This window comes from Hibiscus syriacus, unplaced genomic scaffold (genome assembly GCF_006381635.1).
Source record: "Hibiscus syriacus cultivar Baekdansim isolate YM2019G1 unplaced genomic scaffold, ASM638163v2 tig00111278_pilon, whole genome shotgun sequence".
NCBI classification, from domain to species: Eukaryota; Viridiplantae; Streptophyta; class Magnoliopsida; order Malvales; family Malvaceae; genus Hibiscus; species Hibiscus syriacus.
Genome location: NW_024063045.1, coordinates 212,678 through 284,766, shown reverse-complemented (window position 1 = coordinate 284,766; position 72,089 = coordinate 212,678). Strand labels below are relative to the sequence as shown.

Below are 72,089 nucleotides of genomic sequence, written 5' to 3'. Positions count from 1 at the left end.
AATGTATTTTGGTTAATTTTGTTTATTACCATTTAATATCAGTTATTGTTATTTTGTTATCATTTACCATTTAATACTTTTTGCAAGTTTGTTGTATTTAAAATTATGTTCAAATACCAAATTGTTATTAGTTTGACAAAATTTAATAATTGTGTTCTCAAACTTTCTTCAGTTTGTCACTTATTATCTCTTTTATTATAATCACATATAACGCCAACGTTCAATCTCGTTTTCTTGTATCGTTTTTTTACTGTTCATCAGCGGTTATCGAATGACATTAACTTTAAGTAAATGCAAATTAAAGTACAAGAATTATTATTTGATAAACAACTACATCATGTCATCATCAATTATTACTTGATGACAACAGAAGTGGACATGTTTTTCTAGTGTGTCATGGGTTTCTACAATGCTCACATCTTCTGTCTTGTATAGATCTTTCTCGAATATCCATATCGTAATGAATTCGATTGGATTTTGGACGACCACGCTCCCTCAATAAACTTGGATTTGGTACAATCGGAAGCCAATCCTGAACCTCATCATGGTCTTTGTCATTACCTATAGGGGGAACTCGAATTCGTATACCTTATAAACTTCAGATAGTAGGTATACGGGATCCACAAAACGGTTATAGTCTTGACGCGTATGCGAGCAAACTGCTATCACATGAGAGCATGGATACTTCAGAGCTTGAAAAAACCCGCAGTCGCACGTTCTATCCCGTAGATTTACTCTTAACGACACAACTTCAATCCCTTGAAGAGGTCACGACAACTCTGTGACACGAAACATTTCATGCCTTCTAGAGAAGTCAGATACAGACATTCCATTTGATGTAGCAATTTTTTTCTGTAGATCTGCAACTAATTTAGGGTGATAGACATGACCGCCTTGCATCCAGGTTTGAGCTTGTCCTTGAGCTTCGCAAAAAGCACCTCCAAACGAAAATGTATAGTTTTTACCAAAGCCGTTACAGGTAAGTAACGTGCACCCTTTAAGGTTGAATTGATTGCCTCAACCAAGTTGGTCATCATGTGTCCATATCGATATCCACCATCATACGCGTTCGTCCACATTTCTTTATCGATGAGGATGATGTAATCGTATCCTTCCTCGTTCTTCGCCCGTAAATCTTGAAGCATTAATTCAAACGTTCGAGAAAGTAGTTCGTAACCTGATAAAAAATGTATAACTTACTAACTTGCTTTCTTTGCAAAATTAAAATGATCGAAAGAAAACAAACTACATCAGTTTCACTTACCCATGCGCACAATTAATTGATGTTCATCATTCTTCTTGTACCTTCCATGGTAGTTCGTAGCAATGTGTCGGAGACAATACCTATGTTGGACAAAGGGTTGTTGCCACATTGGACCCAAAGACTCTATTGCTTCTTTGATCCCAGCTCCGCAATCTGAAATGACACAGATTTTTTCCCTCGTGATAACATGTGCATATAAGTTTCGGAGAAAAAAAAGCCCAAGAATTTGTATTTTCTCCTTCGACAAGAGCAAAAGCAACTGGAAGAATGTTACGATTGCTATCTTGGACAACTGCCAATAATAAAACTTGCTTGTATTTTCCATACAAGAAAGTCCCGTCGATCTGGACCACAGGCTTGTAGTATTTGACAACATTAACGCACTGTGGGTAAGTCCAAAAAACCCGGTAGAATTGGCATTGATCGCGTAGAACTCGATCATTATGGTATGCATAGGAGGTTTCGAAGTCTACAATTATCCCAGGATTCAACGTCCGCACCAGCCTAAACCAACCTGGAAGTTCGTTGTAAGATGCATCCCATTCGCCATGAAGTTTGACAATGGCATTTTGTTTTGCCAACCAAGCTTTTTTATTGGAGATAGTGTACTCATACTGCGATTGTATAGTTGAAATCAACACTGCAACTGCTATATGAGAGCTTGCTTTTACCATGGGCATGATAGCTTGGCATATCACTTCAGAGTCCAAGTTGGGATGATCTTGGTTGACCCCTCCAGCACAACATGTGTGAGGACCGTTGTATACTGTTAGTTCCCATCTGTTGTTTTTCCTCTTCCTCTCCGATACGCGAACCATCCATTTGCATCCGTTTTCGCGTTGGGTACAATAGCATACATATTTTTCGATCGTGGAGCGGTCGACTCTAGACTGAACAGAATTACGGATATTGTAATTTTTGATAGCCATCATTGCTTCTTCTTTGCTTGAAAACTCCATGCCTAAAGATAACTCACCATTATTTATTGACGAGTAATATCCATAGTCACCGAGATGAGGCATATCCTCAAATTCTGGCTCGTACATTGCACCTAATCAGCTTCATACATGTGTGTAGGAGGGTCAGTTTGTGCCACATTTCCTGGAACTTCATCTACATCATCATCATCGGAGTTGAATTGCGGTGATTCTGGGTGAATGAATAGTTCAATCTCAGCACCATCCGCACCAGGCTCACGAAGCGGTTCTTCTGGTGGAGATGATGGTTCCTCCATGCTCTCCACATTTAGGTCGAAGAAACTACTACTTGCACGCCTTCCCCTTGAACTAAAAGGCATATCGACATTAAGATCGAAAAAGCTCGCAGTCGAATGCCTCCCACTGGAGCTTGAAGCCATCGTGTCAAATGGATAGTGCACAGATTCTTGCGTCGATGTCATCTCCATATTAAGGTCAAAGGGATTTGCAGATGAATGTCTTCCCCTTGAACTGCACGCGATATTGCCATACAGATTGTTCGTTGACACACCTCGGTACATATCATAAGAAGTTGCGGATGAATGTCTCCCTATTATGGCATTAAAATCATTACACATTACTGTCGTCGGGCTATCAACTTGAACAACTTGTTCAGCCAGCCCATAGTGAGAGCTTAATGATTGACCCTGGCAGCACGCACTTGAACAAAATTTGCATACATCTCAATATCGGCATCCGAATAATTACTTTGAGATTCAACTGTCACTTCAACATCATCATGGTTCGAAAGTTCGAACGATGTATAAGTTAATGGCAATAATGATGTTGGAAATCTATACTGCAATGACGATATTCTTCTACTACTTCCAACATGAACCTTCCTCGAAATCTTCGTTATCAGCTCATCAAGAGTTATGTTTCTCTTGAATGATATTTTAACACGCTTATTTGATACGAAAACAACGTCAGTTTCATCTTCTCGAATTTCACTATCATAATAAACAATAGCTGAAAGTCGCGTCATTCTTTGAGTTTAAAAGTGCGACAATATTATATCTGCAAAAAAACAACTGAAACAAACCTGATTAAATAAATAATATATGAACGAAAATATAACATAATAAAATTTTACACATAAACGTATAATATTGTTTCAAATAATCATAATAAACAATAAGTATAATAAAAAAAAATTTATAACAAAAATTACCTTATAACGAAAAATCGTACGAACTTCTGAATCAAATATGAGAAGATTGTCGGAATTATTGACTCGTTGACGGAATTGTTGTATTAATTTATACGTTGAGAGGGGAGATGTGAGGAGTTTACCGGGGCAGAAAGGTATTTATAGCCGAGAAAAGTTGCTATAAATATACAAGGCGCGGTACCTGCACCGCGCCTTATATAATTGTATCAGTTAAAGCTAAGGTGCGGCCCCTGCCCTGCGCTATATATAATTGAATTAAAGGTAAGGCGCGGCCCCTACCCTGCGCTATTCCCCTACGTAGCGTAAGGCAAGCCCCAAGGGCCGCGCTTTACACACGTGTAACCCACATCAGCATAAGGCGCGCCAGGGGGCGCCTTATCCCACGTGGCGCCAGATTAGCGTAAAGCGCGCTGCAGAGGGGCGCCTTACTGCAAAGGGTGTTAGATCGGGAAAAATAGTCTAAAGGGTGCCTGACAGGGAAAAATAAATGGAAAAGGTGATATATCGGAAAAAACGCCGTCTTTTATTGTATTTAAAAAAAAGTGTCCTTTATCATAAATCATAAAAAGTTTGGTTCTTTATTGTAATTTATAAATAATTTTGTTCTTTATTGTAGTTTATAAAAAAAATTGTCTTCTGCTATAATTTCTAAAAAGTTTTCTTTTATATAAATGTAAAAAAATTAGTCCTTTATTGTAATTTTATTATTTTTATTTTTTTAATAAAAAAGTTGTGATGATATTTTTTATCATTAATACACTAAAATTATTATATTGTAAGTGATTATATGAATAATAAGTGACAAAATTTTATATTATTTTATGGCAATGTTAGTTCACTTAATATAAATGATAAGGCAACGTTATATATTAACGTCAATATATATTTAACAATATGAGATGAATACATCAACACAATTGACATTTAGTGACACCTAATGTGACTTCAATTTTACATCAGCAGATAATGACACAAATGTACATTTCAGAGATAATATATTAGATATCACGTATAAAAATATGTAATGAGATTATAGTTTAAGGATTGATATATAACTTTTTAAAATTTATGGACTAGTTTAAAATAAATCATAGTTTGATTTGGTATCTCATATATATTTTTCTTTATATTTCTAATGCTTGTATATGTTTACGATTCGTTCTTGCAAATGTATAGATAATTAAAGATGGAATCACTTTAATGTCTCCTTTGCTTGCAATGTTAGGTTAGGCATAGAATCAGTGGTGAATTGGGCAGTAAGAAAAAGTAAGAGAAGAATTATTAAGAAATTAGAGAGGTTGTGGGTTGTTATATATTGCAAGAAGAGGTTGGTTTCATAAGAAAAGAAAGAAGGAATGGAGATTCAACATGCAATCCATGAGCACCACTTGTATTTTCAAGAGAGAAGCTGGGGAAATTGCTCTGCATGTTGGAAGCTCTTATTTGGCCCCACCTATGGTTGCACCAAATGTGAAAAGCTTTTTCATAAATCTTGTCTTGATGAGCTCAAACTTGGTAGCTTTATACATTTCACTCATTTTCATCCTACAAAGCCTGTTGATTTCAAGCAGCAGGAAGATAATCAAGTTGTCTGCGCCATTTGTAAACACCTCTGCTCTTCTTCTTCTTCTTCCACCTATGGGTGCATGGAATGCAAGTTTTTCATTCATAAATCTTGCCTCACCACCATTCCACCACAGCTCATCAATCATCTCATCCATCCATGCATTCTCAGCCGATCAGTCATCACCATTACACCCCTTCAATTCTGAATCCCTACTTGTAGTGCATGTTGCCGGGGCATTGATTCATCCCTTTTTGCATACAGTTGTTCAGCTGATCAGTGTGAGTTTACCCTTCACTTGGATTGTGCTAAGCTGTTGCCCAGTTTTGATTGCAATGGCCATCCACACCCTCTCACTCTCTTCCACAAAACACCAGGTATTCCTTGCCATATCTGTGGTGTAAACTGCTATAACTTGGTCCTTCGATGTGTGCCATGTAATTTCAACATCCATCTGCAGTGTTTTCCATCAAAACCCAAAACAACAACCAATAAATCCCATCTCTATCCTTTAAGGAAGAATGAATTAGAAACAAAGTTTGGAACGTGCAGTAAAAGATTTACAGGACGCAGACAATATATTTAAGGAACTTGTGGCACGTGGTCACATATAATATAGTATATGTCAACACGTGTCATTTTAAAAAGGCTTAAAATTTCTCATAGGTCATGTTACATTATAATAAGTTTTATTTTATGTAAATAGTGTATTACTATGTGACTTTATTCTAATTTAAGTTTGATCTTTTGTTAATTTTAAACCTTTAATCATAAACTCGATAATAATCTATATATATATATATATAATCGTTAATTTCATTATGTATTTTAATGGTTTTCTGGTACTTAGATTATATTATATTAGAGATAATTATTGTTAATAAATAGTTGTCGTTATATGTATTATAATTAGTTTTATTTACCTTGTGTATTAACACTTAATTGTGTAATTGTGTCTTTACATGTTAATATATATTTGTTCTTATAAGACACAATTACCTTTAATATTTGTATAGATGATTACTTTATTTTTATTTTATTTTTCTTTTTGAAGTATTTTACTTCCAATGTTTTAATTTTTCATCAAAATAATTTGAATAAACTACAGAGTTGATCACTTTTAGTTCATTTCTTTGAACGTATAGTCACTCGATTCAAAAAGATTAATTCTTAGTCACTTTCGTTTTGTTTTAATTAAGATGTGATCTATAAAACTTTAACTTCCGTTAGTTTGATGACGTGTTACATTAGTAAAACGATTTAATTTCTACTTTAACCCTTGAACTTTAGATAAAATACTAATAATGAACATTATTATAAACTCAAAATAATTTAAGGACAAAAAATTAATTTATCCCTTTTTCAATATGTTTTCTTCCCTAATCCATCTTCTTGCAGATAGTACAGCCACAACTTTATCACCGGCTTTATAATTCTCGACTCCTGATCTAACCTTTACGACTTCTCCTGCTACATGAATACCTGCTCCAACAAGAGTTGTTTAGCCCATGATCGAAAGTAAGCGTGCAGAAAACTGCAAGAAGAAAGTAAGGTACCAGGGATGTTGGGGAATTTGCGAGGTAAGAATGGCCACACAACCCCTTTCTGTATTCTCAAGTCAAGTGGACTGATACTAGTGGCCTCCACTTTTACCAAAACTTCATCCTGTTTTGGACAGGGAATCGGAAATTCAACATACTGCGCCAGAAAAAAACATAGCAAATATATACTACAGGCTACAGCTTTACCATCAACCTTGAGTTTTTTTTTATAAAAAAAAAACCTTGTGCTGGTTTTCTGTTTTGATATAAGCAGTAGATGAACAAACTGTATTGGGATTTCCATTTTAATAATGAAAAACTATAATATATGTCCTTTGTTTAAACTTTTGAAGCAGCAATAAGGCAAACAAGGAAGAAGAGTACCTTGAGAGCAGTGGCTCCTGCGCCATAACTATTATATTGAACGGCTTGCTTCATCTTATTCGCCTTTTTTGTTTATGGAACATATCCAGTAGGGGTGTGAAAAAAAATCTGATCCGATCCATTGATCTTCAATTCGATCCGAAAATTCAGATATCCGAGAAAAATTTGGATAATCGAATTATATACGGAATGGTGAAATTTCAGTTTCGGATTATCCGAAAATAAATTGGACTTTAGATAATTTTATTTGGGCCCAACAGTTTCAGCCCCTACACCAGCCCCCACCCCACAGCAGCGTCTCCCAGCTTCTTCTTCTTCTTTTTTATTTTTTTAATTTCTAAATTATTTAAACTTTTAAATTATTTATTTTTCAAGCTTTTAAATAAGATATTACGTGTTTATTTTAAAATTATTCAAGTATATTTTGATAAATATATAGTAAAGGTATAAAATATATTATACAAAGTTTAAAATTATTAATTTTTTTATTTTTTTTATCAAATTAAACTTTTTTCAGATCATATACAAATCTCAATTTTAGTGATATGAAATTTTCGGATATCCAAAATTTCGGATCAGATAATATCCATATTCGAAAATGCACACCCCTCCAGCGGCGAAAGAAGATGGATTGGGGAAGAAAACATATTAAAAAAAGGGGAAAATTAAATTTTAGTAACTAAATTATTTTGGGTTTATAAAAATGTCCATTATTAGTATTTTATCTAAAGTTCAAGGATTATAGTAGAAATTAAACAATTTTACTAACGTGACACGCCATCAAACTAACGGAAATTAACGTTTCAATGATCACGTCTTAATTAAAACAAAACAAAAGTGACTACGAATTAACTTTTTTGAATCGAGTGACCATACTTTTAAAAAAAATGAAACAAATGTGATCAACTCTATTGTTTACCCAAACAATTTATGTCAAATAAAAAATTTTAGTTAACTAACCGTCAACACATGTCGTTGACGTGATATTTTCACATGTGTTGAATTATTGATATAACACATGACGTGTCATCATTTTGGATAATGTGACATTTCTAGATGAATTTAATTGTTGACGTGACACATCATCAATTTAAGTGACATGATACATACCACATCATTATTTTGGGTGAAATTACACATGTCATGTCAGCAATTGATTATATTTAAAATGACATCTCAGCAATTGATTACATGTAAAAATAACATGTCAACAACATTTGTTAACTGTTAGTCAACTAAGGATTTTCATTCAACAGGAGATGTTTTGACAAAAATAAATAAATTAAAATGTTGGAATCAGTGATGAACCTAGAGGGGGACAGGGTAGGGACGATCGCCTCCTAAAAGTTTCAAATTCTTATATATTTTTAATATTTTTTTTGTATTTTCTATTAAAAAATATGTTTTTTACCATTAAAATTTTATAAATTCGCTCCTTCTAACATGAAATCATCTGTCCGTCCTTAATATTATTATAAGAAAGTCGACAGTTCTCCAGTGCGACACCTTAATATAAGGCTAAAATAAGGCGCTACCGGTTTTGTTATTATTTAAATAATAAAATCAGTAAAAAATTACCTATAATATTATTATTTTTACCTAAAACATTATTTTTTTTAACATTTCCGGTTATTTTTAGCACCTAGTAATGTTTTCGGTCATTTTTTAGCACATAATAATGTTTCCGGTCATTTTTTGAAAATCCGATTAAAACACCTAATAATAACAAAACCGGTCATTTTTAACGCCTAATAATATTTCCGATCATTTTTTACCGATTTTGTTATTTAAATAATAACAAAATCAATAGCAATTTTTTAACCGTATATTAAAACTGTCGCACGTGATCATTCCCCAAGAAAGTCGTGACCCTTAAACATATACAACAAACAAGCATAAATGTATTTTCTTATAAACTAAATTTAGTATGTCATTCAGTATTTATTTTATCTTTTCATATTATTATAATAACATTTTTATCTTTCCATATATTTTTTAGAGAAAATAACCTCAGTGACCAAAAATGTCTTATAATATACAATTTTAACCAACTTTTTTTGGATTTGCCAAAATGACCAACTAAATCGCAATGCGATCGATAATTCGCAACGCGATCTCCGGTATCGCAAATCAGTTTCCAGATTCGCAACTCGATTCTGACTATCGCATTGCGATTTCCCAAATTCGCGTTGCGATTTTCCTAATTCGCATTGCGATTTTTCTAATTCGCATTGCGATTTACGTAACCGCATTGCGATTTACGTAATCGCATTGCGATTTTACTAATTCGCATTGCGATTTACGTAATCGCATTGCGATTTTCCTAATTCGCACTTCGATTTACGTAATCGCATTGCGATTTAGTAAATCGCAACGAGATTCTGACTATCGCAATACTGAATTTCAAATTCGCAACTCGATTTCTGAATTCGCAACAGGTTTTAATTTCGCAACACAAATGTTTTGGGTATATAAATACGCAGCAGCAACAACTCATAACCTAAATCCCTAAATCGCAACTCATTCCATCTCCATCTATCACTCTCTCCGGCGATATCCGTTCCTATATCCAACGACATTCTTCCCCATCCGGCAACAGGTTTTAGTTTCGCAGCTCGTTTGTTTAGTAAATTAATTTACAATAATGAAATCATCTAATGTTGATCGTGTTTGGATAGATTTTTGTTTTGGAGGGTTATGGGAGAATGTTCATGGTGTTTTACAATATATGCCTTTACCCATGAATCTTCAACTAAAACTGTCATTAAAAAAGTTAACTTATGAAACTCTAATGTTACGTGTTGCAAATAAATTGAATTTAAAGCCCCTAAGTGGATTTAGGCTATCTTATCGGAAAAATGGTAAAGTTTATTTGTTAACCGACAATGAAGATGTTGAACGATTCATTTCTTACATTAGTGTTTCAAGTGATGATGGTACATTGTATGTTGTTGAACCTAGAAGTAGTGAAGTTGGGTCAGTAGCGGGTAGTAATCAACTAAGTTTTTCAACCCCAGTTTATGATGCTCAAAATTTAATGGTTCCACCACAATTTCATCACCAAGCAAATATTGTTTCACCACATTTCCAATACCAAACACAATCTCAAAACCCACAACCTTTCCCTAATCCAAATCTCAATCAACTTTCAGCACCAAATTTCGGTTTTCGTATTGACCAGTTAGACGATGATGAGCCAACAAAAAAATTGTGAGTACTAGTCAGTATTCGAAATTTGATCTTGGTCAATACCCGGACTTTGATATTGGTCAATATTCGGATTTTGATGATTTTTCAGAAGAAGAAACAGACCCTGTGTGTAATGATTTTGATATTGGTCAATACCCGAATTTTGATGATGAAACAACCATTGCCGAGGAAGATGTTGTTGATGATAATGAGGAGGAAGTTACGACTGTAAATGAACATCTTGAACATCCATTCTGTAATTCATATAACACTGAAGAAGAAAAACAAGAAGAAGAAATCCCCAAAGAAAAGTCCCCGAAGAAAATGCCACGGGAGTATAACTGGAATATGCCAGAATTTCTTCAGATACCGGAAGAAGAGTTGGTAAAGATAGCAGTTGATTGTCACACAAAAATTATTTGTATCAAGAAAGATGATTGTTTTGATACAAAGGAAGACTTGAAGATAGCTTTGTATACGAAATGTGTGGAAGATGGCTATCAACTAAAAATTAACAAATCAAGCAAAGATCGTTTCGAAACAAGGTGTATGATTGACAAAAACTGTATGTGGCGTATGATTGCAAAGAGGATAAAAGATTGTGAAATGTTTCAAGTTAGGACTTTTATTGATAAACATACATGTTCAAGAACCCAAGTTTTTCCTCACCATAGACAGGCAAACAAAAAGGTGTTGGGTGGTTTTCTGGCTGAGTTAATGTTTTTGAATGGTAGGGTATATCGGGGACATGAAATTATGACTGACATGAATGCTCGGTTCAAGATTAGTATCTCATATTCTCAAGCTTGGAGAGCCAAATATTATGCCTTGGAATTGTTGAGGGGGTCGCCAGAAGCATCGTTTGCCCAACTGCCGGCTTATTGTCACAATTTAAAGCTGAAAAATCCTGGGTCGGTAACTCATATCAAAACAGATAGAGATGGACGCTTTGAGTTTCTGTTTATCGCCATTGGTGCTACGGTTAGTAAATCAATATAATTTTGTTGACTCATTTTTGTTAGTTACATGCATTTCACATTTAAATGATTATATTTCTTGTGTATATGATTTTGTAGATTCGTTCGTTTATTAATTGCATGCGCCTAGTTATTATAGTTGACGGAGCACATTTAAAAGGTCGATACCTTGGAGTAAACTTATTAGCAGTAGCCATGGATGCTAACAATGGGATACTGCCAATAGCTTACGGGGTTGGAAAATCTGAAACCTCTGATTCATGGACATGGTTTATGGGGCATCTTAGGGATTGCATAGGTCCTATTAGCAATCTGACAATCATATCCGATAGGGCAAACTCAATTGACAACGCTGTTAGAAGGTGTTTCCCAGATGTTTTTCATGGACTTTGTGGTGTTCATTTGTATAGAAATCTAAAATCAAGGTCTTCTGGTATAAAAAATAACAAATGGACATACTGGAAGGCTGTAAAAGCTTATCGGGAAGTGGATTTTAATAAGCATATAAAATGTTTAAGACGTGTTTTGCCTCAGTGTGCTCAAATACTAGAAGATGTCAGGTTTGAAAGATGGTCAATAGTACATCAACTTGGAGCAAGATATGGTTTCATGACGTCTAATAGTGTAGAATCAATCAACGCTCTAAGTCGTCATTCCCAGAAATTACCCATTACTATGTTAATGGAGTTTTTTCGAGCCTCTATTCAACAGTGGTACTACAAGAAAAGAAACCATGCAAGTATTATTTCTTTAAATTCGTAACTTATCATATATTTTACTAAGTATTATTTATTTAAATTTACAGGAACATTGGAACATCGTGTTACACCATGGACAGAAAAAAAGATAGCGAAACATGTTGTGAAGTCAACGTCATGGAGAGTTGAAGCATGTTCAAACACTTTGTTTGAAGTGTTGGATAATAACTTAAATGGGCTTGTCGATCTAAATGCAAAGACGTGTAGTTGTATGAAATGCCAAACATCTGGTTATCCGTGTGGCCGTGTTATAAAAGTTTCTCTTCATCTAAATCAAGATGATTCAAGCGCATACGCTATGGATTGCTACACTACAGAAGTATATCGACAGACTTATGGCGAGATTGTCTACCCTATTCCACATCCTTATGAGTGGGACATACCAGATGACTTACAAACAGTTTTGCCACCAGCCATGGACAGAAGGCTACATGGCCGACCAAAAAGTCACGATCGTATACCGTCTAAGGGTGAAGAGAAGAAGAGATCGACATGTAGTCGGTGCAAGGAAAGTGGTCATACAAGGTTGACATGTGGATCACCAGTGCCATCACAATCATCTTTTCCTCTACCAAAATATGGATCCTCATCCAAAACCAAAGCTCATATGGTGTCAAGCAAAAGGCAATCAAAATCGCAATCATCTTTAAAATCCCAATCACAACCGGCTTCACCTTTTGGGACTGTTAACTTAGGTGATTTTTAAATGCAAACGTTGTATTATGTGGATTTTATGTGTGAACTTTTAACATTTTCAGTTAGGCATGTATTAGTAACTTGAGTTTGAAAATTGCTATGACCTGTTCAGTTGTTATCACTTATGAGGCATTCATTTGACTATCGCAACACGGAAATGACGTTTGCAATCATCTTAATGTCCATCGCAACGCGAAAATGACTATCGCAATGCGAAATGAAAATTGCAACGAGAGAATCGCAATGCGAAATGAAAATCGCAACGAGAGAATCGCAATGCGAAATGAAAATCGCAACGAGTGAATCGCAAAGCGAAATGAAAATCGCAACGCGAATTTAGTTTTGCGTTGCGATTTTCATTTCGCATTGCGATTCTCTCGTTGCGATAGTCATTTTTGCCTTCAACATAATTCAGATTAAAATCAACAAAATCAACCATTACATTTCAATCAATTAAATAAGCACAAATAAGAATTATGTTCACATCAATTAAACAAATCAACTTTTACAAATCATCTTTTACAAATCAATTAAACAATCAAAAAATAAGCAATAATTCTTATTTCCTCATCTACTATTGAATCAACTTTTGCAGCCATACATCATTTTCACGCAGCTCACTTCTGAGATTAACCTGCAGAAACCAAACATTTGCTCAAACAACACTTTCTACACATCTAAAACCTACAAACAGCAAATTATTGAATTCTAGGTACTTAACCAAACATTTTCAAACCACAAGCCTATAAACTTACCAATTGTTTATAGACATTTTTATAACGCGGATACAGGTAGGCAGCGTCTCGTATATATCGATCTAGCCATATAATGCCGAAACCACAAGCCTACTGCAGTTCTATCTCTATCGGTGGGAGGTAGATACTTTATACTTCCTGTGATCAAACGCTCGAACGCCAAGCATACGAGAGGACCACAATCCCCTCTGGGTCCTTTCGTTTGTTGTGGTGAGGTCTCGTCTCTGCTAACTGTAATATTGAGCTTCTTGTTTCCAGAACGAGTCCAATAATTTATCGCATCCAAGAATTTAGCCAAATAAGAGCTCTATCCCTTAATAATATCTCTTAAATCAGCCAATGATATGTAATTTATCATGCTGTCATATACTATTGCCTTAAGGGATGGGAGCTGAAGCTCGACGAGAAGCCAATGTTTACATTCCAAAACAGGGATAAACACCTGCAATCATAAGTAATAATTCATTTATTTGCGCACTTATTTATGAATACCTTTAAACTCAATCTAAAATAAATACTAACCTTATCGACCTCCCACCATGCAGGATAAAGTTTAGCTTGTCCATTGCCCAACGCAAATGATTCATCTCGTTGATTCTTCAAGTGAACGACATTAAAAGACGTCGGCATAATTGTATATCGTGTATTTCTTTTATTTTCCTTAAGTTTCCTAATTATTAGAAGACGTGACACCCACGCATCGATATGCTGTTTTATAAAAAAAGACATATATTAGTAACTTACATAAATTTAAAAAAAATAATCAAATTGAAATATAAGAAAAATATAAGACTTACCCCTCCATCGAAATAGCCATTGTCTTCGACCCCTAATAATACGCCCCACCAAGACCGATCAAGCAACAAATAGATATCATCGTTGAGCTTGCATATGTCAGTGAAACACCTCTGGCTCCGCTCATGTAGATAAAAATCAACTGCGGTCTTAGCCCAAAGGGTGTTATCCAGAATTGTGTCCGGTAGTTGTCTCCTCTCCACTTCAGATACCGGTATGGTACTGGCCGGTAACTCATACGAGAGCCAACTTGAATCCATCATGTCCGGCACGTCAGAGGGTTTCTCAAGAATCCTACATATGACGCCATGTGAATCAGGCTCTTGAATGGTGGGAGGGACCTCTTAAACGATGACAGTGGCCTCTTGAATGGTGGGAGGGGACTCTCGAGGAATGATAGGGGCCTCTTCAACGATAGGAGTGGACTCTTGAGGGATGACAGGCGAGTCGGGCTTCTTCTTGCGGTGTCTTCGCACTATTGGGGTGTACAGAGACTTAATAGCACGTGCACGCCGTCTGATGCGTGAACTCTGTCGTGCAAGAAAAACCCGACGTAAAGCATCCACCTTATCGAGCCGCTAAATAATTAAATACAAATATCAGTAAATAAACAGACATGATATTTAAACAGTGAAAACAAAGACAAATATGTTTCAAACTTGCATTGAATTCACCCAAGTCATTATTCTATCATAGTTCACAAAATGCATCAGATAACAAAGGCAAATATGTTTCAAACTTGCAACACTGTCAACTTAGTATTTGTCTTTGTCTATTGGTTGAAGTAATGCAATTCATTTAAGTTTCAATTTGCAGAAGAAGAATGGAACTTAAAATCGCAACGTGAAAAATGACTATCGCAACGCGAAATGAAAATCGCAACGAGAGAATCGCAACGCGAAATGAAAATCGCAATGACAAAATCGCAACGCGAAACCAAAAATTGCAACGCGATTATAGTTTCGCGTTGCGATTTTTGGTTTCGCGTTGCGATTTTGTCGTTGCGATTTTCATTTCTCGTTGCGATTTTCGTTTCGCGTTGCGATTTTCATTTCAACCAAAAGATAAAACAGTGTTACTAAATTAGTTTCAAGAATAAACTATTTCTTCTTCTTCTGCAAATTGAAACTTGAATGGATTGCATTACTCCAACCAAAAGACAAAACAAAGACAAAGACAAATACTAACTTCAGAGTATTAAAGAATACACAGTTTAGCAGAATTGGCAGCAAACGAACAAATTTACTTTCAACCAAAAGACAAAACAAAGACAAATACTAACTTCACAATGTTAAAGAATACACAGTTTAGCAGAATTGGCAGCAACCGAACAAATTTACTTTCAACCAAAAGACAAAACAAAGACAAATACTAACTTCACAGTGTTAAAGAATACACAGTTTAGCAGAATTGGCAGCAACCGAATAAATTTACTTCAACCAAAAGACAAAACAAAAGACAAATACTAACTTCACAGTGTTAATAAACAGTTTAACAGTATTGGCAGCAACCGAATAAATTTATTAAGCAATCTAAGTGAAATGGTTAATCTAAGTGAAATTACGAGTAAATTTATCATCAAGTTAAATATGGAAAATCTTAAACTTACCTCGTTGCGTAGAGTATGAACCTCATTCTGCAACGTTACTACCATCTCACGTAGAGCGGCAACCTCATCACGTAAAGTAGACACCTCCACACGCCATGCACCATCGTTATCGCGTAGAGTACCGATCTCCTCACGCAAGGCATTGACCTCATCACGTAACTCCCTTGACTCATCCCGTGGAGGTGGAGGTGGAGAACAAGGAGATAGAATTCGTGGCATCTTTGCCGGTCGCCTATCATGAGGTGATGGTGGAGAAGAGGCTCGATGATGTGATGGGATAGGTGATGGCTCTCATTGTAGAGGTGTATAGTCGGGTCGATCAGGTGATGGCTCTGGGTGAGGTGATGGCTCTCGAAGTGGAGGAAGTGGAGGCTGCTCATCATTTGTGCCATCAAGAAAACGCTGACTAGCTTTCCACCAATCAGTGGCAAGCTCAGCCTCCGTGGGTGTCAGTCTCATTAATGGAGTGTTGGCCTCCTAAAAATATAAAAACTCAAACAAAGTTAAACGTCTACTATTAATAACTTGTTTATATATGATAGTATTTGTGTTAACTTACATTATTTATTGTCGCATATGGTATTAAGTCTTCCCAATCCAACAGACGTTTCCTCTTCCAGGAAATAGCCCTAGGAATATCATTTGAGGTTTTTAATGCATATGTCCGCATGCTGGGGAAAGCCTCGAATATCCAAATCTACAAACAATATAATAACAAACATTAGTAATTGTTAAATAATTAATTATAATTTTGAAAACATTATATAGAAATTCTTACCTTAAAGGCCCAAACAAAGCCTGACAAAGTGTATTTCGACCCATCGTCCCACAAACTTTTGCGGTCATCAAAGGCAAACGACAACTTAGTCCAGGTAGCTTTCCATATATACGAACCCCACGGAAACAGATTTCATGCATTTAGGTCCTCTACCAATAATATTAGCTCCTAAGGAATAGATTGTCTGGCCTCTCTACCTAAAAAGCCGGCATACAAAAGTAGTAGAAGGCATACTCGGACAACATCGACGTCATTCATCCGAGTAAAACCATCTTTCTTATTAAACAATTTCTTCAGGTCGTCGACGTGTAAGTTCGGCTTCTCTATTGACTCATCAGGAAAAACCCTGGATAACCATGATGGGCGGGTGATATGACGAGTGTACCGGCCTATATCATCGTGTTCGAATCGTAGACAAGTGATTAAGCAGAACTCCTTCCGCCCAAAACAAGTATACGCCGGTGGAAAATGAAACTATATCTCTTCCTCACCACGTTGTATATTGTCGAGTAGATCGCTAGTCATGGTCTGAAGCCACAAATGGGTCAAATTAGCATCTCCACCCGGATGCTGTACTCTCAGCCATGGCCCGAAGCAGGTTTCCTCAAACAATTTTCTTTGTGCAGGTGAAAGCTTCGAAGCAATTGTAGTGGCTAGGCTAACTTTATTCCTTAATGTCAATGAAGCCGAAAAAAATTTCTACAAAAACAATAAACATACCAAGTTAGATATACCAAAAACTACACTGTGAAGATATACCAAAAACAATAAACATAAATAGTAGTTTATTCTTGAAACTAAAATTTGCAACACTGTTTTGTCTTTTGGTTGAAATGAAAATCGCAATGAGAGAATGGAAATCGCAACGCGGAAATGACTATCGCAACGAGAAATGAAAATCGCAAAGAGAGAATCGCAACACGAAATGAAAATCGCGATTTTCATTTCGCGTTGCGATTCTCTCGTTGCGATAGTCATTTCCGCGTTGCGATTTTCATTCTCGAAACTATTCTTCTTCTGCATTACTTCAACCAAAAGACAAAACAAAGACAAATACTAACTTCACATGGTTAAATACTAAACAGTTTAGTAGTATTGGCAGCAATCGAATGAATTTAATAAGAAATCTAAGTGAAATGGTTAATCTATTATTGAAATTACCAGTAAACTTATCATCAATTTCAATATGAAAAACCTAAAATAATGCAAAAATTTCAAAATAAAAATAATTAAAAAAACTAACCCTCGGAGGTTGATTTTCCATTTCTGAATGATTGTGAGGGATTTCTGACCGTGAATGGTTGTGAGGGATTTCGCCAGCGATGGGGACGGAAATCTTCAGAGATGGGGACGGATTTCGCCGTAGAGAGTGAGAGATGGAGATGGGACTGAGTGTTGTGATTTTAGGTTTGAGGTTATGAGTTGCGATTACTGTGGACGGTTCAGTTTCCGATATATTAAGAAAAAATTCGTGTTTGGAATTTGAAAAAACAATACGCGCTAATACGAATGGCGCTATGTAAATCGCATTGCGATAGTCAGATTCGCATTGCGATTTACGTATTCGCATTGCGATTTTCCTAATTCGCGTTGCGATTTACGTATTCGCATTGCGAATTATGAAAATCGTAACGCGAATACGTAAATCGCAATGCGAATTATGAAAATCGCAATGCGAATACGTATTCGCATTGCAATTTACGTATTCGCATTGCGATTTTCCTAATTCGCATTGCGATTTACTTAATCGCGTTGCGAATTAGGAAAATCGCAACGCGAATTTGGGAAATCGCAATGCGATAGTCAGAATCGCGTTGCGAATCTGGAAACTGATTTGCGATACCGAAGATCGCGTTGCGAATTATCGATCGCATTACGATTTAGTTGGTCATTTTGGCAAATCCAAAAAAAAAATAGATTAAAATCGTATATTATAAGACATTTTTTATCACTGAAATTATTTTCTCTATTTTTTAAGTAAACCCTTATTATATTTGTACTTAAATAAGTACTTCTCCTTTTCTTTTTATCAAAAATAGATTTTTTTTCAAATAATCAGAGTTAAATGTGAAGACCTGACTGAGACTATGTTAAGTCAAGCATCTTGTGTTATTGTGTGTCAAATCACAATATTATTTTGACGAATACATAAAATATTAAATATTTTCAAATAAAATATAAGTCTTGGGCCCACTCCTCCTCCTCTACGTCAAACTCCCATCACGTATAAATTATTCAAATCTTTCTTCATTCTTCAACTTCATTCATTTCTTCAGCCAAAAAACCCTACCTTTTTCGTTGACATGGCAGCAATTCGTAAGCGACGCCAGATTAACCTCAGCCTCCGCCTTCCGCTAATTGACGGTTCTGATTGCGTCCCTTGCTTCCCCCTCCCCCTCCTCCTCCCTCCATCAGCCACCACAAATGCCGTTACTATCCCCGAAGTGGAGCTGGAGAGACAGGGAGTACTCAGCCACGGGAACGGCGGCACCGTATATAAAGTCCAACACAAACGTACTTCAAAGATATATGCACTGAAAGTTGTTTACGGAGACGGCGACGTGAATGCACGTGAACAAATTTGCAGAGAGAAGGAAATTCTAAGAAAGACTGATTCGCCTCACGTGGTTGGTTGCTACGAAACGTACATGAAGCCATGCGGGGATGTGGAGATATTGATGGAGTACATGGACGCCAGATCTTTGGATACTGTTGTTCGTAACAAGGGGAGTTTGTCGGAGCCGGAAGTTCCCCATATAAAGAAGCAGATTGTAAAAGGATTGAGTTAGTTGCATGGCCATAACATTACTCATCGAGACCTCAGGCCTTCCAATCTCTTGGTGAACAAGAAGATGCAAGTTAAGATCGCCGATTTCGGAGTCAGCAAGATTATGTCGGGGATGCCTGAATCTTGCAATTCCCACGTCGGAACTTGCGCTTACATGAGTCCGGAGCGGTTCGACCCGAGCGCTAATGAAGATGGCTACGATGGGTTCCTCAGAGATATCTGGAGTTTAGGGCTTACTTTGATGGAGCTTTACGTGGGTCATTATCCTTATCTTCCGGCGGGTCAGAAACCCAACTGGTCTACTTTGATGGTCCCCATATGCTTCGGAGAACCGCCTGTTTTGCCGCCGTCTGCTTCCGATGAGTTCAGGAATTTCATGGAGTGTTGCTTGCAGAAGGAGCCGAGTAAGAGGAGGACCGCCTCTCAGCTTTTGAAGCATCCGTTTTTGTTCAAGTATCCGGCCGCCGACAATTGATCCCAGCTGACGGCAATTTGAGATTCTTTTGTATAGACTATAGACGATAATTAAATCTGGCAATTTTATTTCTTTCTGAATTTTTCTTTCTTTATCTATATCGAAGTGTTTAGATTCGTTACATTGAAAATTGTATATTCTTTCTGAATTAAAGAACTATGGTAGAATATTCTTTCTGAATATTAAACATTTCATTCATGTTGATTTCCACCAGCAGAAAGATGAAGTTGTATGCACCAATTGTGAAGAGTTCTTCCACTTCTGCTACAGCTATTATAGTACTAAATTGTAGGTGCGGTTATAGTTGTAGTACCGTGGATGCGAATGTTACATTTTTTTGGACATAATTTAGTTATTTTTTAAATAATTGCATTTTTATGTTACGCTTGTAGTTTACAGTGGCACAATAATATTAAAATATATTACAACACAATTATTATACTGCTTAATCGCCGTAATTTGTATTATGATATCTTAGAATAAACACTCAAATATCCTACAATCTTTATTATTTGAATTTAATATATTCAAAAATTATAACTATTTTTTTAACCACTGAAATAACTTAACTCGTTACTTTATTCCTTAGAAAGTGTCCCTTCAAATAAGAGAAATAAAAGGGCGTCTAATTATTATTGTATAGAGTGTAAGTTTATCACGAACTAAAGTGTGTCGTTTTGAAATTAAGATTTTTTATTCATAAATTAGCTACACGATCAATTAACTATTTAAAAAAAATATTTATCGTTTTTTTATATTTAATTATTTATCATTGATTTTGATCCTTGATTTAACAAATATATATTTTTAAGAAGCTTATACTATTGATTTATTAATAATTTGAAAATAGTTTCTAGTTGTTAAGATATTTTTACCTTAATTAAATTTAAAAGTTATCAATTAAATTATTTAACATTTTTTACTCTCTCAGAAATTCAATAAAATGAAGAACACTACACAGAAATTGAACTCAATTATTGTGTGCACGAGTTCAACGTCTCAATTGACTCTTACAAGTCAATCATGTATAATCAATTATAAATAATGTTCTCATTATTTCTCTAAAAAATGTGAAATTTGATTCTTTTAAAATATCTAATTTTTATAATATCATATTACGAGATAAAAAAATTTATGTGTTAAAAACATTAATTTGCGTTTGAAAAACCACATGATGGTATGATGGTCAAATGGAGTGTTGTTCTCCTTTGAGATATTGAATTCGAACAGTTACATCTGTAGAGTATGTATACGTCGTCAATAATTAAAAAATGTTATAAACAGAAGATATGCTTTCTCGACTTGTAATTGGCAAGTACCATTTAATTCAATGTAATTAGAGATTCTCAATTACACTTTTTCAATTTTTAAGGGCAGGGATGAGAATTTATGTAATTATTCAAATGATTACACTCTTCAATCTTATAATTAAGGGGAAAAATATCTAAAGTCACTGTACTTTAAAAAAATTATATGACCTTCAAATTATTTTTTCACTCAATATGAACCTCCAACTCATAAAACAAATCTAATGTGACTCTTTGACCAACGTTTTCCGACATTGATCATTACAATGATGACATGCCACTTCACGGTGTTGATATGACAATCTACTATAATTAAAGGAATGATTGTTATTCTTAGAGATTTCGAGTTCGAGCACCGGCAGCTATAGGGTATTTAAGTGTTCATTGTCAAATGATTAAGAATCTCTAGGATAAATACTATCACATATAGTCACTCTAAATTAATAAAAAAAATATTTTTTGATAGAAATCACTAATTTTATTCCAAATAGGAAATATCTTAAATTACAATAAAGATTTACAATCATAAACGTAAATTAAGTACATAATTAGGGATCATATAAGGAAACATTAAAATCTAACTAAGAAAACTCAAACAAAGATCTATAGAAACAAATCTGATTACATCGTCAAACTGTAACACCCCTAACCCATATCCGACCCGAATATGAGTCCGAGGTATCACATTGACTTTTCAAACTTTGCCACATAAAGAAAAACATGGAAATTTTAAACTTTCATTAAAACAAAATATGTTAATTTACATAAAAGAGATTACAAAATACAACATCGACCAGAGTATTCGTAATTAACAACTTATTACATGCCAACGTTCTATACACAACCCAAAATACCTACTTTGCCAATTACTTCTGATATGATCTTTTAGTAGTGATGCTATTCTTGCCACTTCTAGTATTGCTCTTCTTGTTTCCTGGTACCTACGTGTAAATCACTTACACGCTAAGTCATAGACTTAGTGAGGCAATAAATAAACATGTAGTTATAGATTCATGAATATGCATTCTTACCATTTGATCATAACATTTCAATATGCATGTATATATTTCACTATAACAGATACAATCATGTCATGTACATATGAAACTTATTTTCATGTACCACTTTCACCTTACTTTATCTTTCAATTGCCCATGTACATATGAAACTTATTTTCTTGTATCACTTTCACCTTACTTTATCTTTCAATTGCCCATGTACATATGAAACTTATTTTCTTGTATCACTTTCACCTTACTTTATCTTTCAATTGCCCATGTACATTATTTGAGAACAGAGGTATTTGAGTATATTGAGGTTGTGCACTAATGCTGTCACCACAGCTCAATAAATTCCTTCATGGGGCACCGAACATTTGTTCAGTATTTATCCCGAAGGTCCACTATGTCTCGAAGGACCACTGGAGACGTCCCAAAGGACCACTGGATACGTCCCGAAGGACCATTGGATACGTCCCGAAGGACCACTGGATACGTTCCGAATGACCAATATACCCTCGACTCTTGGCATGCCAACTATACCTATAGCTCTCGTATCATATAACATGGGCTTTAATATGAATACATTTCTCATTTCATATCTCTTTCATCACTTTTCATATAAACCCATAATCTTTTCCATTATTTCACATACCTGGATTATATTCCCTAGTAATGATATTCGTTCATTCAATGTCATATGAACATATAATGAATTATGCATGCAATTACTATTCAATCATTTTATTTTAATCACCAAAATCTGAAACTTTCCAATTTAGTCACTAACCCGATATTGAGAATGTTACAACTCTTCCCTCTAAAAAAAATTCGTCCTCGAATTTTCATTATGCAAAGAGGTAGGGGTACTTCATCCTCATGTCCTCTTCACGTTTCCATGTTGTTTCCTCTACTTTGTGATTTCTCCACAAGACTTTAACCAATGGAATAGTCTTGTTCCTTAGTTGCTTGACTTCGTGAGCTAATATTTGAACAGGTTCTTCCTCATAAGTCAAATCTGGTCGAACCTCGATTTCTTCGGTAGTAACAATATGGGATGGATCAGATCGGTATTTCCTAAGCAATGAGACATGAAAGACATTGTGTATCCTTTCTATTTCAGGTGGCAAGGCTAGTTGATATGCTACTGGTCCTACCCTCTTAGTAATCTCGTAAGGTCCAATGAACCGAGGACTCAACTTCCCTTTACGTCTAAACCTCAATACTTTCTTCCAGGGAGACACTTTCAAGAACACTTTATCTCCGACTTGAAATTCAATCTCTTTCCTTTTTAAATCAGCATACGATTTCTGTCTATCAGCTGCAGCTTTCAGATTATTCTGAATTACTTGAACCTTTTCTTCCGTATCCTGAATCATTTTAGGACCTATAACTTCTCGATCCTTAAGTTCATACCAGTTCAAGGGCGTACGACATCTTCTCCTGTAAAGAGCTTCATAGGGAGCCATTTTGATTCTTGACTGATAACTATTGTTATATGCAAATTCAGCAAGTGACAAATACCTTTCCCACGATCCTTTGAATTCGATTATGCAAGCTCTAAGCATATCCTCCAGAATTTGAATAGTTCGCTCGGATTATCCATCGGTCTAAGGATGAAATGTTGTACTAAAGTTCAACCGAGTTCCCAACGCTCTATGTAATGATCTCCAAAATCGCGATGTGAATCTAGGATCCCGATCAGAAATTATGGAAACATGTATACCCTGTAAACGTATAATTTCTTTAACATATAGATCGACATATTTATCCATGGAGAAATCAGTTCGCACCGGGATAAAATGGGCTGACTTGATCAATCTATCTACAATCACCCAAATTGAATCCCTTTTGTTCAGAGTTAAAGGTAACCCCGACACGAAATACATTGTTACGTTCTCCCATTTCCATTGAGGAATTGAAATTGGTTGTAATAGTCCTGACGGAACCTGATGCTCAGCTTTGACTTGTTGACAAGTCAAACACTTTGATATAAATTCCATAATGTCTTTCTTCATTCCCGACCACCAATATTAACTCTTGAGATCCATATACATTTTGTTCCCTCCCGGATGCATTGTCAATGGACTACAATGAGCTTCCATTACAAAATCATTCTTTAATTCATCATCATCCGGAATTACTAATATCTCTCGATAATACAAGTTCTCATCAGACTTGATCTCAAAATCCGTACACTCTCCATTCTTTATCTGTTGTATCTTCTTTGAACACTTTTCATCTTTAGCTTGCAATTCTTTAATTCGATCTAGCCATGATGGTTTGATAGTCAGTTCTGCACATATTGCACCATCTCCACTTAACGATAATCTAGCATCAAGAGCTCGCAAAGTTAAAAACGTCTTTCGACTCAAAGCATCAGCTACCACATTTGCCTTTCCGGGATGGAAATCAATCACAACATCATAATACTTAAAAAATTCCACCAATCTTCTCTATCTTAAATTCAATTCTTTCTGAGTCATCAAGTACTTTAAACTCTTATGATCCGTATACAAGTAGCACTTTTCACCATACAAGTAGTGACACCAGATCTTAAGAGCAAACACTACTGTCGCCATCTCCAGATCGTGTGTAGGATAATTCTTTTCGTGTGGTTTTAGTTGCCTTGAAGCATAGGCCACTACTTTGCCCTCTTGCATTAACACGCATTCCAAATCGTTATGAGACGCATCATTGTACACTACAAAGTTCTTGCCAGACTCGGGTTGAATCAACACTGGGGCTTCTGTCAAAGTCTTCTTTAACCTTTCAAAACTCTCTCTTGACATTCGTGGGTCCACGAAAATTTTATCTCCTTTCTCAACAACTTAGTTAGGGGTAAAGTTATTATGGAAAAGTTTTTAACAAACCTTCGATAATAACCAGCTAATCCCAAAAAACTTCTAACTTCCGATACATTCTTTGGAACTTCCCATTCCAGAATAGCTTTAATCTTTTGAGGATCCACACGAACTCCTTCTGCATAAATTACATATCCAAGGAATGTCACTTCACTCAACCAGAATTCACATTTAGAAAGTTTAGCATAAAGCTTCTCATCTCGTAAAATCTGCAAGACAATTCTCAAATGTGAACTATGCTCCTCCTCTGACTTTGAATATATTAAAATATCATCAATGAAAACCACCATGAACTGATCCAAATAGGGTTAGAATATCCTATTCATTAAATCCATAAAAGCATCTGGTGCATTCGTAACTCCAAATGGCATCACGATAAACTTATAATGACCATACCTCGTTCTAAATGCCGTCTTTGGAACATCTTTCTTTTGAATCTCCAATTGGTGATAACCCGAACGTAAATCAATTTTCGAGAATACTGAAACTCCCTTCAATTGATCAAATAAGTCGTCGATTCGAGGAAGTGGATATTTATTCTTGGTAGTTACCTTATTGAGTTGCATGTAGTCAATGCAGAGACGCATTGGACCATTTTTTTTCTTAACAAAACAAAACTGGAGCTCCCCATGGTGAGATACTCGATCTGATAAAACCTTTATCCAGCAATTCTTGTAATTGAATATTTAATTCTTGCAACTCTTTTGGAGTCATTCTGTATGGTGCCATTGCAATAGGTGAAGTTCCAGACATTATTTTAATCTGGAATTCCACTTCTCTATCTGGAGGTAAACCCGATAACTCTGAAGAAAAATGTCTGAAAACTCTCTGACTACAGGAATTTTGTCAATCCCTTTCTCATTGGTTCTAACATCCAATACATTAGCAATGAACCCTTGACATCCGTGTAACATTAACTTCTTCGCCGACATTACTGAAATTACATTTGTCAATGGATTCCATCCTTCACTAAATACCACCACATCTACCCCTTCTGGACTTCTCAGTGTTACTCTTTTCATTCTACAGTCAACATTAGCATAGTAACGATATAACCAGTCCATTCCCAGTATTACCTCGAATTCGTCAAAAGGTAATTCCATCAGATTAGAAGGAAATTCAATTCCCTGAATCCGTATGGGACATCCTCGACTCACCATATTTACACGAGCACTGTGCCCTAATGGATTGGTCACTATCACCTCATTGCTAGTAGTTTCTAACGGAATATTCAATTCTCTCACTAACTTACTAGTAATGTATGAATATGTAGACCCCGTATCAATCAATACCATAACATGCTTATCAAACAATAGAAATGTACATATTACAATCTCCTGGTCATCCCGATCCTTATTGGTCTTGAGATTATACACTCGAGTCATGGAGTGTATCTCTTGTTGAGCAGAGGAATCTGACTGATTTCTTCCTCTGCCTTTACCTCTTCCCCTTTGGCCTGCCGAAATAGACTTCTCTAGTTGTACATAATCATCGGGGTTGAGAACCAGCATCTTTGCCCCTTTTTGATGGTGCAGAACTTGAAGAAGCACCCTTTCTTTTGACTATCTGAGCTCTTGAATTTTCAAATCTCTCATTTTGAGCTTTTTCCAAAGCTTTGGCACGATTGACTACCTCTTGAAACGAGGATAGATTCAATACAATCAGTATTTCCTTCAACCGAGGACATAACCCCTCTACGAACCATTCACAAGCATCATTCTCTGTAAGAACAAGCTAGGCAGTAAAGCGGCTCAACTTATTGAATTCACACTCGTAATCATATACAGTGTGATTCCATTGCTTCAAATTCATGAACTCCTGTTTCATATGTCGAACAAATTGATCTTTGATGTACTTATGCTTGAATTCTTCTAAAAACAATGACCAAGTTACTTGATTACTTGACATCCTCAAGGTAACATTGGTCCACCAAATCCTTGCTTGCCCTCGTAACAAGGAAATTACTCAATCCAGCTTCTCAGCATCTGAACAATGAAGTCCATCAAGCATGACTTTCACATCATTAAGCCAAAGGTCCGCAGTAACAGGACCTTCCTCAGCTTCCCCTCTAAACTCTGGAGATCCTAAACCCTTCAACCCTTTCGCAACATTCATTTTCGGAGTTGAAGTAGTAGGAGGTTGGAAACGCGTCAATACTGCGTCTAACGTTCTAAAGAATACATCTTGTTCATTCACATGCACTGCAGAGGGTGTCTGTTCTTTACTCTGCCTGGCCAGGGCAGGTGAATTGCTACTTTCAGCGGGTTTATCATATCCCGCTTTATTTCTAGAACCACCATGTCCTGACATCTATTAAGACACAATAATATCATTCTATTAGCAAAACAACATACTTATTATTTTATCAAATCAGAAGTTTTCACTAATTTGTTGGCATGTATACATCATAATACACTCTAGACTTCAGTTTATACCGAGAAACGACTAAACCATAGCTCTGATACCATTAAATGTAACACCTCTAACCAGTATCTGACCCGAATATGAGTGTGAGGTGTCACATTGACTTTTCAAACTTTTCTACTTAAAGAAAATAGGGAAATTTTAAACTTTCATTAAAACAAAATACGTTAATTTACATAAAAGAGATTACGAAATACAAAATCGACCAGAGCATTCGTAATTAACAACTTATTACATGCCAACGTTCTATACACAACCCAAAATACCTACTTTGCCAATTACTTCTGATCTGATCTTTTAGTAGTGATGCTATTTTTGCCACTTCTAGTACTGCTCTTCTTGTTTCCTGGTACCTACATGTAAACCACTTACACGCTAAGTCATAGACTTAGTGAGGCAATAAATAAACATGTAGCTATAGATTCATGAATATGCATTATTACCATTTGATCATAACATTTCAATATTCATGTATATATTTCACTATAACCGATACAATCATGTCATGTACATATGAAACTTATTTTCTTGTATCACTTTCACCTAACTTTATCTTTCAATTGCCCATGTACATATGAAACTTATTTTCTTGTATCACTTTCACCTTACTTTATCTTTTAATTGCCCATGTACATTATTTGAGAACAGAGGTATTTGAGTACATTGAGGTTGTGAACTAATGCTGTCACCACAGCTCAATAAATTCCTTCATGGGGCACCGAACATTTGTTCAGTATTTATCCCGAAGGACCACTATGTACCGAAGGACCACTGGATACGTCCCGAAGGACCATTGGATACGTCCCGAAGGACCACTGGATATGTTTCGAATGACCAATATACCCTCGACTCTTGGCATGCCAACTATACCTATAGCTCTCGTATCATATAACATGGGCTTTAATATGAATACATTTCTCATTTCATATCTCTTTCATCACTTTTCATATAAACCCATAATCTTTTCCATTATTTCACATACCTGGATTATATTCTCTGGCAATGATATTCATTCATTCAATGTCATATGTACATATAATGAATTATGCATGCAATTAATATTCAATCGTTCTATTTTAATCACCAAAATCTGAAACTTTCTAATTTAGTCACTAACCCGATATTGAGGATGTTACAACTCTTCCCCCCTAAAAATATTCGTCCTCGAATTTTCATTATGCAAAGAGGTAGGGGTACTTCATCCTCATGTCCTATTCGCGTTCCCATGTTGCTTCCTCTACTTTGTGATTTCTCCACAAGACTTTAACCAATGGAATAGTCTTGTTCCTTAGTTGCTTGACTTCATGAGCTAATATTTGAACAGGTTCTTCCTCATAAGTCAAATCTGGTCGAACCTCAATTTCTTCGGTAGTCACAATATGGGATGGATCATATCGGTATTTCCTAAGCAATGAGACATGAAAGACATTGTGTATCCTTTCCATTTCATGTGGGAAGACTAGTTGATATCCTACTGGTCCTACCCTCTTAGTAATCTCGTAAGGTCCAATGAACCGAGGACTCAACTTCCCTTTACGTCTAAACCTCAATACTTTCTTCCACGGAGACACTTTCAAGAACACTTTATCTCCAACTTGAAATTCAATCTCTTTCCTTTTTAAATCAGCATACGATTTCTGTCTATCAACTGCAGCTTTCATATTATTCTGAATTACTTGAACCTTTTCTTTCGTATCCTGAATCAATTCAGGACCTGTAACTTCTTGATCTTTAAGTTCATACCAGTTCAAGGGCGTACGACATCTTCTCCTGTAAAGAGCTTTATAGGGAGCCATTTTGATGCTTGACTGATAACTATTGTTATATGTAAATTCAACAAGTGGAAAATACCTTTCCCACGATCCTTTGAATTCGATTACGTAAGCTCAAAGCATATCCTCCAGAATTTGAATAGTTCGCTCGGATTATCCATCGGTCTGAGGATGAAATGTTGTACTAAAGTTTAACCGAGTTCCCAACGCTCTATGTAATGATCTCCAAAATCGCGATGTGAATCTAGGATCCCGATCAGAAATTATGGAAACAGGTATATCATGTAAACGTATAATTTCTCTAACATATAGATCGGCATATTTATCCATGGAGAAATCAGTTCGCACCGGGATAAAATGGGCTGACTTAGTCAATCTATCTACAATCACCCAAATTGAATCCCTTTTGTTCGGAGTTAAAGGTAACCCCGACACGAAATCCATTATTACGTTCTCCTATTTCCACTGAGGAATTGAAATTGGTTGTAATAGTCCTGAAGGAACCTGATGCTCAGCTTTGACTTGTTGACAAGTCAAACACTTTGATATAAATTTCGTAATGTCTTTATTCATTCCCGGCCACCAATATCGACTCTTGAGATCCATATACATTTTGTTCCATCCCGGATGCATTGTCAATGGACTACAATGAGCTTCCATTACCAAATCATTCTTTAATTGATCATCATCCGAAATTACTAATCTCTCTCGATAATGCAAGTTCTCATCAGACTTGATCTCAAAATCCGTACACTCTCCATTCTTTATCTGTTGTATCTTCTTTGAACACTTTTCATCTTTAGCTTGCAATTCTTTAATTCAATCTAGCCATGATGGTTTGATAGTCAGTTCTACACATATTGCACCATCTCCACTTAACGATAATCTAGCATCAAGAGCTCGCAAAGTTAAAAACGTCTTTCGACTCAAAGCATCAGCTACCACATTTGCCTTTCCGGGATGGAAATCAATCACAACATCATAATACTTAAGAAATTCCACCCATCTTCTCTGTCTTAAATTCAATTCTTTCTGAGTCATCAAGTACTTTAAACTCTTATGATCCGTATACAAGTAGCACTTTTCACCATACAAGTAGTGACGACAGATCTTAAGAGCAAACACTACTGTCGCCATCTCCAGATCGTGTGTAGGATAATTCTTTTCGTGTGGTTTTAGCTGCCTCGAAGCATAGGCCACTACTTTGCCCTCTTGCATTAACACGCATCCCAAACCGTTATGAGACGCATCACTGTACACTACAAAGTTCTTGCAAGACTCGGGTTGAATCAACACTGGGGCTTCTGTCAAAATCTTCTTTAACCTTTCAAAACTCTCTTGACATTCGTGGGTCTACAAAAATTTTATCTCATTTCTCAACAGCTTAGTTAGGGGTAATGTTATTATGGAAAAGTTTTTAACAAACCTTCGATAATAACCAGTTAATCCCAGAAAACTTCTAACTTCCGATACATTCTTTGGAACTTCCCATTCCAGAATAGCTTTAATCTTTTGAGGATCTACACGAACTCCTTCTACAGAAATTACATGTCCAAGGAATGTCACTTCACTCAACCAGAATTCACATTTAGAAAGTTTAGCATAAAGCTTCTCATCTCGTAAAATCTGCAAGATAATTCTCAAATGTGAACTATGCTCCTCCTCTGACTTTGAATATATTAAAATATCATCAATGAAAACCACCATGAACTGATCCAAATAGGGTTGGAATATCATGTTCATTAAATCCATGAAAGCATCTGGTGCATTCGTAACTCCAAACGGCATCACGATAAACTCATAATGACCATACCTCGTTCTAAACGCCGTCTTTGGAATATCTTTCTGTTGAATCTCCAATTGGTGATAACCCGAACGTAAATCAATTTTCGAGAATACTGAAACTCCCTTCAATTGATCAAATAAGTCGTCGATTCGAGGAAGTGGATATTTATTCTTGATTTTCACCTTATTGAGTTGCCTGTAGTTAATGCAGAGACGCATTGAACCATCTTTTTTCTTAACAAACAAAACTGGAGCTCCCCATGGTGAGACACTCGGTCTGATAAAACCTTTATCCAGCAATTCTTGTAATTGAATCTTTAATTCTTGCAACTCTTTTGGAGCCATTCTGTATGGTGCCATTGTAATAGGTGAAGTTCCAGACATTATTTCAATCTGGAATTCAACTTCTCTATCTGGAGGTAAACCCGGTAACTCTGCAGGAAAAACGTCCGAAAACTCTCTGACTACAGGAATTTCGTCAATCCCTTTCTCATTGGTTCTAACATCCAATACATTAGCAATAAACCCTTGACATCCCTATAACATTAACTTCTTCGCCGACATCACTGAAATTACATTTGTCAATGGATTCCATCCTTCACTAAATACCACCACATTTACCCCTTCTGGACTTCTCAGCGTTACTCTTTTCATTCTACAGTCAACATTAGCATAGTAACGATATAACCAGTCTATTCCTAGTATCACCTCAAATTCGTCAAAAGGTAATTCCATCAGATTAACAGGAATTCAATTCCCTGAATCCGTATGGGACATCCTCGACTCACCATATTTACACGAGCACTGTGCCTTAATGGATTGGTCACTATCACCTCATTGCTAGTAGTTTCTAACGGAATGTTCAATTCTCTCACTAACTTACTAGTAATGTATGAATATGTAGACCCCCGTATAAATCAATACCATAATATGCTTATCAAACAATAGAAAGGTACATATTACAATCTCCCGGTCATCCCGATCCTCATTGGTCTTGAGATTATACACTCGAGTCGTGGAGTGTATCTCTTGTTGAGCAGAGGACTCTGACTGATTTCTTCCTCTGCCTTTTCCTCTTCCCCTTTGGCCTGCCGAAATAGACCTCTCTAGTTGTACATAATCATCGGGGTTGAGAACCAGTATCTTTGCCCCTTTTAGATGGTGCAGAACTTGAAGAAGCACTCGTTCTTTTGACTATCTGAGCTCTTGAATTTTCAAATCTCTCATTCTGAGCTCTTTCCAAAGCTTTGGCACGATTGACTACCTCTTGAAACGAGGATAGATTCAATACAATCAATATTTCCTTCAATTAAGTACGTAACCCCTCTACGAACCATTCACAAGCATCCTTCTCTGTAGGAACAAGCTCGGCAGCAAAGCGACTCAACTTATTGAATTCACACTCGTACTCATATACAGTGTGATTCCATTGCTTCAAATTCATGAACTTCTGTTTCATCTGTCGAATAAATTGATCTTCGATGTACTTATGCTTGAATTCTTCTAAAAACAATGACCAAGTTACTTGATTACTAGACATCCTCAAGGTAACATTGGTCCACCAAATCCTTGCTTGCCCTCTTAACAAGGAAATTACTCCATCCATCTTCTCAGCATCTGAACAATGAAGTCCCTCAAGCATGACTTTCATATCATTAAGCCAAAGGTCCGCAGTAACAGGACCTTCCTCAGCTTCCCCTCTAAACTCTGGAGATCCTAAATCCTTCAACTCTTTCGCAACATTTATTTTCGGAGTTGAAGCAGTAGGAGGTTGGAAATGCGTCAATACCGCGTCTAACGTTCTAAAGAATACATCTTGTTCATTCACAGGCACTCCAGAGGGTGTTTGCTCTTTACTCTGCCTGGCCAGGGCAGGTGAATTGCTACTTTCAGCGGGCCTATCATCTCCCGCTTTATTTCTAGAACTACCATGTTTGGACATCTATTAAGACACACTAATATCATTCTATTAGCAAAACAACATACTTACTATTTTATCACATCAGAAGTTTTCACTAATTTGTTGGCATGTATACATCATAATACACTCTAGACTTCAGTTTATACCGAGAATCGACTAAACCGTAGCTCTGATACCATTAAATGTAACACCCCTAACCCGTATCCGACCCGAATATGAGTCCGATGTGTCACATTGACTTTTCAAACTTTGCCACTTAAAGAAAATAGGGAAATTTTAAACTTTCATTAAAACAAAATACGTTAATTTACATAAAAGAGATTACGAAATACAAAATCGACCAGAGCATTTGTAATTAACAACTTATTACATGCCAACGTTCTATACACAACCCAAAATACCTACTTTGCCAATTACTTCTTATCTGATCTTTTAGTAGTGATGCTATTCTTGCCACTTCTAGTACTGCTCTTCTTGTTTCCTGGTACCTACATGTAAATCACTTATACGCTAAGTCATAGACTTAGTGAGGCAATAAATAAACATGTAGCTATAGATTCATGAATATGCATTCTTACCATTTGATCATAACATTTCAATATGCATGTATATATTTCACTATAAGCGATATAATTATGTCATGTATATATGAAACTTATTTTCTTGTATCTCTTTCACCTTACTTTATCTTTCAATTGCCCATGTACATATGAAACTTATTTTCGTGTATCACTTTCACCTTACTTTATCTTTCAATTGCCCATGTACATTATTTGTGAATAGAGGTATTTGAGTACATTGAGGTTGTGCACTAATGCTGTCACCACAGCTCAATAAATTCCCTCATGGGGCACCGAACATTTGTTCAATATTTCTCCCGAAGGACCATTGGATACGTCCCGAAGGACCACTGGATACTTCCCGAATGACCAATATACCCTCGACTCTTGGCATGCCAACTATACCTATAGCTCTTGTATCATATAACATGGGCTTTAATATGAATACATTTCTCATTTCATATCTCTTTCATCACTTTTCATATAAACCCATAATCTTTTCCATTATTTCACATACCTGGATTATATTCTCTGGCAATGATATTCGTTCATTCAATGTCATATGAACATATAATGAATTATGCATGCAATTACTATTCAGTCATTCTATTTTAATCACCAAAATCTGAAACTTTCCAATTTAGTCACTAACCCGGTATTGAGGATGTTACACAAACGAACTATAAAAAAACTACTAAAAGACCACTGACAAACCACAAATAACACACGAGCAACGTGAAATGCTATCCACAAACACATAACGGATATCCAAATCTAATATGAGGGTCCAAAGTAGGGAAAATCAACAATATAACAGATAAACGTTATCTTGATCACTCGTGGCGATGTCAAATCAACTATTAAAAAAAGATAAGTAAAAACAACAATCAAACAATTGAAAACCGTGTCAAAAGGCAGAAGAAAACGTGCTATAAAGAAAGATGAAAATATGTCATACATGTGGACTTAATGAAAAAAAAAGAAAATAAAGAAAATAATGATGTAATATAATAAAATAAAAGGACAATAATAAATATTGACCGTCGGCAACCAACATTAAATTGGTGCCATCACCATCAATAAAGGCAAAAAGAAAAGGAAAAAAATGGCTTACCAATTAGAGAAAACTACTGATTATTTAAAAATATTTAAATGTTTTATATTTTATGAAAAATTATAACTTAGAGATTAATTTAGAAATATTTTTTTATTAATATGTCACATCATCATCAAATTAATTAGAACCAACATATTAATAAGTAAAATATAACATATAGGTAATATAAGTGATTAAAATATAATTTTAAAATTAATGACAAAATTTTAAAAAATTGAAATAAAAGTGATCAATTTCGTAGTTTAACCTTTATATTTTTATATTTTTATGAGTAATCTTGCAAGTCCAAGATGGCGGTGCTAAGTTGGTGGAGTGCAGGTGGCGCCGCCATCATTGGCAGCCTTATTTGCAACGTCACTTTACATTTCCCAATGTTCTCCGATAAACTACCTTACCCAAATCAATAAATTCTAATTCCACCTCCCAAAATTTAAACACATTGATCATTTGTTTCTTTCTCATCCGTTATCAAAATACTTCCAACAAAATGTCACTTTTACACAAGTTGTCCAAGGCTTCTTCAGTCTCCGGAGCCCGCCTTATTCGCCGCCTGAGCAACGTACCTGAAAACACCGTCTACGGCGGCCCAAAGCCTCAAACGCCCAACCAGAGAATGACCCTTAACCAGCTGAAGCAAAAATACAAGAAAGGCGAGCCCATCACCGTTGTTACAGCCTATGACTATCCATCGGCGGTCCACCTCGATACCGCCGGGATCGATATCTGCCTGGTCGGAGACTCTGCTTCCATGGTCGTTCACGGCCATGACACCACTCTCCCTATCTCACTAGATGAAATGCTCGTCCATTGCCGGGCCGTCGCTCGCGGCGCCACGCAGCCATTACTCGTTGGTGACTTGCCATTTGGGACCTATGAGACCAGCACCAGCCGGGTATGCACTCCCATGAACCAAAACAATTTCCCTTGTGCCCCACATTATATTACTTGGTATTGATGAAGAAGCATTGCTTGAATGATCTCTCTTACATTTTAAGGACAAAGATCGATGATGAAACATTTTTTGAATGAATATTGATTGTGATGTAATTGCCGTTTGGATTATGAGCAGGCAGTTGATACGGCTGTTCGGGTCTTAAAGGAAGGAGGGATGGATGCTATCAAATTGGAAGGAGGGTCCCCTTCGAGGATCACCGCTGCGAAAGCCATTGTGGAGGCCGGAATTGCGGTTATCGGACACGTCGGACTTACTCCACAGGCAATTAGCGTACTTGGGGGATTCCGACCACAAGGCAAAAATGTTACTAGTGCAGTCAAGGTATCTTTGATTGCCTCTTTCATTTGGATTGCCTTTAGATCATTTCTGTATGTTATAACTTGAGTTTGGTACATGCAGGTTGTAGAGACTGCAATGGCTTTGCAGGAAGCCGGATGTTTTTCGGTCGTTATGGAATGTGTTCCAGCTCCAGTGGCTGCCGCAGCCACATCGGCTCTTCAAATTCCCACAATTGGCATTGGAGCTGGGCCTTGTTGCAGTGGACAGGTTAATTTTGCTCTTCAAATTCCCACTTCTAGTAGTATATTATAGCCCTCTAGCATTTTCCTATATATGAATCAATAGCTGAAATTCGACCATGAAAACAGAGTCATACTCATGGAATTATGGTTCTGCTGTCATGCAGAAAAGCTTAGGTTTATGCTATATCAGGTTATATCTGCAAATACGATATGATATTGTAAATATCGTAGAGAAAAGCTTCGTGTTTGCAGAAACGCAATAACATTGATTCCCCCACATTAATATCAAAAGCATCCTTATAAGCTATGTTGCTCCGACTGTTCATTTTTCTTATCTGGCACTCGTGTCCTGCAAGTATATGGATATGGGTATGTGGATATAAACCCCTTAGCATTGAAAAACTTTGGAAGAATTGTGTCTTAGTAACATAGTTTACAAACTCCTTGGTTGTAGAATAACAGCGATGGTTGTTCATTATCTGTTATGATACATTTGTTTTGAAGAGACTAAAAAAGCTTTATTTTCATGTCATGAAGCTGTGTGATCATGTTCCTTCCCTTTTGATCTTTCATTTATTTGCTTCACAAGAAAGAGATGGTAGCATTTTCATTGCGTGTTTGAATAATAATTGCCATTAATTTTGATCGGACCATTGATACAGGTTCTCGTTTACCATGATCTACTCGGAATGCTGCAACACCCGCATCACGCAAAGGTTAATCGAACTATCGCCACATCCGGATAGCAGATTCTTTCCTTTCATATAAAAATAAATGTTCTCTAAAACGTTTGTCCTACGTCCTGCAGGTTACTCCGAAGTTCTGCAAGCAGTATGCACGAGTCGGAGACGTCATCAATAAAGCTCTCTTGGAATACAAGGAAGAGGCAACAAACGGTTCATTCCCCGGCCCTTCCCACACCCCATACAAAATGAATCCCAAAGACGCAGAGGCTTTCACAAAGGAGTTGCAAAAGTTGGGTTTAGACGACGCAGCATCCGCGGCAACAGAAGCAGCTGCTGAGCCTGAGAAGACGAACACAGAGCAATGACCCTAAGCCGACAAGTCCCGAAGCAACTAAAGTAAGACCAACATTTTTCAGCTTTTACTTTAACCAAATTCATCAAGGAGCAAATAATGCCATTGCAGTTTTTGTTTCAGTCTTCTCTCTTTAATTTTTGTTTCTTTGATCGGACAATTTGTGCCCATATTGTAAGGGATTTTAGATTGGTATAAATTTTGATAAAATAACACAATACATTTTATATGTATTATATAAATGTTTTGATGATCCAACTTTAAATTTTTTTAATTTTGTTATTCAATTTTAAAAAATGATCATTCGATAATAAATTGTATAATATTATTTAATTTTCGGAGTAAACTTGTGCAGTAAAAATAACTTCGGATTTTTTCTCTCAACGTCAAATTTTTTGGACTCTTTTTTTATTGAAGTCGAAATATTTTCTTCCAAATCCAATTAATGGCACTCTGATTCAAGTTTTATCAATTTCAAGAAAAATCAAACTAGAAGATGAAAGGAGAAAAGATAAAATTATGGTATTAGTTAAGTTACAAATAATGGCCAACAGCAATCTAACGACTTTGGGAAAAACGAAATTCGAAAGTTAGAGATGATAAGTTCGAAAACTTTTCAAGTTGAATGATAACGCGTTACTTTGAGGGACTAAATGTGTGGTTTGCCCAAAAATAACGCAATACGCTCAATACATTAAAAGAAACCATTTATAGATTTTCAAATGTTTTCACTAAAAAAATGCAAATAAATTCGTCTGATAACAGTTGACTGAACCATTGGTCAGTTGGGCGAAACACATCTCACCAAGTCATAAGCCATTTCTTCAAAAATCCATGTGAAAAATTCACTTTAAACTTTTTTTTTTTTGATAGAAAGAAATTCACTTTTAACTCAACATGTTCCTACTTCCTATTTCCATTGAGTTCCATGATTTATGACTTCTAGATGAAAATGGAAAAAGAAATGGACATTCCACAAACCTTTGATACCTCAGGCGTCGGTCGGGTGATCTCGTAGTTCCTACGGCTTGGACTCTTATCACTGAGTGGGTGTACCTTGGACTGAGGCACTCCCCAATTGAGCACCATGCTTCCGAATAATCTGGACCGATTGCAGAAGAATATCTTGTTGTGCAGAGTACAGTTCATCTTTGCTCTATAATTGCATGTCAAACATCAATGGGGATATCAGTGATACGATTAAAAACATAAGTGAGACCTGAACTGATGAATTTTAGAAAAGATGCTTCCGAGCACACTGCATTCCCGACAAAAATCGAAGAGGAAAACAAGTCGAGGTACATTTTCACATCTGTTTTATGTAGTGGGATTAGGGACGGAAGGGAGATGGCCAAAGGCAAAGATTACCTTATCCATATCGGCCCCGCTCTTTGCATATATGTTTAAACCACCTGCCTCCAAGGACATCGATTACATCCATAGCTACTTCACCCCCTATCTTTTGCTATTTAGTTTTAATTTAATATTGTAAATTTGTAATAGTATATAGTATAAACTAAAATATAAAAGGGATACATGAATTATTTTAGGGGTAAAATAGAAATTTTGAAAGGCAAATGGGGCATAACAAATCGGGTTTTTTTCCGTCTCTAAGTGCGATTAAGTCTTAATATGAAGCTGATAAAAAGATTAGGGAAACCGGTAACGCAATGCAGGATCAAACTCAAACGAAATACAAATCTGAAAGAAGGAACCAAGGATGAGAGATACCATGTGCCTGAGATTGCATCCAACAGTCAGTTCTGCATAATAACTGTCTACATTTGACAGGAAACAGTAAGGGGCCTCCTTTCCCACGAAAAAATTTCTAGTTTGATTGCAGCATGCTCTTAATGTCATCCGATATCTGGGGAATCTTGTCCAGACTTTCAATTTGCAAGGGAATTTTGGTCACCACTGCACGCCATTGGGCACGTGATTTGTTCACAATAACCTAAACATTTACAAGGTAAACAATCAAGACAGATGGGTTTGGATATGACTAATATAAAGCGTGAATAAGCAAATAAGCACTCTCAGTAGTCAGTACAGTCAATGAGATGTGAAAAGATGATTCTTCTGTTTCTAACAAAAGAAAAACCAACCTGGCTGGAAAAGAGCGAGTTCGGAACCAGAACCGGAAATTTCTCAGAGTTGAGTAATGTTGTGTTTGTAAGTCCCATTTTCCACCACTTGACCTTCTATAGATCCTGCCTGCGGCAAGAAAATGTATACTTTCACACCAAAAATGAAGAAATAACAGAACAAACCCTAGCATATCAATATCACATGTGATAATCACTAATTATCCAAGACCGCAAAAATACATGGCAATTACATTATATGGGAACAGTTCCTAGTAAGATGGAACCGGACACCTCCAAAAAGGTTGGGAAATATGAACTTCAGCAGATAAAAGATTACGAGTTAAAGAAAACAAATCCATCTTTGCCTGTGGACTTCAATTATGAAAAGCTGATCGGATCTATAAGTATTGTTTGAAACAGGAAAATTATTTTCCTACACTAAAAGAAAAATCTCAGCAGATTTGTGTTACCTTTATTGTATCACCCACTGAAAAAGGTTTTGAAAACTGCATGGACAATCCACTGAGCACATTTCCAAGGATGTCCTTGGCAGCAAAAGCAGTAGCCACCCCTATAATAAGTTGAATTTATAGTAAGTAGAAATATGAAGTTTCAAGAAAAGCAACTAGGCATCATCCAATTTTAGCATCAAAACACAAAAAATTAGCACTTGTAAACCTTGCATATTCTTCAAAACATTCTAACAATAATGATTGATAATTACAAATACCACAAGAAAAGTCCTATCTGAGATATAATAGATAAGAGCACTTATGATTTATACCATATATTTTAAACAAATCAAAAGAAAATCCGTTGCTACATAAACTTAGCATAGTACAAGCATGCAAAAGCACATTTAGGGCAGGATAAAAATTGTTAAAGAATATGTAATAGACAGATATTCAAATCTAAATTGTACTTAACAGAATACACGTCATTAACAATAGACTTAAGTCTAGCCTCTGCTATAGGCTCAGAACAATCAAAACATTTAAAACATGAAGATAAACATACACAGACAAAAATGTAAGAGGGACTATGGTAAGTTAAAAGTTTATGATAACATAAATGTTGCTTTAAATTCAAACCTAGTAAGCCATGCCAAGAAACCTATTACCATCAAAATATATTTGAGGATGATATCAACATTTAATTTGAAGAAACTCTCTGGCACCATTAAATCTAATTATCATAAATGAACTGATAAAAAAGAGAACATCATGCATTTAGCAGAAAACACCTACCTCCTATTCCACCAACTGTCAGAATAGATTGCACAGCAACCCCACATGCCTCTGCTAAAGTCATCAATCCAATAAACAAATAGGCCAACGGATGAAATTTTGTCCAGAGTTAACAACTTTTCCAGACCAATCCCTGCCAAACTCTGAGTAGCCAGTGCATGAGCAAGTACATTCGTTTTCCAACGATGTAAAAACCAGACAACTGATAGTATAGCAGCACCCCCCCCCCATGCCTGGGCAATGTATTCTGATGCAATAGTACTTGGTGCCACCATCATGCCACTACAAGTGGTACCATATTTATCATGCATTGACAAAAAAAAAAATGCAGAAACATGTGAATAAAAGGATGATAGAGTACAATATCCAAATTAAGGTCCACTAACATTTGAGAAAATGCCATGAAGGCAATTAGCTATCTGACTGGGTCTTCTAAAGCTCCCAAGAAGCTTTTCTGTTGAGTTAATCGATTGACGAATATAGCCAAGAGGGGGTGAATTGACAATTAAAATTTTGGTGAAAGATTTTGCAGAAAATTGAAAGAAATTGCACAGCGTTTAGAGTGGTTCGACTTTCTCAACCAAAGTCTACGTCCACTACCTTAGCTATCCATGCTAAGGATTTTCCACAAATTCACTAATTTGTCTTTATTTTGAGGACAAAGAGTAAACTTACAAACCCTCAAGAATTATACCTCAAATTCTTGAGAACACTGAGAACAATACAAATTTGTAAACTTACAAGGAAATCCTCACAAGGTAGATTGTTTGCACAATTCTAGAACAAAGAAAATAACACTCAAGAATGAATACAATTGAGCACAATAAGTGTTCTTGAAAGCAAAATGAATATTGAATGAAAAATAGGCTTGAAATGCTCAAACTTGAGGTTTGATGCTTTCTCTTTGATTCTCTCTCTTGATTCTAGTTGCTTGATGTTTCTTGTTATTGATAAATGGCTTCTAAGCTTGCTTAAATACACCTTGAATCACTTCTGAACGTTGGGGATCATTAATGAAGTTTTTGGAGCCGTTTAAGTGTGAAAACAATTAATATTTCTGCTTGGAGCGTGGGGGGAATCGGTTCCCTAAGTGTAAAATTCAAATATTTCGACCGTTAAACAGTGGGAGGAATCGGTACCCCTGGGGGGATCGGTTCCCTCCGAGCATACTGGAATTCTCGAAGCCAAACCATTCAGGGGGGAATCGGTTCCCTCTGAGCAATCTGGAATTTTTGGCTTTGAGATGGTTCGAAATATTTTGTAAAATCGTTTTGAAATTATTTTAAGTTTAAAACTTAATTTTACACTTGAGTAAGGATTAAAAATGACATTTGAAAGATTTGGAGTAATATTTTGATATTCGAATATACTTAAAAAAATCTTTTTGAAAAATCTTAAAATTCATTTAACTTAATTTGTTATATCGAAATATCAAAATGTTTTCAACATTTTCTCATATGAAACTTCTCATATGAAACTTGATCCCCAAGTAAGCTTCCAGATGGCTGGACTGAAGTTTGAATTGCATAATTGTGAAATCTTCTCAAAATCCTGGGCAAGATCACCCAAGCCAATACAGTGCCAGTCAAAGTAAAACCAAATGGAACAACCACATCTTTAAGATACAGATAGGTATCAAGCAACTGTTCAACATGTGGCTTCAGTTCATTAGAGGCTTCTTCAGCCTTTTCCCCAGTACTCTGCCAAGCATCTTTGACTTTTTAATTTTACATTTATTTTAAACAATTTGATAGGTGAAAATAAAGACTGAGATTAACAATAAAAATGTAAAGATATTTATTAAAAAATAAAAAATTAATCTTAACTATATATTTTTATTCATATAACAGTCATAAACATGTGTAAAACTAAAATAATTTTTTATTACATATGAATCCTAACCCATATATAAAGATGAGCATAAGAGCCAAACCTGATTCGATTGGATCATAATTTTTAAAAACATTTTGAGTTCAGGTCGAGTTGGGTAGAATTTGTATAAGTTTGAATCAAGTCAGGTTAAAATTTAGGGTAAAAATACCCGAAAAATCTAACCTAGAAAATAACATATTTATACATTATATATTTAAAAATAGTTATAATAATACCTCTCTTTATATTATTTATTTTCAATTAAGTCTTTATTTTGTTAAATAAAATTAATAATTTTATATTATTTCAATTTAATTCAGGATAAGATTTTATTTCAAAAATCGAATCAAATTTTCGATCAAGTAAAATTATCCTAAACTCGAATCAAGTTAAATTTCGAGTAGATGATATAATATTATCTAATTTGACTCAACCCAACTCATGACGTGTATATATACACACACATTAATGTTTCCTTTTTTATCGGATATTCACTAACGTTCTTTTCCTTAACATTGCAGTTTTAAGAAGTTTCCGAATCGCAGCCCTCCTTGCTCCAAACTTCATCATCCCCAGCCATCTTCTAGCCTAACCCACAAATCAAAACCATTCATAAATATCACAAACCCTTACTGAATCACTCGTATATTCTACGTAACGTTTTCATACACAAGAACCACTGCCATAGCTAAAACCCAAAACCTTCCTTTCCTTTCCTTTCTCTCCTTGCTCTTTATAATTCTTTTTCTCCATGGGGTTTCCAGCTGCTTACCGGGATTTTACCTTACCACAACCCATCCTTCACGCGCTTTCAATACTCGATTTTATCCTTACCCGCCTCAGACTCTCCGATTCCCACCACCGGACATGGTTTGGCCGGAGAACTCGACCCGAAAAACATCCGAATCCGTGCTACTGATCCGGAGAAAGAGCCTTCTAGTTATAAAGTTCGAGGAGCTTGTCGTCGGGGGTGAACCACCGGAGGACTGTGCCGTTTGATTGTACGAGTTCGAGGAAGGGGAAGAGATCAGGTGGTTGAAGAACTGTAGACACGTCTTCCATAGGGCGTGTTTGGACCGTTGGATGGACCATGATCAGGTTACGTGTCCACTTTGTAGGACGCCATTCTTTTAACAATAATTATTTATTTTTAACAGTGGAAAAAAAAGATTCTGAGTTGAATTAAAATAGGTTTCTCATGGAGAAAGTGTGATCCATAACAAATGAGTTTGATTATATTAAAAATAAAGGCTATTTGAGCTTCTTACTGAAGTCGTTGAGCTGGATTAGCTGAATTCTGGGAATGTTGGCCGCTTCTTCCCGTTCTTTTGGAGTGTTATATCCCCAGTTCCCTGTTCACATAAATCCATTTCTTTATTACCAATAATAACAATTTTAACCAAAACTCCATTTTCTATCTATATTAGATAATAATTCCAATTGAATAAATCCGTTATTTATATAAATAAAACAGGCTCAAATGTCCATCATCTGCATCAAAACCAAAAAGGGTTTGGATAAGGCTAAACTACACGAGATTTGATTTGATGACTATTAAATTTATCTGGTACAAAATGATCATCATGAAATTATTTTCAATAAATTCAAAGACTATATATAATTTTTGAAAATTTAATAATTAAAATAATCATTTAAACATAATTAAGTGACCATGAATATACTTTATCCAAAACAACTTTCATTTCTCGAATTTGGAAACTTCCAACTTGGTCTCTAATTTTTATGTTTTCAACTTGAATTTTGATCATTTTGATGGTGTGACTCTCTAATGTTGTGCCACGTGACAGTCTCAAAGCGACTCATCAAAAAGTCTAAAAATGGAAAGTTATCGAATTTGAAATTAATGTGAACAAAGAGACCAAATTGAAAAAAGTAGCCAAATTCAAGCACTAAAAGTTACTTTTGTCCCTTTGGATAAAAATATCCAGTGGTTTATAGATAAATTTGACAATATGGGACTCTGCAATATCTGAATTCAGAGAAAACGAAACGAATAATATGGGATATCTGATCTTTTATCATCTATTGCCATCAGGTCAAATGCCATTAACTAAAAAACTCAAAACTTGAATGTTTACCTAAATACAAGTTCCATCCATCTAATTCTGGCTCTTTGATGACATTCTTCAGGGTTGCAAGCCGATCTTCCACAAAGCTAGTAAAATGAGAATGGAATTTGTTTCAGTAAATTTAGAAACCAAACAGGCATCATAATAAAAAGGTAAAATATGCCAATGATAAGCATTAAGCAGTGAACCTACTGTAATTTCATCCCCTGGTTTTCTGATCTCAATTGGAGTTGCTTCAGTACTTTAACCTTGGGCCTGATAAAATATTAAAATACCCTTAGTATTGTAAAGCAAAGAAGGAACATAATTCTCCAAATGCTAATAAAAGACTAACCCGGTTCCCAACCCATATATCCTTTCAGCTGGGATAGTTACTCCAGCAAGTTCTCTTAACAAAGCATCTGCAAACCGGCTCTGAAGTCGGGCAGAAAGAAAGATAACAGTCAAAGATGGTGAGCAACCAAAGAAATAATTGACTTGTAAAATAAAGTAAAACATAAAATTTGCACTATCTGTTAGTTGGGGACTGGAACTACGAGAGCTGAAAAAGACTTGTGACTGATCTCAACTTAGATACTTTCATACTTGTGACTGATCTCAACTTAGATACTTTCATACATTCAAGTTCTTTTACCCCTTTCTTCTTTTCTTTTTCCTTGATTATCATTTTATATTCAGGAGATTGTTGGATCAAACTACTTATAATAACTTATATCTACAATGTTTGCCACTTCATATTGATAGCAAACTTTTTCTCTTGTTCTTGTGTGGGTGTGGGTGTGAGTGAGAGGGAAGGGAGTGAGAGACAAACAAAGCAAAAGAAACTCACAGCACCTGCTTTGTGGTGACTATATATATAGTTGAGCTTGCGAATTTAAGGGCATCAGGAACACCTGGATAAAACCTGCAGCATAGGCATCTTGTATTAATATATGATACTCAACTCAGTGCTTGATACAAAGAATGGCAACTAATATTTCAGTCTTGATGCATGTAACAATTGATTTACATTTGAGCCATAAATTTATGAATTGATTTATTAACAATTTCGATAAGCATTTGCACATAAAACACATTAAGTTCATTGCTTATTGCCTATAATAGAAACATGGCATCTCTGGTATAACTTAACAAGCTCTGATTAAAGTACCTATTTGCGCCAATCCAAGTAGCCAAGTCGTTATCCATCCATGCATCCCTAACCTTTCCAAAAAGATCGATTAAAGCGTCCCTGTTTTCATCCCATTCTTCCATGATTACTGGTTTTATTTTTGACCAGTTCTCTAAAATGTCCTCAATAGTTAGTCCCTCTGCAACCTTGCAAATTGAACCTCGGACTTTAGGTTCAGAGTAGTATTATAGAAAGAAATCTAATTAAGAATAAAGTAAACGAATGATACTGAATCTTAGATACTCCATATTGAAAAGATCGCTTCAAGGAAGAGTCAGTGGCATTGTTTATACACCCACCGAAGATTTCCGAATAGAAGGTAATCTACTCTCCAGCAATAACCTCACAAGTAGCAAATTCTCATACCCTGTTTCGACCACAGGTCGCACCTGCCACATTATAAACATTAGTTTCAACATAGCAGTCTTTCACAATTCCAAAATTTAACTGAAACAAAAACTGTCACCCCAAAAATGAATGGCAGTTCTTTTAAGTTACAAAATTGTGTAGCTTATGTCTTATCAGTTCAGAGATGCTTCAAAAGTTGTGGGGACTGCAAGGTGAAGTGCAAAAAGATAAACCTCACATAAAATTTGAAAGAAATATAACGACTTGGTAAGAAATTGACTAGCACCTTCTAATACAATAAACAACAAACAATCAACAATCAACCATCCCTTGATAAAAATAAGCAACCTATGTTACTTCGACCCAGAAGCTGAGTGTAGCAGAAGGTAACATGCTCAATTTTATCCAAGTTTCTCCATGTATCTGGAAGATCATACTTAGGGTGTAACCAAGTTGAGACCGTCTAATACAATAAGCAATAAATAACAAAAATCAACCATGCCTGATAGCAATAAGCAACCCATGCTACTTGGACGCAGAAGCTGAATGTAGCAGAAGGTAATGTGCTCAATTTTTTCCAAGTTTCTCCATGTATTTGGAGGATCATACTTAGGGTGTAACCGAGTCGAGTTCAAGCGGTTAGAAACTTGAGATCAAGCTTAACCTGAAATTCAAGGCTCGAAGCCTGGTTCGAGCTCGATTGAGTTGTACTTTCAAAGCTCAAGTTCAATTTGAGATCAAAGTTGAACTGCTTGTGCTTGCTCAATTAGCCTCAATTACGCGTGTTCACCAAGTAAAAAACAGGTTCAATTCTCGTGCTTGACGTCAAACTGGATAATTTATGCTCAAGCTCAAGTTCATATTGAAAATTTTCAATACTTCGGAGAAAAAGAAGAATCCAAGTAACACAGAAAGCAACCATCCAAAGGAGGTGAAGAATTAAGATCGGGTGTAACAAGGTAAAACCCGTTAGTCCTCCAATTTTGAAGTTAAAATTCTTTGTTTCCACGCACCATTTGAAAATTCCACGCAGCGTCAAAAAATGAAACAAAACGATAGAAAACCTTAAAAACTAGAACAAACAACAAAAGCTAAGTCTAAATCCAGTCTTTAATATTGAAGAACATTGCATTTTGATTTCTTGATATTGACATGCTAATTTCGAGTTCCAATTCAAAGTTCTTAGAAAATCAAGAAAAACTGAATCACTCAACAATCAAAGGGGGAAAAATCAAGAGCTTACAATATGCATCTGATCAACAATCCAATCTTCCATTGCCGTATCCACACCGTCAAACAAATCCGGCCATCGCACTTTAGCAGCCTGTAAATATGAAAAAATTTTAAAAAACGAGGAATCGGATCGTAAAACCAATGGCGATGAGAGTAGAGCTGAGCTGACCTTGACGGCAGAGATGGAACTTTCTCCACAGCTATCGCAGAGAACTCCATCAAAGTCCAAAGCGTATAAATCTCCCATTTTTCCTTTTTATTTTCTCGCGTTTTCTAGGCTGTGATTCTGGAGATAATCTACAGGAAAATAATTTTATTACGCCCGCCACTCATCTGTTTGTAAATAATATAAGGACACAAATGAAATGCCAAATGCGGCGTTTGCTTCCAATCCAATTGCAATACGACATGTGTTTATGTATTGTTTCTCGTTCTCTTTCAGCACACCCATTATCTGAAAGGCAATCTTGAAAAAAAAAATTCCCTATAAATATAATTACCGATATCCGGTAAGTAATTGATTACTCTTGACGTAAACACGTCTCAATTCAGTTAATTTTATTCACAAACGTTAATATTTGAATTTTTATTCTAGGACAATTTATCTATTAAATGTGGTTATTTTTCTTTTAAGAGCGATTGAAGTATGACACATTTTAAATAAATTTTTACAATTACATTATTGTTTTGTGATATTATCTTAGTTAATTTCATATATTTAGAATTTTATTTATTTTATAAGAAATAATCGCAACATTGATAAATTTTGATATTTTATAATTTTATTTAATTTAAAATATTTTTGAGATCTCATTTTTTTAAATGTAACACATGATCTGTACATTTTTTTGGGACGGATCTACCTTGGCTTTACTTAAGAGATCTAGTGTCTCATTCTACTAAATCAACTAATTATTGATAAAATTAAATTTTATTTGATTATAGATAAATTATTTTTAGTCACCCAACTTTTTTTTATTTGTTTAGGTAACTTTAAACATTTTAATTTTATTACTAAATTTTAAAAGTCTATTTATTTTGTTTACTTAACTATTAAGTATCTAACGTTACTTGCATTTTGAAAGATTTTCATTTATAATTTTCTTTTAAAAAAATTTAATCTCATTCTTCCTGATAACTAAAATTCTTCTTTACTGATGTTCGGTCTTTATCGGTCATCATTTACAATATATTTAGTATCAAAATATTTTCATTTTTTAATAATTTTTCATCTTATAAAAAGTTATATGTAAAGATTTGCCGATATTATAACTCAAGTTTTCTGCCGCTTGAATAAGTGCTTTTCAAATTTATATATTTATTATATAATTATGTATTTAATAGATATTTTATTGAACGTACTAAAAAATAATTTATAAATAAATTTATTTTTTTCTCTTATAATTTAATTTTTTTCGATACTTATTATTGAATATCTAATTTTTATATTCGGCTGGGGCCACTAAATATCACAAAACGGCCTGCCTGGAAGCCTCTGGGGATCAGTGCAAGGCCGTCGAGCCAGGCTCCGAAAAGAAATGCTCCTGGCGGTTCAAGAATGGCCGTATGATCCGGAGAGGAAAGAGATGAGAACCAAGATGAAAGGTCATAAATGCGACAGGATAGCAGTCGAGAAAAGGGAGAATACTGCTAATTTGATGCTGAAAATGCCTGAGATGTTGCTTGCTTATAAGAAACGCAGGTAGGAGAAGAAGATGAAGGAAAAAGAGAAGTCCAAAGATTAATAAATCTTCATGTATTTTATATGGGTGAAGAATAAGAACAAAAAGAAGCTATATCTTGTATTGATGGATTCAATGTTGTTTTTATCTTTTCTTGCCGATAGGAGGATTTTAAATGTTGGGTTTCGATTTTCTGTTCGTTGGGCTAGATTTTTGGAAACCTAATAATATTTAGGGTATATTACACGTTTAGTACCTAAAGCATTTTTTTGTCCCATTTTGATACTTGAACTTTTATTTTTTTTCCAATCATACTTAACGTTTACTTTTTGATTCATTTTAGTATCTCGTTGTTAAAAACTTAATGGCAATGTTATACATGACACTTTTTAAGAACAAATTACATCATTCATTACTCAACTATCTTTTTACTTCTATTTTGGTCACTAAGGTTTAATTTTTTTATTTGATTACTTAACTTTTAAATTACTCTTATTTTAATCACTATAATTTTTAAATTTAATTTTTATTAATAAAATAATAATAATAAATGTCATGTCATAAAAATTATTACTAAAATAAATTAGGATGGTTAACACAAAACAATTTGAAAGTCGAGTAGTTAAATTGAAAAATTTTAAACTTTAATAACTAAAATAAGAGAGAAGATAGGTGACTGATTTTAATCACTATAATTTTAAATTTAATTTTTATTAATAAAATAATAATAATAAATGTCATGTCATAAAAATTATTACTAAAATAAATTAGGATGGTTAACACAAAACAATTTGAAAGTCGAGTAGTTAAATTGAAAAATTTTAAACTTTAATAACTAAAATAAGAGAGAAGATAGGTGACTGATAAATAATACAACGTACCCATAAAAATATCACGTACAACAATTCCGTTAATATTTTAACGGTGGATACCAAAATGAAGCTTAAACTAAACATTATGTATGATTTAAAAAAAAGGTTAGATACCAAAACAGAATAAAAAAAATAGTTTATGTACTAATATTTATGACCGCAAACTTAGATTGCAATCAATAAAAAATAGTACAAAAGACGTCAATTTCATTTCGAAAGTCGGATGCTTTTATTAATAGAATGATAAAAACGAGCAAATGCAACAAAAGAGAAAATTCTTGGCACAAGCTACAACTTTAAACCATTCTGTGATGATCCGACTAGCGTCGAAGTAGACAATGTGAAACCATAAGTCAACTAAACTTTTCTCCTACAATCCTTGAAAAAGAGAGCAAAGAAATTGATTTATGCATGTAATCTAAAACTGTTGCTCACCATTGTTACAACTGTAGACCAAGGAAACATCCCAAAATAAATCATCGGCAGTAAATAGCCTGATCGATATGTGGAGGAATTTGCTTAATTTCTGTCCCAAGTTCTTGTTCAATCCCATACCTGTTAGGAAATATATATATATATAATCAATGAATCATTTCAATTTCAATGTACATTGTCCTAGAAGTTTCAACCCTGCTAGAGATATGATTGCATACAAGTTAAAGCGGTCCTCGTAAGTGATCAAATTCAATGCTAATCCAAGACGACCAAACCTTCCTGATCGACCAACCTGTTCATTAAGTGGATGCCCGTGAGGATTACCAAAAATAAAGATAAATGCTGCAACAACTTAAAATAGAGAAAATAAAATAGCAAACATACTCTGTGAAGGTAGGTTTCAGAGTTCTTGGGGAAGTCAAAGTTTAATAACAACATTCACCGCTTGAATATCTATACCCCCTTGTGAAAAGATCTGCAGCAAGTATACTTACATCTTTATGAAATCATTCTTCATATTACGAGTATTGCAGAACGCTTATTAAGAACAAAACCATTTTCTGCACTAGGGAGTTGATACGAGTGAAACTAAAATTAGAAGAATGACACACAAAACAGCAAAATATCAAAACCAAAACTTCTATATTGCTTAACACGTACCACCATATGCTGGCGCAATCATTCAAGTTCCAACATTCACATAATTAATTAATGCCTTAGTTTAGGATTTTGCAAAAGAGAGACGTCAAAGCTCAAAGTGCGGAGTAGCACTGAAAAAGATAAGCAGTAGAGGGTTCGGGTAGTAGGTTATATATTTCAGCATCTGAAAATGAAAGAGGATGAGAAGAAAACAAATGCCTGCAAGAATATATCCAAAGAAAAAAGAAGCCTACAAGAAATACAGCAAAAGGAGGTCCAACAAACTACACATATTTCCTAGTTAAATTATCAAATTATCCAGGAATATTAGCTCATATGATAAACCCACAGCATAACATACCAGTACAGACGAGGTTCCTGCATGCTCCATTGCGGAAATCATGAAATACCCTGTTACGATGGTCTTGTAGCATCTTTGCACGTATATAAAAGCAAGAATAGCCAAGTTCTGTAATTTTCTTGGCCAACAACTCCACTAGATTTACCGAGTTGCAGAAAATGATTGATTGGTTTATTTGCAGCAGTAAATTATTTAACATATCATGAAAACAAAAGGAAAAGAGAGAATATTAGATAAAAAGTTTATACAAGGGCAAACCTTGGAGAAAAGAGTACTTAAGCAGTGGGCTTTCTGCCTTTCTTCCACAAAAGCATAATATTGTGTAATACCCTTTAGGGTAAGTTAATCCATTAGATTGATAATATAACGTTTTTGTAGATATCTGTCTTTAAAGTCCTTAACAGTAACTGGAAATGTGGCTGAAAACATCAAAATTTGGCGATTTGCTGACAGAAAACGAATCAGCTGCTCGACAGAAGGTTGAAACTCAGGAGACAGAAGTTTATCTGCCTGAAAGAAACCAAAACACATAACATCAAACTGTGCAGATGGAAAATTTAAAACAAGTACACAACAAGACAATCAAGCTGCAACCGGCTTCACTAACTTCACATATTATATCAGTTAAATTTTCCAAAGAAAGATAGAATAGTGGGTTTGGTAAAGATAGAGCACTTTATCTTTAGTTTCTCATATTACTACACTGAAAAATATTAGGAATTGCATTTAAATTCCTTAAGCTAAAAATCCGAAAAATAATGCAGCCAAAACTAATGCTTGGATCATTGGATAGAAAACAGTAAACCATTGTGAAGAGAACGAGGTGCACACTAAGCAGTAGAACTATTATATTGCAGTAAATGCAGTACATGTATGTGTGTCTTGTACATATAGAATAAGATTACGCCATATATTCTAATAAAAAATATTAAATTGTGGTCCAGTGTATCCAACAAACCATCCAAAAAAAATATATATTTGCTGACCAATTTCCTTTGCATGTTCATTGCTCAAATTATTGAGAATAAAGATTATTTCAAAAAAGGTACAGTTGATTTTAAAGAAGTAGAAAGTAAAGAAATTAAGAACTTCAAATAGGTATACTTTTTCTACACCTATAATCTGGCGGGGGGGATGGGGGAGGAAGCCTAGGAGAACTAAGCACACGACTGATCAATGTGCATAAGCACACACTTCTAGCACACGACTAATACTTTCCTGTTTTAGCAAAAAAGAAGTACAAATACTTTATCTACCAGTTCAAATAGTGGCAAACACTTCTAGCCTCCCACCCATGCAAAAAGAACAGCCATAAAAATCATTTGTCAAGATAAATCGAAAAATAATTTTCTTTCCTAGTATATCCAAAATGCTTCCAACTTTGTCAACTTTTCTCATGTTAAACTTGAAAGAAATGAAAATCAAGCTGAGAGAAAAGCACAGAGAAACAACTGGATAATTACCTCATCCATGATAAGTATTGAACAATCTTTCAAAACACAAACACCCTTGTTAGCAAGGTCTAGTATTCTGCCAGGTGTTCCAACCAGAAAATGGACTGGTTGATACAAACGCATGATATCATCCTTGAGACTGGTACCTCCTGTTGTGACCCTGACTTGAATTTGTAAATGCTTTCCAAGCTCCTTGCACACTTGCGATGTCTGAAGAGCCAGTTCTCGTCTTGGAACAAGTATAACAACTGTGCAAAAACACATACATTGAGTAGAAACAAGAAACTAAACAGATAATTAATTAAAAGCATCCAAGAGAAGCATCGACAACTTCTTTGTGCCAAAAGTAAGATAATAAAATAGAGAAGGGAGGTATGAAATTGACTTGTTTCTTAAATTAAGACGAACTGAGTTCAAATGTAGAACTTATTTGGGTAGGCTTCAGAAAGATAATGTTAATGCATGGACCGATGCACATAGAAATATATTATAAAAAACAGTGGATGGAGATTTAACCTTGAATAACATTCTTTTCTAGGTCAATTTTTTCCAAGGCAGGAATGCAAAATGCTGCTGTCTTTCCAGTTCCATTTTTAGCTCTGGCAAGAATATTACTCCCAGTTAAAGCAATGGGAATGCTCTCTTCCTGAATAGGAGAAGGTATTTCAAAACCCTTCTCATATATTCCCATAAGAAGTTCCTGTTTCAAAGAGTCCCTACAACAAATTTACTTATTTGTGGTATCTAAAATATTGTCACTAAAACTTATATTTATATCACTATTTGTATTTTGTGACGTAAAAATTGACGTCACGGCAAACATCACCCTAGGTGTGTCACTAAATGTCAAATGTTACAATTTATATATTTTCGTCACGTATTACTAAATATTTAGTGACATTAATGAATAACATCATATTATAGTTTATATTCAATGACAATCAATTATGTCATGAAATTATATAAAATATTGTCATTATTTATTTATATCGTCACCAATAATATAGTAATTTTATTTTATAAATAACGAAAATAAAATCGTCACAATTTTTTATTAAAATTTTTAAAATTATATAAATTAATTTTTTTTATAAATTACATTTAAAGAAATAGATTTTTATAAACTACAATAATGGAGAAATCTTTTTATAAATTATAATAGAAGATAAATCTTCTTATAAATTACAATAAAGGACAAATCTTTTTATAATTTAAAATAGAACAAATCTTTTTATAAATCACAATAATGACATATACTTTTTACAAATTACAATAACAACTCATATTTTTACATATAACAATAACAACCTATATTTTTACAATCGTAGAATACCAAAAACCAACCCATATATCTCAACCTCGTTCGTCACCACTTCATCTCGGTCGCCATTCTAAAATCTTGTACATACAAAAAATTAACTAGAAGCAATATATATTAATGAATGATCTTTATTAAATTTAATTAAAGTAATGTATTAAAAAGAAAGAATATTATATATTTTAGCATTGCATATATGACCATAAAATAATAAAAAATTGTTGGTTCAAATAATATAACATACCTCCAACTATCAATGATATTACTGTTATTTTTAAATGAATTTTATATTATCTTTGTATCTCTTATCAATTATATGTTTATTGTATAGTTTAAATTAAAAAAATAATAATATTATGTATATATAAATATTTTTAAATAAATATTTTACCTGATTTTAAATAAATAAAATCATTTTTAGTAAGATTTAATTTTAGAGATCACTGTCTATTAAAAAAATAAAGATTATTTTCGAACTTTTGATAAGATTTTAATAATAACTTATTGTATAAAGTAATTTATATTTTTTAACAGGTATATTACTCAAGAATACCGTATGATTTTTGTTAAAATTTTTGTGTTAAAAATTGTTCACTTTAATATAAATTTGTATTTTTTTAATAAAAAGAGAAAAATTTCAATATGTTTATTAATATTAGCATATATGTGAGTAAATAAAAAATTTAATAATTGGACACGAGTAAAAAAAGAGACATTTTTTTATGAATGAGATTAAAATGAATGATTTAGTCTTTTTATATAAAAAAATTACACTAAGGTGACAAGTCAAGCTCAACACGTACATGATCAATGTTAGGACCTATAGATGACCAGACCAAATACTCTAATTTTTATTTTTTAAAATAAATAAAAATAATTAATATTATAATATTTTTAATTAGTCGCAATAAGATATAAAAAAATCATGACGCAAAACATTAAGTGACATAATTCTATGATGTCATTTAAAATCGTCATATAAAAATAGGGATAACAATAAGTGACAATTAATTATTTTCATCATGCTAAAATTATTTTTATGTGACAATAATAAAACGTCACTTTTAATGTCTTCTAAATTATGACGAATCAAATTGTCACGAATAAAACTAATTAGTAACAAATGTGCAACGCCACTAATTTAGATCAAATTGTCATAATAAATGGTCACTAATACCTTTTATTCATTTGAGACAATTCTACAACGTCATCATTTTATCTAAATGTCATTAAAAGTTTTCTCACCAAAGTTTTTGGAGAGAAGATTTTGTTTCAAACATATAGTGACAAAAATCAATGACTATTTTTAAAATTTTCATAAAAGATATACCATTAATCATTAAATATGACAAAAAGAAAAAAGCGTCACATTATAGTATATATTGTGATGTTATACGCAACGTCATATAAAAATTTCGTTACAAATTGATAAGTTTGTTGTAGTGAGTAGTCCTCAAACTCATTTTCCTTTGTAGCTTTCACATCTTAGGTAGTTGAACAGGTATTCCAATAGTATTTATTTCATTTCTGTATTATAACGGTATCAAAAAATGTCGACGTGCTTGATTCGTGGTTCAAAGCCCTTACGGACGGTACAACATATAAGTTCATCAACATTTCCAGACTTATCCAAGTCATCCACTTAATTCTAGGTCATTGAGGGTACTTAGTTCATTTAGTATTCAATTTTATCTCAGTCACTTCGAAGTTTCTAGAGTAATTCAATCGTTTCAAAAATTTGGATACATACAGTACTTCCATTCAATTCAACTTTGTCATATAATATAGTCATTTCGAGTAATTCAGACATATAAAGTACTTTCGGTAATTTAGCCTCCGGGTGTTCGCCTAGGAAATAGAAACTCTAGGCCATTTTCCCATTTTGAGGATATTTCAGTCGTTTTATTTAATTTAATTTAATTTTTTGAACAATTCAAACATAATTCTAGGTCTTGTACCTTGTCGGATGTTAAGACTTGATTATTAGTGACTTTCCGAATAGATCAGAAATTTAATAGGTGAATCATTAGTTTATCGGATTAATTACTAATTCATATGGTACTTTCATTATCAGGGTCAGCCCAGACCATTTTTACCTTATATGGGTAATCTCGTAATTTCTTAATTAAATATTCCCGACATTTAACCTTTAAGAAATTAATTAGATTTTTGGATCCTGAGGTCAATTTATTTACTAACTATTCTATGAACTTAGAATTGTTTCCGATCGATCTACCAATTTCTTTTGCGTGCCGTCTGAGTCTTATACAGTGTTCTGCCTTTATTCCATCTTCAGTTTGAGTCCAAATGATAATTAAATACACCTAATTGACCAATCATTTCCATTCATGTATTTACCAATTATCAATGAGTTTCGAAAAGCATGCAAAAATGTAGTAGAGTATTACCTCGATTTACGAACCACAACGGTTAACCAATTAAACTCCATTTGACTGCCCTCGAACTTTTATTCTATGTCCCATAATGTCTCGGATACATGGAAAAACTAATTACATTAGAAAATGAACTTAAACGTGAAAATTCTTATTGAATTGGGAGATAAAATACCAAAAAAAAACTTACCGAGTTTAAATTTAGCAAAATGGACTTTAAATTCGAACTCAGGACGTCGAAAAACATAAAATATGACTTTTTTAAAAAAGTTAACTTTTTGGTAGCAACAATTTTTTTTCTCTTGAGAGAGTTGCGCGTGTCCACTTGCACCCGCACCCTAATTCGGCCTCTATACCCCCAAAGAAACCACCTTATCATCATACTCAACAAATTTGCCAATGAAATTTGCTAACTGCTGTGCAATTGGTTCCGACACAAAACCCACCTGAAGGTCCTATATTTGAACCCAAAAATTCACGAAATGCAATGGAACAGTCATTGGGTCATCCCCAGGAACAAGGTGATGCAACATTAAAAGATGCGAATTAAAGTACCACTGTCCATCAGCAAGGGTACTCTCTAGATCCACATTATGATATAAACGAAACAAGAAACGATTATCCCCCAAATCAGAGATAGAAATCCCACCAATCGGGTGCCAGACATTTGTCAATGTCGAGCGCATCGCCTGGAAATTTACAATTCCATTGGTGATAAAGAAACCCACTAAACATTTATCGTAACAAATAGTATTTCCTTCGATCATTTGTACAAACGGCAGTGCCTCCTCCTCCTCCTCCTCGAGGTGCAGTCCCACCATCCCTTGTTCTATCTCCCCCATCACAGAAACAGCGTAATTCCACTAAACCCTGGATCAGAAAACCCACAACAACACGGATCACAGCCGTAGAAACTAGGAAGAACCCTAGAGAACTGGTCAAAAAGCTATAATATTTAGCTAGTTAAAATTTTGAATAAACTATAAACAAATTAAAATATTCTAAAAAAACATGCAAAATCATCTAATTTTCAATGTAATGAATCTAACTTCGAAATAATATTCAGAAACAAAAAGGACAAGAAAATTTCGAATCCAGTTTTGTTTCTTGTCTATACAAAAGAATCTCAAACTCACGATCTGTTTGCCGTCAGGTCGGTTCAATTATCGGATGCCGGATACTTGAACAAAAACGGATGCTCCAAAAGCTGAGAAGCGGTCCACCTCTTACTAGGCTCCATCTGCAAGCAACACTCCATGAAGTTCTTGAACTCATCGGAAGCAACAGGCGGTTCGCCGAAGCATATGGCAAGCATCAATGTAGTCCAGTTGGGTTTTTGACCTGCCGGAAGATAAGGATAGTGACCCACGAAAAGCTCCATCAATGTAAGCCCTAAACTCCAAATATTGCTGAGGAATCCATCGTATCCACCTTCATTAGCGCTCGGGTCGAACCGTTCCGGACTCATGTAAGCGCAGGTTCCGACGTGGGAATTGCAAGATTCCTGCATTCCGGACATAATCTTGCTGACTCCGAAATCGCGATCTTAACTTGCGTCTTCTTGTTCACCAATAGATTGGAGGCTTGAGGTCTCGATGAGTAATGTTATGGCCATGCAAGTAACTCAATCCTTTTACAATCTGCCTCGATATATCGGTAACTTCCAGCTCCAACAAACTCCCCTTGTTACGAACAACAGTATCCAAAGATCTTGCGTCCATGTACTCCATCAATATCTCCACGTCCCCACATGGCTTCACGTACGTTTCGTAGCAACCAACCACGTGAGGCGAATCAGTCTTTCTTAGAATTTCCATCTCTCTGCAAACTTGTTCACGTGCATTCAAGTCGCCGTCTCCGTAAACAACTTTCAGTGCATATATCTTTGAAGTCCGTTTCTGTTGGACTTTATATACGGTGCCGCCGTTCCCGTGGCCGAGTACTCCCTGTCTCTCCAGCTCCACTTCGGGGATAGTAACAGCTTTTGTGGTGGCTGATGGAGGGAGGGGGAGGGGGAAACAAGGGAGGCGATCGGAAACGTCAAGTAGCGGAAGGCGGAAGCTTAGATTAATTTGGCGTCGCTCACGAATTACTGCCATGTCAAGGAAAAAGGTACGGTTTTTAGGAGAAGTAAATGAAGTTGAAGGATAAATGAAGCCTTGAATATTTATACGTGATGAGAGTTGGACTTAGAGGAGGTGAAGTGGGCCCCAAGACTTTTAAGTTTTATTTGAAAAAATTAATATTTTATGTATTCGTTAAATTGTTAATATTGTCATGTGACTTATTTGTCAAGCATACTGACTTCATACTCAAGCTAGGTAAAACACACAGTTCTAGTCAATTAATGTCTTCACATTTATCTCTGATTATTTGAAATAAATTATATTTTAAGAAAATGAGAAGTACTTATTTAAGTACAAATATGATTAGAGTTTACATAAAAAATAAATATGGAAAGATCAAAAATATTATTATAATAATAGGGAAAGATAAAAAAAAATACTGAATGACATACATACCGAATCTAGTTTAGAAGTATTTTAAAGTAAATAATTGAATAATTTAAAATGTTGACACTTCTTTTTTCTTAAACTTAAACACATCATGTGGAAATGTCACGCCATCCAAAACGATGGCATATCACGTGTCGTATCAACAATTGAACGCACGTGAAAATATCACGTCATCGACATGTGTTGACCGTTAGTTAACTAACGGTTTTCATTCAACATAAATTGCTTTGATAAAAAATTAAAACTTTGGAAGTCAAATGCTCCAAAAAGAAAATGAATAGGGATAAAGTGATCATATATACAAATATTAGAGTAATTATATCATATAAGGACAATTATATATTAACAATAATTATCTTTAGTATAATCTAAGTAAGTACAAAATATCATTAAGATACATAATCAAATTAACCATTGATATATATATATAAAGATATTATAATCAAATTTATGATTTAAGGTTTAAAACTAACACAAGATCAAACTTAAATTAATACGCTATTTACATAAAATGAAACTTATTATAATGTAACATGACCTATGAGAATTCTTAAACCTTTTTAAAATGACACGTGAACAACTGTACCTGTGAGAGGGTGAGAGAGGGTGAGAAAGGGTGAGAGGGTGTGGATGGCCATTGCAATCAAAACTAGGCAACAGCTTAGCACAATCCAAGTGAAGGCTAAACTCACACTGATCAGCTGAACAACTATATGCAAAGAGGGATGAATCAATGGCGCCCCAACAACATGCACCACAAGTTTTGGCATGGGTAGGATCATCCGATAGAAATGGTGACTAAGTATTTGGTTCTATAAAGAAAATATGTTTAACTTTCAAAATTACGAGATATAATTATTTTGGAGGGATGAAAACTTTTTCTATATCTCTATAATTTTTAAGGTTTATGTTGTAGAGATGATTTTTAAGATTTTGGAATAATGAGATACTCTAGATTTTGGTCTAAATACCAAATTTTAGGATATATGAGATATTATATATTTATATAATTCGTGATCTCTATAATTATAGTGGATTTTTATTCTCTTTCATAGAGGTAAACAAAGTTGAATCACGTTAAATATCATCTCTTACATATATTTTATTTTATGTTGATTTCATTTTGATTATTCTTTTATTTGCAAATTCCTAACATCAAAAATTAATGGGATAACACATATTTGTTATAAAAAAATAGAGATAACATATTTTTATTTCAAAATTTGAAAGTATTACAAGTAAAACACAATTTTAGTCACAATAAATAAATACATATAATTAAAAATTACAACATACAACTCAACTAATAGAATTCAATCTGACAAGTCTGTTAAATCTATTTTCGGTTTCCTTTATCTCTTCCTGTTGAATGGTGGAATTTGCACCGAAAGTGCAATGCACCAAATGAATCAAATGAATTAAAAATGGGCACCAAAAAGTGGTTGGTTTTTAGTTGAATTTGGACAATGGTAAAATCACAATTTAGTCATTGTACTTTAAGGTATTTATAAGATTAGTCCTTAAGCTTCAACAATAAATACCATACCCATTTAGATTCAAAACCATCCCAAATCATTCTAGCTTTCTCCCAATATTAGAGAATTTAGAGAGTTTCTTGAGAGTTGTTTTCTCCTTTTTATCAAGAGAGAATTATCATTGTTTTCTCATTGGTAGATCAAGAAAAGTTGTAATTCCTATTTTCTCATAGTGAAATTCTTCTACCGTTGCCCGTGGTTTTTACCTTATATTATTTAGGGGGTTTCCACGTAAAATTTGTGTCTTATTTATCTTCATTTTTATTTTCTCAAATTATCAGTTGCAATTTTGCTCTATCTGATAGCCGTATTCCGTAACAATTGGTATCAAGAGCCCGATCTGAGTGTGTAATATCTACTTATTGTCTTTTTGGTTGCCATCAAAAGGTGGATCCTCCAACATAAGAAAGAAAGAAGGTAATACACATTCTTTGAAGGTTCTAGAGAACTATTCACGATAGTGAAATAGTGGGAGCTATCCGTAATAGAAGCTATTGCAACAAAATTTGATATTGAAAAGTTCAATGGGAGAAATTTCTCATTGTAGAAATTGAAGATGAAGGTCATCCTGAGGAAAGACGGTTGTCTAGCAGCTATCAGTGAAAGGCCGGTAGATTTCACAGATGACAACAAATGGATCGAAATGGTCGGGAATGCTATGGCAAACTTTCATCTAGCATTAGCAGATGAAGTATTGTCAAGCATCGTGGAGAAGAAGACAACTAAGGAGATATGAGATCATCTCACCAAACTGTACGAGGCCACATCGCTGCACAATAAAATTTTCCTTAAGAGGAAATTGTACACTCTCCGTATGCCAAAATCTACTTCAGTGACGGAGCATTTAAACACACTGAACAAGTTATTTTCTTAGCTTACATCCTTAAGATGTACAATAGGAGAACAAGAACGTGCTGAACTTCTACTTCAAAGTCTACCTGATTCGTATGATCAACTCATCATCAACTTGACAAACAGTAATGTCACCAGTTTAGTCTTCGATGACGTTGCAGCTGTTGTTCTACAAGAAGAAAATTGGCGCAAGAACAAGGAAGACAGACAAGTAAATATGCAACAAGCAGAAGCGTTGATAACAATGAGAGGGAGATCAACAGAACGTGGCCAAAGTAGAAGTCACAAATATGGTAGATCGAAGTCGAGAAGCAAGAAGAATTTAAAGTGATACAACTGTGGAAAGAAGGATCACTTGAAGAAGGATTGTTGGAGTTTAAATAAAAACTCCAATCCATAAGGCAATACCGCAAACACTTCAGATGATGAAGATGCTCTATGCTGTGAAGCGTCAACCACCGTGGAAGGTAGAAAACGATTTGCAGATATATGACTCATTGATTCGGGAGCAACATATCACATGACCTCAAGAAGAGAATGGTTCCATTAATATGAACCTGTCTCAGGAGGATCTGTGTATAGTTGCAATGATCATGCCTTAGAGATCGTTGGCGTTGGAACCATCAAATTGAAGATGTATGATAGAACAATTAAAGTTGCTCGAGATGTGCGGCACGTGAAAGGCCTGAAGAAAAATTTATTATCCTACGGATTGTTTCATAATAATGAAAGCAAGATTGAAACACATAAAGGAATCATGAAGGTGTTCCGTGGAGCGCTTATGGTGATGAAAGGTGAAAATATAGTAGCAAACTTGTACATGTTGAAGGGAGAGACTTTGCTAGAAGCAGAAGCCTCAGTTGCCTCATGTAGTTCAGATTCTGCAATGCTATGTCATCAGAAACTTGGACACATGTCAGAACAAGGAATGAAAGTCCTTGTGGAGCAAAAGGTACTTCCAGGCTTAACAAATGTATCACTTACTTTGTGTGAACATTGCATAACAAGTAAGCAACACCGGTTGAAATTTAACACATCAAATTCTAGAGGCAAAAGTGTTCTAGAATTGGTTCATTCTGACGTATGGCAAGCACCAGTTACATCCCTAGGAGGAGCAAAATACTTTGTCACATTTATTGATGACTACTCCAAGAGATGTTGGGTGTACCCTATTAAGAAGAAGTCAGATGTCTTTTCAACTTTTAAAAACTTCAAAACACATGTGGAACTTGATTCTGGAAAAAAATCAAGTGTTTCAGAACGGATAATGGAGGAGAATACACAAGTGAAGAATTTGATGACTTTTGCAGGAAAGAAGGCATCAAAAGAGAATTCACAGTGGCGAACACTCCTCAACAAAATGTAGTGGCAGAGCGGATGGACATAACCTTGTTAGAAAGAACAAGAGCAATGTTGAGGGCTGCAGACCTAGAAAAATCATTTTGGGTGGAAGCAGTCAATACCGCATGTTATTTGGTGAATCGAACTCCATCAACTGCAATAGAGCTGAAGACACCAATGGAGATGTGGACTGGTAAACTAGCTAATTATTCAAACCTCCATGTATTTGGAAGTATCGTGTACGTGATGTACAACTCCCAAGAAATTTCAAAGCTGAATCCAAAATCCAGGAAATGTAAATTCTTGGGGTATGTTGATGGTGTAAAGGGGTATCACTTGTGGGATCCCGTTGCCTGCAAAATGATCATTAGTAGGGAGGTTATCTTTGTAAAAGATAAACTAAAAGGAAATAAGAAGATAGTAGCACTGAAAAGTCAGAGACTACACAGATACATGTGGAAAAGGAGTTTGAACAAGGAGATTCTTCTGAAGTAGAACCAACACATGATGAACAAGAACCAGAGAGTTCTGAAGCTCCAACAACTTGTCAATCAGATCATGTGAGAAGACATCCCAATTGGCATTTAGATTATGTTATAGAAGGAAATATTGCATAATGCCTTTTAACAGAGGGCGGTGAGCCATCAACATACCAGGAGGCAATAAACAACTCAGATGCTTTACTTTGGATGATGACGATGCAAGAAGAAATTGAAGCCTTTCATAAAAATAATACATGGGACCTTGTGCCACTACCACAAGGAAGGAAGCCAATTGGTAACAAATGGGTCTTCAAAATCAAGAGAAATGGTGACGATCAAGTTGAAAGGTATCGTGTAAGACTGGTGGTCAAAGGATATGCTCAAAAAAAGTATTGATTTCAATGAAATCTTTTCTCATGTGGTTCGACTAACAAAAGTTTGAGTAGTCTTGGCAATGTGTGCTACATTGAATTTACATCTAGAGCAACTAGATGTTAAAAGAGCTTTTCTTCATAGAAATCTTGAAGAAGAGATTTATATGCTCCAACCTAAAGGTTTTGAAGAAGATGAAAAGAAGAACTTGGTTTGCAGGTTGAACAAATCTCTGTACAGTTTAAAGCAGGCGCCGAGGTATTGGTATAAGAGATTTCATTCATTCATTATGCGCCTTGGATACAACTGACTTAATACAGACCCTTGTGCTTATTTAAAGAGGTTTGGTGATAACGATTTTGTTATATTGCTATTGTATGTGGATGACATGTTGGTTGCAGGACCCAACAAAGATTATATCGAAAAAATGAAGGCACAACTGGCTAGGGAATTTGAAATAAAGGACTTGGGATCAACAAACAAGATTCTAGGGATGCAAATTCACCGAGACAGAAGTAATATGAAGATTTGGCTTTCACAAAAGAATTATTTGAAGAAGATCTTGTCAAGATTCAACATGCAAGATTGTAAGTCAATTTCTACCCCTCTTCCTATTAACTTCAAATTATCCTCTAGTATGAGTCCTAACAGTGAAGAAGAGAGGATGGAGATGTCTCGAGTACCGTATGCATCAGCAGTGGGAAGTTTAATGTTCACTATGATATGTACAAGATCAGACATTGCACAAGCAGTGGGAGTGGTTAGTCGGTACATGGTGAATCCAGACAAAGAGCATTGGAATACAGTAAAGAGGATCCTGAGATACATCCAAGGGACCTCAAATTTTGCATTATGTTACGGAGGATCAAATTTACTTATCAATGGGTATGTTAATTCTGACTATGCAGGGGATTTGGATAAAAACAAATCTATTACAGGATATGTGTTCAAAATTGCTGGTGGAGCTGTAAGCTAGGTTTCAAAATTACAGTCAGTTGTGGCTACATCCAAAACAGAGACAGAATATGTAGCAGCTACACGAGCCAGTAAAGAAGCAATTTGGTTGAAGATGCTATTGGAGGAGCTCGGGCACAATCAAGAGTATGTCTCTCAGTTTTGTGACAGTCAAAGCGCCTTGCAACTAGCAAGGAATCTAAAATTTCATTCAAGGACAAAGCACATACGAGTTCAGTACCATTTTATTCGTGAAAAGGTGGAAGAATGGACGGTAGATATGCAGAAGATCCATACCAAAGACAACATAACAGATTTCATGACAAAAGCGATCAATGGTGATAAATTTACTTGGTGTCGATCCTCTTGTGGCCTGATAGAAACATAAGCAACATGAAGGTATAAGGTAGAAAGAATGGTGTGAAGATATGATCGTTCCAATCAAATCTTCAAGTGGGAGATTGTTGAATGGTGGACTTTGCACCGAAAGTGCAATGCACCAAATGAATCAAATGAATTAAAAATGGGGAACCGAAAAGTGGTTGGTTTTTAGTTGAATTTGGATAATGGTAAAATCACAATTTAGTCATTGTACTTTAAGTTATTTACAAGATTAGTCCTTAAGCTTCAACTATAAATACCCTAACCCATTTAGCTTCAAAACAATCCCAAATCATTCTAGCTTTCTCCCAATACTAGAGAATTTAGAGAGTTTCTTGATAGTTGTTTTCTCCTTTTTATCAAGAGAGAATTATCATTGTTTTCTCCTTGGTAGATCGAGAGAAGTTGTAATTCCTATTTTCTCATAGTGAAATTCTTCTACCTGTTGCCCGTGGTTTTTACCCTATATTATTTAGGGGTTTTCCATGTAAAATTTGTGTCTTCTTTATCTTCATGTTTATTTTCTCAAATTATCAGTTGCGATTTTGCTCTATCTGATAGTCGTATTCCGCAACACTTCCGTCACACTTGCCAAACTTTTTTCTACTTCATTTTTCTTTTCTTCTAATTTATTTTTCTTTTTTCTAATTCTTCAAGCTTGTATATAATCTTATTTATTTCACCGCCATCATCGTCACCATCATTGATGGGGATGCTAGTCTTGCTGTTCAAAATTAATGGCCACACCTAATCAAAATCTAATTGTTAGTTTACGAAGTTTGATTAGTAATAAAATGGCATAATAACAAAATTAATTATGATGTTTGTACCAATGTTCATTTTAGCCTTTATCATTTCAATTTTTGAATCAAAATACCCTTTATTGGAAGGAAATTGATAGATGACTAACGATAAACATATGTTAGTGATTTGATATTTTTACATATGCTTAATTGCTGACATGGCGATGTCATATCATCCAAAGTGATTATGTCACCCATAGTAATAATTGGACATGTGTCATGTCAACAATTAAGCACATATAAAAATATCACGTCAATATTATGTGTTGACTAACAATTTCCTTCTTACAAGAAGTATTTTAATCAAAACTTAAAATGACTGAGATTATATTATTTTAAAAAAAATAAGGGTCAAAGTGAATATTTGTGCAAATTGTGGCTAATAAAATTAAACAAAATATTCTTTAAGAAGGTAAACTTACCTCTGAAAAAACGCACTTTTGTTCTGCAATGAATTTGCATTCAGTACAATAATAAACTGAATCGTTCTTGAATCTCTTCTCCTCGCAAGCGTCACAATAGAATTCATCGTCGGAATTATAAGCATCTTCGACTGAGTTCAACTCATAGTCAAAAGGAGACTTGGTAAGGACTAAAGGATGGAGGTGGGATTTATGGGTTATTGTTTTGGGTGCTGATGGAAGACACTGCAGATGAATGTTGAAATTACACGGCACGCATCGGAGCACGAAGGTGGTACAATTCAGACCGCAACGATGGCAAAGAAAACCGGGTGTTTTCTCAAGGAAAGTGAGAAGGTGTGGATGGTCCTTGCAATGAATAGAGGTTGAGAGCTTAGCACAATCCAAGTGAAGGGTAAACTTACACTTATCAGCCGAACAAGTGTATGCAAAGAGGGATGGATGAATGCTCCAGCAGCATGCACCGCAAGTTGGGGTACGGAATCTCAGGTATGTAATGGTGAGTTGGTGTTTGGGATTAGAGGGATGGTGATGAAGGCGAGGTTGATGAGGAAAATTAACAGCGCACGATCTGTGTAAAAAGAAGTGGGTGCATGATGATGATTTGGTGCACCTGAAAGTTGGTGTTGGAGGTAAACAAGATTGTAAACATGCTGCACAGCGAGGTTCGTTTCCATATTGTTGATGGTTTTGGATGGGTGAAAGTGGATGTGGGTGGGTGAAAGTGGATGTGGGTGGGTGAAATGTTGGATCTCTTTGGCTACTTCAGATTCTGCAATAGAATCTAGGGCACAATAGACATTCAGGTAGAAACCACATGGATCGCAGAAGAAGTCTTTGTTGAAACAATTTGAATCACATCTAGCACAAAGGGGAAAAGGTGTAGAACGAACTTTGGTGAGTGCGAGAGTGCATGGATGGATGAGATGATTGATGAGCTCTGGTGGAACGGTGGTGAGGCAAGATTTATGAATGAAAAACTTGCATTCCATGCACCCGTTGGTGGAAGAAGAAGAAGAAGAGCAGAGGCGTTTACAAATGGCGCAGACAACTTCATCATCTTCCTGCTGCTTCAAATCAACAGGCTTTGTGGGATGAAAATGAGTGAAATGTTTAAAGCTATCATCAGGTTTGAGCTGATCAAGACAAGATGTATGAAAAAACTTATCACAATCGGTGCAACCATAACCCGCTTCCATGCCAGATGTCGACCTCCAACATGCAGAGCAATATTCCCACAAGGCCGGTCTCCACCACAAGGTGTGCTCATGGATTTCATGTTGAATCCACATTCCTTCTTTCTTTTCCTATCAAACAAAAAAAGTTGCAGTACTCATTGCCAACCACTTCTTGCAATATATAACAATCCCTATGCCTAACCTAACATTGCAAGCAAAGGAGACTGTTTATTCATTGTGCCCATATTGGTTTGTTGGGTGTTCGGCGTGGAGCTACTTGGAAGTGGTTGTGTGTGAGATGGGTGCTCATTTTACTTTTGGATTCTAAAGTTGTGAGGTTTCTTGTTTGGACCAGCTGGTTGTTTTCGAGTAGTAGTCGTTCCCTAGTATCTTGTTCCGGTCCGTGTCCGAGCCTTCTGCAAGTGAGTTTCCTCTTTCAAGTGTTGTGCCATCGGTCAAGCTCAGGGTGTTGTTGCGGGTTTGTTTCTGATGCTATGGTTCATTTCAATGGGTTTGATGTTTGTGTGTATTTCTAAGTGCGTTCTCTTTCTTCTTGTTGGTTGTCTGTGTTTAGTCTTATTATGTGTTGGACTGGGGTTTGTGGTAGGACGTGGGTATGATCTGGGTGTTGTTTCATTTTTATGTGTATTAGTTCTTTCCCACCTCAAGGTATACTCTTTTTCCTCCATCTTTCAAAAAAAAGAAGCAAAGGAGACATTAAAGTGATTCCATCATGAGAGTTGAACTCATTACCTTCAGAAACTTTAAATTTTTTTATAACAGTCTTCAAACTACCGGTTTCATTTCATTTTGATCATTCTGGTAATATGGTGTTAACTCTACCAACTAAAAAGACTGAGCCTTGGTTGGTAAAAAGCGAATTCTGATGGAGCTGTGCACGGAAGCAATCACGATGCATAAGCAGGCGGTGTCATTAGAGTTGAAAATGGTAAATGGATTTTTGGATTTTCTAAGAGTCTAAGTAGTTATTCAGTCCCAGTAGCAGAACTTTGGGCACGTCATGAAATCCTTAAACATACAAGAAGATTGGGCTTTCAAAAGTTGGAGATAGAAGTTGATAATTTCGAGATAGTTCAGGTGATTCAGTAACTTTCTACTGCAATTTACAAGGGCACGTACTCGTGAACAAAGATTTTACGTTTTATTCATGAAGATTAAGAGGTCCGTTTGAAGCTTGTTAGAAGGGAACAAAATGTAACTGCACATGCGCTGACGAAAATTAATCCTGGTAGCTTTCTTATTACCTCTTCTCTTACTTTTTTTCTTAATGCCTAATTCATCATTGATTCTATGCATAACCTAACATTGCAAACAGAGGAGACACTAAAGTGATTCCATCTTAAATTATCTATTACATGAACATATACAACATATATATACATAAAAACATGAGTATTAAATTAAATCATGACTTCACATTTTAAATTGGTTCATAAATTTTAAAATATTCCTTATCAATCTCTAATTTATTACCTTATTTTGAATTAGTACATAAGTTTTTTTTTGTCATTATGTTAATATATTGTTAAATCTACTAATTAAAAATAATAATAAGGGTTAGGATCCACTTATACCTAACGTAAAACTAAAAATTTTAAAACTTTTTTAGGATCGTTGGATGAGGAGAAATCAAAAGTTGAGATTAACAGTAGAAATGAGAAAATATTCATTAGGGGAAATCCTTGTTTTTTGACTAAGTTATCGAATCAAGAAAGTTCATCGATTAATTTTTTTTGACTAATTTTGATCGTACATCAAAAATACCCAAACTGTGATTGAGTGAGAATCATCGCAAAATGTATTCTAAATTCGTAGATTTCTTATTACTTCACTTTTTCTTGATGCCTGATTCACCACTCATTCTATGTCAAACCTAACATTGCAAGCAAAGGAGACATTAAAGTGATTCCATCTTAAATTATCTATCACATCTGCAAGAGACGAATCGTAAAAATATACAACCTTCATAAATATACATAAAAACATGATATACTTAAAATTTATTTTGAAAACTATAAAATTATTTGAAAGTTTAAAAATTATGAAAAACTTGAAAAATAATTAAAAGAATTGTAAAATTATATCAAGCATTATTAAAATACAACGGTGATCATGTTGAAATCTTTTGTTAAAATTATTAAAATTATAATTCAAATCATAATCACTTTTTCTCTGAATTAATCACTGATATCTAATCTATTGACCGATTAAATTCATCAACAAAATAATCACTTTTTTTTAAGACGACCCTCTCAATCCAATGTGTTTCATTCACAAATCATAATCACTTTAATTCATCAACAAAATAACCGACTCGACAATAGGTAACTCTAACTAAAGTATCTCATCTAAAAATGAGGGCGACAATGACTCCATCATAGACGGTAGACATGTGTTACTTCAAATGAGCCGATAAACATATGTTTGGGCTTTGGACAATGTTACAAGCTTAATTATTAAAAAATATCTATGTTGGTGTTAAAAGATAACAGTATACATAGTGATCATATAATAATGTAGACATTAAAATTTATGTAAAAAAATACGGACAGAAGAAAAGAATTGTTATTAATTTCGAAAATAGAAAAATGAAAGAGGAATCTTTATTAAACAACTTTGGCTTTTAACTCCTTAAAGTGATTCCATCCACAATTATTTATATCACGGTTGCAAGAAACGAATCATGAGAATATACAAGCTTCATAGATATAAATATTAAAACATGAGATATCAAATCAAATTATGGATTCATCATAAATTGGTCAATAAGCTTTAAAATATTCTATATCAATCCTCACGTTATGATTTCATTTTAAATTGGTTCTTAAACTTTAAAAAGTTATGTAGAAGTTGTCGAAACGGTAAAAAAATTGGCGAATTTAAGAGCTCGTCTCAACTAATTTTGGGATTCCTTTTTAAAAATCGAAAAACATGTGATTCGAGGAATTGCAATCAATATTTAATTAGGGTGTGATTGGGCACCCAAAAGGTTTTGTCATTTTAATAGAATTTAATTTTAATATTATTAAAATAACACTTTAAGGTATGCGTACCAAAAATTGAGTTCGAGAGTCAATTACGTATGGGGAAGGGTTAGCACTCCCACAACGTTATAAATCGGTACCTGGTCGATTAATTAGTTGTCTTTGCAATGAGAGTTACAAATTTGAATTTAATTTAATTTAATATCCTTTTTTAAATCACATAAAAATATTAATTCTTGAATTTAGGAAGGAAAAAACAACGATATTAAATTATTTTCCATCGAAAAGAAAAGACATCTTATGCCTTAAAATAGCCCGTTCAATTTCCAATTGAAACGAAAAAATATTACTATTCCATTCAAAAATTCGCTATTAATCCATATTTTGAACTAATGCATGGACAAGAATAAGAAGAACAAATTAATTAGAAATTATCCATTCTTTTCAGAAAAAAAGAAGTCTCTTCAACTATTTAAAGACATCGAGATCAGACTTTTTATGAGTTCTAACGATATTTTCTCGATAAATTTAAATAGACGAGGGTGAGATCATTTTTTAGGGTTTCACTTAGCAGGACACTCATTCACTTTAAAATTATTGGAAATGAATTTCTTATGTCTTAAGACAGTCACTTCACAATATGTCATGTGACTAAACATATGCGACTGAAAATATTTAAAAACAGTATCTTTGTATATATATATATACACACATTATGTTTATGAAAATATAGTTTATCGTATAAAATAATAGAAATTATAGAAATTATACACTGCATACGTACACATTATATACATTTAAGGTACAAAGGTGGGCTTTATGCGCATACTACATGAACATACATGTACTATAATATATCATATATAATTTTGGTAAGTAAAATTTGGAGTCGCACATAATATATATATATATATATATATATATATATATGAATAAATGCCTATAAGAGATTTATATATACATACGTGTAATAAATATAAAGATATAAAATGCATCCATCATGTTTATATATTTGTCATTATCACCTTTATTATTATGGTTATTATTATATACTCCATTGTGTTTTTTTTTCGATGTTTCAAAGTATGCGTTATTAAAAGGTAAGAGAGTATGTGAGGTCTTGTACTTTAAAAAAAATCAATGTGATCATCGTATTATTTTTACCTAATGTGACTCTCAAACATAGAATATAAACTAAATGTAGATCTTTGACCAACGATTTCTATCGTTGATTGTTGCGGTACTGATACATGCACCACATGCCCTAAAGCTAAGGATGATGAATTTACTATACCACTTGGCCCTATCACACGAGTCCGGACAAAACTTCTTAAAGACAAGCTTCAAATCATAGTTCAAGCATTCATCCGTAAGGGTCTAATAGCAGCATATTTGCAACAACTTTTTTAAGGGGATACAGTTGTTATCCAGTCAACATGTCTTCTGGAGATACAACCGTCTATCTCTTATCTTTCCAACGGTTCTTGAATCGCATCAATCCGATATCGGGAACTCAAGATATGACCATTTTACTGAAGACGGTGCATGCAGGAAATCCTATACGGGATTAATACGTTATTTTGTAAATATTACGAATTTTCAATATTTATATTGATTATTTGTAATATAATTTAATATAGGATGATTAATTATCTTTTAGGATCAGAATTATTATTTTATTAGGAATTAAGGTTGGGTTAAAACAATATTTTTAGTTATTATTATTTTATTAGGAATTAGAGTTAAAACATGTTTAGTTTATTAATATTTTATTTTTTAGTTATTTAGGACCTTTAGAATTTAGCCCCTATATAAAGGAGGCTTCATTCAACTTTATAAATCAGATTTCTTTGATTAATAATACAACGAGAGTTCGTTTTTGCAAGTGCTGGTTGCCTTGTGCCTTCGAAGCTTCTTCTCCTGGAGTTCTTTCAAGTTTTTGTGAGGGAGATTAATCTTCACACTCCAATTTGCCTTTTCATCGCGACTAGGAGGGTTGGTTAGAGCCATTTATCGAGTTTGCCTTTTCATTGAGACTAGGAGGGTTCGATAGGACACTTATC

At 34.8% G+C, this 72,089-nt stretch overlaps 2 protein-coding genes, 1 long non-coding RNA gene and 4 pseudogenes across 3 annotated transcripts; 2 read left to right on the top strand and 5 right to left on the bottom strand.

Moving 5' to 3' along the window:
• Nucleotides 1-6,349: 6,349 nt before the first annotated feature.
• On the bottom strand, nucleotides 6,350-6,945 carry LOC120157900. Its single transcript, XR_005519179.1, has 3 exons — nucleotides 6,902-6,945; nucleotides 6,533-6,674; nucleotides 6,350-6,458 (listed from the first exon to the last, which is right to left on the bottom strand). It is a non-coding gene; the product is annotated as an uncharacterized LOC120157900 (long non-coding RNA).
• An 11,816-nt stretch (nucleotides 6,946-18,761) lies between these two features.
• Nucleotides 18,762-19,721, top strand: LOC120157932 (annotated as a pseudogene).
• A 15,225-nt stretch (nucleotides 19,722-34,946) lies between these two features.
• LOC120157901 (3-methyl-2-oxobutanoate hydroxymethyltransferase 1, mitochondrial-like) lies at nucleotides 34,947-37,075 on the top strand. The gene is made up of 5 exons (XM_039168884.1): nucleotides 34,947-35,361; nucleotides 35,539-35,745; nucleotides 35,824-35,970; nucleotides 36,608-36,661; nucleotides 36,754-37,075. The coding sequence occupies exons 1-5, from the start codon at nucleotides 34,957-34,959 to the stop codon at nucleotides 36,994-36,996; spliced, it is 1,056 nt and encodes a 351-aa protein (XP_039024815.1). The 5' UTR covers nucleotides 34,947-34,956; the 3' UTR covers nucleotides 36,997-37,075.
• A 768-nt stretch (nucleotides 37,076-37,843) lies between these two features.
• LOC120157896 lies at nucleotides 37,844-40,432 on the bottom strand (annotated as a pseudogene).
• Nucleotides 40,433-43,381: 2,949 nt separating this feature from the next.
• LOC120157899 lies at nucleotides 43,382-47,359 on the bottom strand. Its single transcript, XM_039168882.1, has 9 exons — nucleotides 47,201-47,359; nucleotides 47,042-47,122; nucleotides 45,750-45,839; nucleotides 45,430-45,596; nucleotides 45,114-45,183; nucleotides 44,614-44,693; nucleotides 44,472-44,534; nucleotides 44,289-44,365; nucleotides 43,382-43,541 (listed from the first exon to the last, which is right to left on the bottom strand). The coding sequence occupies exons 1-9, from the start codon at nucleotides 47,276-47,278 to the stop codon at nucleotides 43,441-43,443; spliced, it is 807 nt and encodes a 268-aa protein (XP_039024813.1). The 5' UTR covers nucleotides 47,279-47,359; the 3' UTR covers nucleotides 43,382-43,440.
• Nucleotides 47,360-50,038: 2,679 nt separating this feature from the next.
• On the bottom strand, nucleotides 50,039-57,027 carry LOC120157914 (annotated as a pseudogene).
• A 317-nt stretch (nucleotides 57,028-57,344) lies between these two features.
• On the bottom strand, nucleotides 57,345-58,284 carry LOC120157895 (annotated as a pseudogene).
• Nucleotides 58,285-72,089: the final 13,805 nt, after the last annotated feature.

What these genes read in the sequence shown, in the direction of transcription:
- LOC120157901 (XM_039168884.1), top strand. Translation starts at nt 34,957, where the DNA reads ATGTCACTTTTACACAAGTTGTCCAAGGCTTCTTCAGTCTCCGGAGCC. An exon ending in ATGTTACTAGTGCAGTCAAG is followed by an intron (nt 35,746 to 35,823) that starts GTATCTTTGATT and finishes TGGTACATGCAG; the next exon opens with GTTGTAGAGACTGCAATGGC. An exon ending in GGCCTTGTTGCAGTGGACAG is followed by an intron (nt 35,971 to 36,607) that starts GTTAATTTTGCT and finishes CCATTGATACAG; the next exon opens with GTTCTCGTTTACCATGATCT.
- LOC120157899 (XM_039168882.1), bottom strand. Translation starts at nt 47,278, where the DNA reads ATGGGAGATTTATACGCTTTGGACTTTGATGGAGTTCTCTGCGATAGC. An exon ending in TTGTTGATCAGATGCATATT is followed by an intron (nt 45,840 to 47,041) that starts GTAAGCTCTTGA and finishes ATAATGTGGCAG; the next exon opens with GTGCGACCTGTGGTCGAAAC. An exon ending in CTTCTATTCGGAAATCTTCG is followed by an intron (nt 45,597 to 45,749) that starts GTGGGTGTATAA and finishes TCAATTTGCAAG; the next exon opens with GTTGCAGAGGGACTAACTAT.